Source organism: Astatotilapia calliptera, chromosome 15 (assembly GCF_900246225.1).
Source record: "Astatotilapia calliptera chromosome 15, fAstCal1.2, whole genome shotgun sequence".
NCBI classification, from domain to species: Eukaryota; Metazoa; Chordata; class Actinopteri; order Cichliformes; family Cichlidae; genus Astatotilapia; species Astatotilapia calliptera.
In genome coordinates this window covers 12,920,191-12,981,138 of record NC_039316.1, presented here as the reverse complement: position 1 = coordinate 12,981,138, position 60,948 = coordinate 12,920,191, and the positions used below count along the sequence as shown (strand labels likewise).

Here is a 60,948-nt window from a genome sequence, read left to right as displayed (position 1 = left end):
CTTGTGGAACTTGTGGAGAGAAAAAAGGCAAAAAAAAAAAAGATTCCCAAAATATCCTCCCTGTTCTGTCTGTGAAGTTGAAAGTGACAACTGCAATACCTTTGTTCTCTGAGTGCAGCTGCAAAAATAGCTTTCAATAATGTATTAGGAGAATAAAAACTGTGAGCTGATTTCTGGGGAGAAGGCGCTCAGCTCTGTGTATGTGCCAAGACCAAGAGCTTTCTCTGCTGTGCACAGACTGTGAGAAAAGATCAGGCTGGTGAACACAAACTGATCCTCTTGACTTCTAAGATTGCTCTACTTATCCAGCTGGGAATAAAATCTTGGCCTTGGAATAAACAGCTTATTCCTATACATATATTAATGTCTGATCTCAGCGAACAATTGCTCAAATGGGATAAATTGAGCTTATTTCTGAAATTTTGTGTGTGTATAGAGTTATGTGGACAACTGCTGTTTTCCCATCTGAGCAGAACAGCAATGTAATGACTCCAAAATGCAAAGTGCCTTGACCAGCAGAGCATTCACCTGAGGCTATGAAGGTTTAATTTCTTGTGTGCCTCAGTGTGATAAGTGGTAGTCCAAATGTTGTGACTTTCCTTCAAGCTCTGCAGAGGCTGGCCAACTGGAGCACAAACGGGTGGGGGAAAAAAACTCCTGAGTGATCAGAAATGTGAAAAAGAGAGCACAACTGAATTCCAGGCGGGCATCAATTATTAAGCCATGGAAGACAGCTGTGACAATATATCTTTATTGCATCTAGAAAGAAGGGAATATTTTAACAAACCACACACAACTATGAATCTACTATAAATCTAAACCAGTGTGTCAAACCTGTTTTAGTTTATGGGCCATATACAACTCAATTTGATCTCAAGTAGAATGAACTAAAAAACCTATTACACGATGACCTACAAAAAAAAAAACAACTCCCAATCATGCCCTTTCTTCTTAAGGAATAAAAATATAGTCTGAAAACCTTTGAATTTAATCCACCATCAATCGGCAAAGCTGATGAGAAACAGCTGAAGATGTCTTTAGAAAAAATTCACCAATTTCGCCTTCGTTTTTCCCAGTTCAAAGTCTACCATCATAACTTAAGGAAATGTGTCAGAGTGGGTCCTTGAATTAACCTTTCTTACTTTGCTTTGCTATGGCAGGCCATATCAAAAATGCTGATAATAATTGAGGCCCCTGGTTTAGATTAAATAATCAGTTTTTCTGGTTGATATACATTCCAACGGATGACATCAAGTGCCAGACTTAAATAACACCATACAGATTGTTCTACCTGTAGATTGTAGGTTTTCACATCATAACTAAATATGTTGCGTTCTACCTGATGGGTTTGTGATCAAACCCTATCGAGTGTTTGCTGTGAGTAAGTTAAGTTTCAGCCTACAGCAGGTCTGCTGGTGCTGTGCCTAAAAATGCAGTCCCACATATGCTGTAACAACCTATAAGGTCTTTCCAGAGCCACAGATTACTTCATGTAACTGTGTTTTCTCTGAATACTCCAAATAGTATTACTTATTATGAAGAGACAAAACCTTACCTTATAATACAGCATTCTGGCAGCAGCATATGAACCCATCACAGTAGGAGAAACACACATTAAAATGAATAATATTCATTTAGCAGCCACAGTTTTAAGATCCTGGTATTGTTCATGCGTTGACATTATAAAACCTGTGCCTATGTTTTTTTTTTGTTTCATGTTTTCCTTTCTTGATTTTTATGGTATTACTGTTATTGTAACCAAATGAATTTGTGACCCATTTAATTTTAGAAACGTCTAGTATACTCCAAATCATACTTTCTTGCTTGAGAGACATAAATTCAGTCCTGCATCAGGTCGCTCCATGTACTTGTAGCACACTGTTTGAACCTTTTAACTGCTGTTTCAAAGTTTAGCTTCAATTTTTTTTATTTGAGAGGTCTCAAATGGAAGAATCTGTGAGTAAAGCATCTGGAAGATCAAATAAGATCTTTTCCATATGTGGGCATCTTTTGTGAGTCTTTAAATGACAATCTTTTAATTTATGCCCCTTTCTTGTCCTTCTGATGAGTGTTGTGGCTAAACTGAAAAGGATAATGACTCTGGATTTCAGTAAACATGTAATCTTCGATTTTTACCACCCATTATGTTTCTTTTTTTCTCAAGTATAAGAAAACATAATGAATATTTATATTACTTCAGTGGTGATGTCATCAAGGTGATATCATCCACCAACACAGCCAAACACAAATTTATCAAGCCTGCAGCTTGCAGCTGAGGCACGCTTCCCACACAGTGCATTCCCCCGAAACTCTACAGGTGTAAACTCAAGGTAGGCTGAATAGTCCTTTGAAATAATTTTCCAGAAACTAACCTGTCAGCTGCGTATGCCACAATGACTCATGTAGGTGTATATGTGCCCACTGACTCACGTTGCCCCCACTCATCTATAATTCTGTGTAAGTACAATGAGCAATGAACAAACAACAAGCTCAACCTGACCCAAAGAAGCCTTGTTTGTTAGTGTACCCAGACTGCATAGATGGTCTTTGTGTGGTTGGAAATACAACAAAGCCTGCTGCGTTTCGAATGAATGTGGGAGACAGAGCGTGTGGCCTGTCTGTCTCTTTGCATTTCCTCCTTTACTCATCATTGTTTGAAACAACACTTCCGTTGCCCCCCACACACACATCTGGATGGTTGTTAATGGAGATAATGTGGTTGATTTTTTTCCAGATTATGCAACAGTGACATCAGTTAAAATTTGTCATTTAGATATTTATTGCGGTGACGAGTTATTAAATGCATTAGTAAGAAAAAAAAACAAAAAAACCCCCAACTATAAGCAAATATATGAAAACTGTGGAAATACATCCATTAAAGCTGTTCAGGGCTTTCTAATTTGAACCATAAATTACATAATTTGTGTGGACAACATGTCATCATATCCTGCTCTTGAACAGAAATAATACTAAAATGCTGGTGACGTTATTTTTAGTAAGTCAGTGGGGACAAAGTAGGAAAACTCCAGGTCTGAAAAATGGAGTTCAGTGCAGTTCCTCTAATGACCTATTGCGACTGTCTTCAAAACCAAGCTATAGACTCTGACACTGAAATTGTTTATAACATGTTTATAGATTTGGTCTGTAATGTTAACTTCCACCGTCATACGGACTGTACTGTGATTAACCTGTTTGGCTTTTGCAGTTTTGGAGCATGAAATTTTCCATAACAATTTTCCATGTGTATGGATGCAGCTTACTAATCAACCTCAATACAGTCTCTTCTAGCTCCAAATAAAAAAAAAGAAAGAAATGTAGATGAACCAAGTGTTGACAGTGAGGCTTGAAAAATCCAGAGTACAGATGGCTGCAACAAGTCAACTAAACTTTTAGCGTTGCTGCCTTTGCTAGTCCACCACCAGGAATACTAGTCCATACTAGTTTTTCAGCATTGTTCTGACACAGCATTTTTCTGATTTTAGAGTTTAAGAATGCGGTCTTACATATTTGTTTAAAAAGCACATTGAAGCACATGTCCCAGTCATAAATGACCATGAAAGATTTCTCACAGTGTTGAAGTTAGTGCTGGGCGATATGGCCTAAAATCCATATCGCGATATAACTTGAAGCACGTGCTGTAACGATATATATCGTGATATATTATTTTCTTCTGCATAACATACTTTCCACACTATAAGGCACACTTAACCCTTGTATGGTGTTCAGGTCTGTGAGACCCGTGTTCAGTTTTTTTCAAAAGAAAAATTAAACAATTAATTATTTTTTCACGTGTAAATGTGTTGTGTCTTTCCACTCACTCCACTTGATTATAACTGATTTATTTATAACATTTTATATAAAAGAAAAACGAGAAGCACATTAATTCATAAATGTGATCTAACAAAGGTAAAGGGAAAAAATTAACCATGTTTGCTGTTCATATGTCTTGTAATTGGGATGAAGTAAACATCTGTTGAGTAATTTAACATAAAATTGTTTGATAGTGTTAATTTGGAAAGCCAAAACTCTAGCGGGTCCACCAGACCCATGAACACTGGCTGAGTAACAAAAATACGAACACCACACAAGGGTTAAAATCCTTTAATTTTCTCAAAAATCAAGAGTGTGCCTTATGTATGAATTCTGGTTGTGCTTACTGACCTCGAACCGATTTGGGCGTGCAGAAATCTGTTAAAAAATGTTTTAGTACAACTTTGGTAAGCCGTACTGCTTGATGGATTGTCAGACCATTATGGCTGCCGTAATGAGGAGCTTCATGGAGTAATCTGGGTCCAAAACTCCGTTAACTTCAGGTCCCAAAGTCAAACAAACACTGAGAGTTAAAAACGGTCTAAATTCTTTCATCTTTAATAAAATGATCAACGTTGCTGCTTTACCAGGTGTAACAATTAAGTTTAACATCCAGGCGTCCATGAAAACAGAATTTATTCAATTTAACGGAGTTAGAAGTTAACAGGAAGTTAGCTCGCTAGTTTCCACCTAAACATGACATACCATGTTCTGAGTGAGAGATTTTTGAAACGAATTAAAACGTACAGCTCTGCTATCACTTCCAATATAAATGAAGACAGAAGACTAAACAGCAGTGGCGTTTGCAGGGTTACTGAAGTTGGACTACCTGGTATATAATGTTGTGCTACGTGATTGCTAGCGACACAGCTATGTTAGCATAACATTAGCACAGTGAAGCTGGAGGATGAACGCCAACTTTTTTCCACTCGATAAAAGTTAACGTGGGGGGTTCTGGTGGTCAGGGACAAATGCAGCCGCATAGCAGGATGCTATACACGGGCCAAACTTCAGTCAGGAGAACAACTAAGATTATTCATCCACAATACAAGGTTAGTTATTAATATACTGCAACAACATGGGAATAGAACAGCTGCGAGAGAACTCAACATTAATGAATCAATGTTACAGAAGTGGAGGAAGCGCAGTTTTTGGCTTTCCCCATATTTCAAAAGTGCTTTATCTCTTTGCTATGACTGTCGCCCTGCATAATTTGCAGATGATAACGGTTGTAACCGCTGCGATGCTTTCGACCAAAACAGGCGCAGCTTGATGACATCATCAACATGCGCTATCGCGGTAGAGCGATACTTGTTGGTCGTGTCCAAATTCATGGGCTGCATCCTCCTGAGGCCGCATTTGTAGACCAATTATGTCACAGCGACGCGCCGAAGGCTGTCCAAATTCGTAGACTCCTCCGAATGCAGCCGACAAATGCGTCCTCCTTTTCCCCGAATTTGAAGAATGGATCGGGTGTGTCCTTCGTGGCCCACCATATCCCAGAATTCATAGCGCGGCCCAGCCAAACTCCAGTTTCCAACAATGGCGGCCGCTACTAAGTTTTAAAATTACTCATACTAATCTTTCTGGGTCACAAAATAAACTTTTAACATATTTTAGGCGAGAAAGTAGCTATGTAAACATCAAATATCTGCTCGGTTTATCAAGATATCACATATTTGCAAACGTGCTTCGACGTTTTCGGAGACGTCTGCTACCCACCAGCTCGATAGCTAGCCGGGAGCTTGAGGGTCACTGAAGCCGCCGAGAACGGCACAACTCCCGGCACGTCATTTTCAGATCACCACGGACTTTCGCTACTCGGGTTAAACGTAATATATAAGTCACTTAGACAACCTAAAAATGTTATTGTTGGGCTTTTTTCAGTGTTTTGTTTGTTCGTGAGTAAATCGGTTTGGCTGAGATTAAAGTTATTAGATTAGATTAGATAAAATTAAACTTTATTAACCCTGGGTGGGTTCCTCCTTGGTTTTTACACAGCTGACTAAACGTCAAACAGAAAACTGAAACAGAAGTGTGAGACGGTCGACAATTTACGCCAGTGTCCTGTTATATTTTAGATAGCAAGGAGCAGACGGCAGAGTTTATTAAACTCCACCGAGACGGCGGTGACGCTAATCAGAAGGGAGGACCGTCCAATTTCCCCAGCCGTTTACTTTCCGGCCTACCCGACCTTCTGAGGACCCGGCCCACATAGACCGCAAAGGCCGGGTCCTCAGGAGGATGGAGTCCATGAATTTGGACATGGGCTGCAGTCAAAATCTTTATCGTTGGCCAAATTTATATAGTTTATATCGTATATCGTTTATATCGCCCACCCCTAGTTGAAGTGGTAATCCCATCCAGAGTAGATATCGGGTTAGACGCTATGTTTCTAATTGGCCAATTGGTGTGTGTCATCTGACTTTGTGGATATATAAAGCTGGGTGTCACCTGTATAGAAATGAAAATCTATGCTATGGTTTCTAATAATACTGCCTGAAGGAAACATGTAGAATGTAAACAGAAATGGTCCCAGGACAGAACCCTGTGGAACTCCACAAATAACCTTATTGTGTGAAAAAGACATATGTACATGAACAAACTGTAGTCTATGAAATAAATATGGCTGGTGTGCTTTAAATGGTGCAGTGGGAAGCTGTTATTGCGCGATGCAAGCTCTAGAACAAAATATATAAGGACCTTTTCTCTATTGCGATATTCTGCAGTACTTTGATGTCTCTCTCTCTCTTTAAAAAAAAAAAAAGTAAACAAAAGAACAGTTGTATGTCAGTTTTATCACAATAAACTGGAATATAACCAAGAAACCAAGGCAACTGTGACTCCCACTGCTAAGGTTACCCAAACTGATCTGGCACTGTGGGTGTTTGCAATTTCATGCATGGTGCAAACTGCTACGCATTTCAGCAACATCTAAAACATGGTTTGATTAACAATAAATGTGATATATGGTTTTATATTTGTCCTAAACTATGAACCAAATATATGTTTCGACAATTTTCTTCAGGTTTTCTCTCTTTTAGACAAGTCTAATTTTTCTCTCTCTGTTGTTTAAAAGACTAGCAAATTAGGAACATCCATAATCCTAAAATGGAACTCACCCACCACATTTTTGACTGTCTTTGGTGGGTGTTTGCTGTGTATGAGTCATTTTCTACATAAAAATGATTGCTGACTGGTTATCTGTCAATACCAATGAGCTACTTTCAATTTATAGATTATGTGCTCTTTTAGCTTACTTAACAAGGGACAGGAAGGAAGTGGTGTCTCAATAGCATGTCTCCACCCACGGTCATTGCTGTGCAGATTGTGGTTGCAGTGACATGATCAGCAGGACAAGACAGACGCCCATTTTCACAATATTTAACACGACTGCAGGGGTGAAAATGACCAGCTATTGGCTTTTTTTATTTATTTTACAACCCAGAGATAGAATTTGACTTGTACCATCATGATGTTTACGTTTGTTTCTTCCCAGCTTAATGACTTGCAAAGAGATTTTTTACACACACATTAATATTAATACTCTAATACCACTTCCAGTAGTATTTTTTTCCTCAAATATTACTAGAACAAACTCCTTTTCATCTTGTACGATCATGAGGTTTACATTTGTTTCTTGGTTTTATTTTTTGATGAACATCAAATGGTGGCCTACTGTGCACTGTACCTGTGATGGTCATGTTAAAGATAACTTCTCTTACTGAAGTGTAACAACCTTGTCTGAATCTGAGTGTTTACAGCAGTAAACTATAGCCAGAGCTTTCGTCTCACAGGGATTGCTTGTACACACACTGACCCAATTATTTAAAAACTATTCGGTTTGAGCATCCACTTTTATAAGAGTAGATGTTGGGCTGAAAATATTTAGCATAATATGATCCCTTTAAAAATATCATTACAACACAAAGCTGAAGTCTGAGTACAGAGTGAGGAAAGATATTTCTTATTTTGCATCTTCAATAAAACGTTTAGTATGTCAGATCGTTTTTTTTTTTTTTAATTCTTACCCATGTCCTTTTGTCTTAATGGAAATCTTGGTGCTGTTTTGTATATTTCTTGTCAGCAAATTCCAAGAATAGCAGAACAAGAGCAAAACAAACAACAGGTTTGTCCATCTGTTAACACATCAAGATTGTGGCGCACAGCCCCACAGTCCATTTGTTCCTCCTGAAAACTAATTTAAAAAGCTGTTCGCAGAACTCACAAGTTCTCCTCAAATGGGAGTAAATACTCTGTGTTCTAGTTAAACACATTCTCAGAACACAAAGAGAGTGTACCACATGTAGGCTGCAGATAAACTGCCTATGTCTGTGATAATGAAGGAACAACTAACCCAGTCTAATAGTGTTTCTGATTCATTTGGAGCTCTGTGACACAGAGATATAAATAAGACATGCTTTAAAATGGCCAGTTTAATGTTAGTTATGGTCTTTCACTGTGTTCAATAGTAAGAAAAAGTAAAAGTAAAATTCTGCCTTTATGTTTGTTCACGGTAAGGCAATCAATTCAAGCTTTGTAAACTCCACTGAATCTGTCTGCTAGTAAATTTTCATTGCCTGACCTCACTCAAAACTGTGTGCTCCTTCTTTTGTATTCAAAAAGCTCTGATGGTGTGTTATAGGCTGACATTTCACCACTAGCCTTTCTCTACGCTGGCCTTTAAATTTGCTGTTTGTGTGTCTTTGTCCTGTGTTTAAGTGTGTGTTAGGTCAGATTAACAAATGGTAAGGCCGGTGGCAGCCTGAATAAAAGCATTAACCAAGGGACAATGGGAGCGTGAGACTAAGCCCTTTCACAACCTGTCTGACAGCTTGTAGCGTTGATGTCATCCTCTGACTCAGGCTGTTACCACCGCCGCTGTCACCCTGGACGCTCGGATGCATGACATCACCAAATGACACATATCACTCTCCACTACTGCCTCTCTGCTTTCATTTCTCTCCCTTTGTCTCTCTGTCTCCAGTCATTTGCATACTCATCAGCTTTCCTGCATTGTAGGCTTCCACTTTGTCAGACTGTGAACAAAGGGAGAGCAAGAAAGGACATCATTAGTTTCCCAAGGAGACTCGGATAAAGGCAGAGAAAACACAAGAACAAAGATAGCAGTGGCTTCTGATGTGCTCCCAGGAGGATATTTTTTAAAAATCGAGTACATGATCTTTTAAAAGTGCTTACCGAAGGAGGCTGCAGGTTGCAGAATAAAGTCATTATTACAATTTGATATTTCACAAAAGGAACAGTAAATAAGTTACGGTAAATGTTTGAGTTCATTGCCTTAAATCCCACATGTGGTGGACTAGAAGGGTATTCATACCAAGACAAATACACCATTTCACAATATTCTCCTTTAACGATGTTCCTCTTTGCTACCAAGTTATATGAAGTTTGGCTTAGTTTTTGACTAATCCTACATGTGCTGATAGACAGAAAAATGTTAAAATCAAATCAGTAATCAGCCAATCACATGGCAGCAACTCAATTCATTGAAACATGTAAAAATTGTCAATATGACCAGTTGAAATTCAAACCGAGCATCAGAATTGGGAAGAAAGGTGGTTTAAGTGACTTTGACTGCGGCTGTTGGGGTTGTTGGTGTCGATATGGACCAAAATCTCTGAGAAATGTTTCCAGTACCATAATACCAAACTGTGCCTAAGAAAGCTCCTAGTATGTATATTTCACACAGACTACATAGCAACAGCTGAGCGCTAGCCTAACAATTTTCAACATTATTTAAACAGGAATTTAAATTCTTGGGATGAAGAATATCTTAAGTGTCAAGGACCAAGATAGGCAGGATAAACCAAGCTTGTTTTTTTATGATGGGAGTGCGACCATGGCAGAGAGCATTCTTGGGAAGAACATACAGAAATGGCCTTGTTAAAAAAAACACTTGAGTCACATATTATTGTAATGCTTAATTGGAAATGACGAGGAATGGTCATTTTAGACAACCAGCTCAGAGAGTGTATACCAAGAAGGCCAATGCTGTGTCTCATAATTCGAAAAATATTTATCTGCAACAAAATGTACAAGATTCATCCTTGGTTCAGTTTTTACCTCTCCACCAAGTTTCATGAAATTCTGTCACACAGGTTCTTTGTAATCTTATTGATAGTGACACAGGCAGACACATGTGTCACTGAAAGTACCTCCTCTGTGGTAAAGGAACTAAAACAAGAAAGAGTCACCAAAGCTCAAAGTCCAATAACCAGACACAGACAGCTTCTTTATCAGTGGACTGAGTTTACTCAGTAGCCATCACATGATGTAAGCATGGTCATGGGATCATGTGGGGAAACCCATCTTTAAAGATAGCTTTTAGTGGAGATATCATGCTCAAAGGTAAAAGTCATCCATTGATCAGATGTGGTCAGGAAACCCAGAATAACTTCTTTAAAAGGGTCTTTGGCTAACAAGGCTAACACAAAAACAAAGACAAATTAACAAATTACATGCATTATTTTCAGCAACTTAGCCAGTGCGTGAGTTTTTTCCCATCTTTCACTCTTTAAAAGTCAGTAACGCCCAGGTCACTGCATGTTTTCATAACAGAAGATACCTGACACCAGAATCTTTACTAGTGGAACTACTTGCTGTACTGGTTCAGTGTATGCAAAGCATTTGTGATGATGTCAGTGTCATGTATCGAGCTGACCTAATTTACACCGTGTTGATAAAAGAGGAAACTTCACCACATGCAAATAAATTTTCCTACCTGGCTGGAGGATAACGCATCCCAATTCTTTCCTACAGGAGCGCTTTGGGACACAGTGTATGTAACCTTTCTTATATTTACCAAGAGTCTGACGGTCACATTATGACTGAAAACGCAATAATCCTCTTTTATTTTTTTTTAAGTGTTAGTCTCACAAGAAAGTCATTTACCTGGTTAGAAGATCCCCCAAATTCATTGGAAATCCAGAATTCACGAGTACACGAGTATCTATTCTACGGGTTTGTACTTCACACTTGTGTAATTTTTCTGTGAACTAGGATTGTTTTGAATTTGCCCGTAGGTGTTTGCCTTAAACTCAAATTTTAGATAAGCTCTGAGAAGCTTTTTGCCTTCAAAATAGTTTTTCAGTGTCATACCTCTAACACATAAAGAACTGTGCTGTTTTTAAATTTTAGGCCTTTTAGATGATTTGATTCTTATCTTACCAAGAATACTAGAAGGCATCTGATTGATTTAAAATTCTCTCCTTAACCTGAAAACAACACATAGAGTCACACTCATAACGAAACGTCTTCAGACACAAGATGATGTGTCATGTCAAGTTTCATGCCATGATATATATTTCTCAGTAGATCCGATTTTTTGTTTGCTGTTGAAGTTCATGACTTTAAAAACCAATTGGGTGCAGAGGTCTGAATTTATTTTGGATTTCCTCTAATCCACACAAGGTCAGAAATAACCATACAAATAACAATACACCGCCACTAATGTGTACACTTGATTAAATTGATGATCCTGGAATCTGCAGTTCTTTAAAAATGGTAAGGGATTGGTTCTTATATAGCGCTTTACCACTCAAGCCAACATGTTTCATTTATCTACTCACACCAGCACTTTTTTCTATGCTTTTTCTAGCTAAGTGCTTTCTATCTGATAGTGATGCATCAGAGAGCAACTTGGGTTTGCCCAAGGATACACTGTCATGCAGACTGGAACAGCCAGGAATCAAATCACCAACCTTCCAATTAGTAGATGACTTTCTGAGCTACAGCCACCCCAAATGGGCCATTAAACTTCCAAAATGGTTGACCTCAACCCTACATGAAAATTTGTGGGCTAAGCTTAAAAGCCAGGTCTTTGGCAACAATTCAATTCAATTTAAATGCTTGTCGATAGCTACTAAAAGCATCTGGTTGAGGTGCAACTATCTAAGGGACATTTAACCAAATATCATATATTTGATCCTGTATGTATGTCTTTGACCCTGTGGGCATTAGAGAAAATCCAAAATAAATACACACTTGTGCACCCACTTCTCCTTTTTAAAGCGATTAGATATGCTGAACAACAAATCCACACTGCAAAAAGAACAGTTCAAAGAAATCATAAAAGCCCCAAATTACCATGACATGCCCACGATGAGTGGATCTAACTTCTGATCCCTACTGTACATATAACAGTTTTGATTTAAATCTAAAATCGAGTTAAAATGCAAACTTCCATTTGTTTTTGGCTAACTACCTTAAACAGCACAAAATCAGCGGTGACATCATTTCGCTGCGCTCTGTATGAACGTAATTGGTGAATAAAAAACGATCCGTGGCATGTTTATGAAAGCTTCCTCGCTTTAACTGTCAGTGCATCATTCTGCATAGTGAAGCTCAAACATCCAAGAGAATTAACAATGTCCTGAGGAAAATACAAAAACAAAGTTCAGCGCTTGTTTACTTCTCACTGAACATTTAATATTCATTAGCCTACTCAGGAAAGGTTTTGCATATGCTATTCTATACACCTGGTATCTGGCAAGTTTTCCCCAGCAAAATCACCCTCAGTCACACAGGAAGTGGAGCATTTTACATTTCTGACAGCTGCAACAGCTTGTGTAGAATAAAAGAGGCAAGATGGGCAGTTAACATGAGCTGTATGTATAAGTGAGCCTGGAGAGACAAAGAAATTAATACTAGAAACTCACAGAATATCACTTTCTGTTTGTTGCAGTAATCGTCTAGAGCTGGGGGGGCAGCTGCAAAGAGAGGCTAAAGCTCAACCTCCTCTTAAGAGCTAAAAGGGCCTGGCTCCCACAGAGCCATGCAGCAGGTGACCTCCCCTGTCCTGGAAACAGTTGCTATTTAGACACGATGAGCAGCGGGCGCAGAGAGTCATTGTTATTTATATTGTCTTATCCTTTTGGTCGAGGGCAGCGAGTGCATCCGATAAGTTTCTCCACTTGAAGGTCAAGACTGAGAAGTTTGGTTTATAACCTTTGAGAGGACACGGACGTTTATTAAACACACGCTCACTGAGGGTGATGGGTATAAATATCAGGGAACATTATGCAAAACCCCCAGCCGTGTAAATCCATCCATGTGTATGATACGCTTCCATCCTGGGTTAAGGTCACAATTAAATTGGGATCCCACTGCAGGCAGAATGACAGTATTTGCTATTATTGAGAAAGCATGACCAATACTTTATATTACACATAAAGAACTACAGTGTATCGGAGACAGTGAGGTTCCCTCCTTGAAAATACAGATTATAAGCATGAGTGTGTATGCGAGCAAGTGAGAGCAAATGTTTAAATTTTTCTGATTGTTAACTAAACAATATTTGGTAGTTGCTAAGTGACCATGAGGATGAGTCACCCTTCCTCAGGCGGAGGGACATGCCAGCTTGAATGAATAATACTGAGCAGACTAGCCCAACTCAGAGAAAATAGGGCTGTTATGAGTTTGGTGATGGAGCTGTTATTGTTCGGTGTAAACTATACCTCTTCTGGTAATCCGTCACAGTGACGGCCCTCCTCACTCAGGCAACACTTTCAGGAGAAATTTATTATTTTATTTTCACTGCATGCAGTCATCGGCTAATTCAGTACTTCTCAGCCTTCAGCTGGAACTCCCCTCAGAGGTGGGCATCACAAGATGACTTATGAAATGGGTTATAAATGTATTTCTAATTATAATTTAAACACGCTGACACAGTGAGCTTGGTTATTTTGGGGATTTAATGTGTTTAATTTCTGTCATTGTTAACTAAACCAACACATCACTCTGGGATAATATCTCATTTAAGTGTTTCTTTTTAATTAAAGTTGAATACATTTTAATAAAACAAAAAAAGTTGCTAATTCTGATGAAAATAGCACGCAGTGGATATATTTGAAATGGCACAAATGCTGAAAGAGGGTTTCAGAAGACAAAAACTTGTCTGCAAACACTCAAATGTGCGGAAGCTCGTTTCTGCCACCGACTAGGATTTTTTTCCCCTTGATTTGCAGAGGTAAATTGAAATTTAATGTAATCTTTCTGAATTTTTAGTCATTTCTTTTTTCAGAAGTTTGAGTTAGTAAGTCAAAATTTTATACAATAACCTGAAATTCTGACCTACCTTTATTTTGAAAGCAAATGTCCCCTGTTTCCAGTTTCTCAGTATTTATATTTAGTCTATCTGGTTGTTAAGTGATGACGTGACGAATCCTACTTCCGGGCCTAAAGTAGTCTGCGTTTAATATGGCTTTTGTGTTGTTAACATGTTTAATGTTATGTATTTTCTTCTATTTAATCTCAAAAAGCTCCTAAAACAGTCAGTGATCACTGTTGACCTCCCTCGGCTTTTATTATCGCTAATCATTTATTTAAGCTCAGTTTTTAAAACCTTAGGATGTAACTACAGCCCAGCCCATGCAGCAGTATATGAATGACTAACCTTGTATTGTGGATGGATTATCTCAGTTGTTCTCCTGGCTGAAGTTTGGTCCTTTTACAGCATCCTGCCATGCGATTACATTTGTTCCTGACCACCGAGAACACTCACGTTAACTTTTATCGAGTGGAAAAAAAAGTTAGCTTGTTTATATTATGCTAACATAGCTGTGTCGCTAGCGGTCGCGTAGCACATCATTATATACCAGCTAACCAAACTTCAGTAACCCTACAAACGTCACTGCTGTTTAGTTTTCTGTCTTCATTTATGTTGGAAGTGATAACAGAGCTGTACGTTTTAATTTGTTTCCAAAACTCCGCAGTCAGGACATGCTATATTGTATTTAGATAGAAGCTAGCGAGCTAACTTCTTGCTAACTTCTAACTCCGTTAAATGTCATAAATTCCGTTTTCATGGATGCCTGGATGTTAAACTCAATTGTTACACCTGGTAGAGCAGAACGCTGATCATTTTATTAAAGATGAAAGACTTTAGACAGTTTTTCAACTCTCAGTAATGCCATAGTGATCGTTTGATATATGGACCTGCAGCGGAGTTTAGGCCCAGACACGGCTAGTGACGTCAGACTTAATAACCAGATAGCTGCAAGTCTCCAGCACGTTAAGTGCAAACAACTACTTCAAGTTATTTTCTCAGTAATGTGAGTAAGTAGGATTAATTTTTCAGATAATTACCTCAGATCTTTACTTATGGGTGGAGAAAGCCCCAAAACGTTTTACAGTTTTGTCTGGCAAAACACAGTGTCTGGCAAAAAAGATTTGCCAGACATTTTGAGTTATTTTCTCAGATGTTTAAGTTCATGAGTGAAAATTTTGATTCATGAGTGCAAGTATAAGTATTTAAAAATGAGTGAGCTAAGCATCAATATCATGGTCCCTGTTTTCTGCTGGGTTTATTGCGCCCCTTTGTGTCTCTGCTTTTCTGCACCCACCGTCCTCTCTCTAGCTTCATGCACAGTGCTAGTGTTAATTACTTAGTTAGTTACAGTCATGTACTCCCTCTTTTTTTTGCGAGGATTCCTGTGTCCTGCATTTAGATTACCTCTCCAGACGAGCTTCTAACAATAAATTCAAAGAAGACATTAGTTAAACTGTTGGCACCGATTTGCAGTTGGAGCGAAACATCTTACAGAAGAGGCAAAGAAGCAGTAGTTGATGTGAAACAGTGAAAGAGCCTGTCAAAACTCAATTACAGTGGGAAATGAGAAAAACCCTGACATTTCAGTTTGACTGAATCAAGCCAAAGTGTCTGGTTTAAGTTTGACTTCTTAAAGCAGCTGGAGTCATTTAGGCTAGAAGATGTATTCTTTTAAAGTTCAAACATTAAACCCGAATGTATTTGTCGAGTTAAATAACAGGCACTCAAATTGTTTTAAATGTCACTCAGTTCATGTGTTAATTTCTGTCGTGTCATCATCGGACGTCCTATCAGCTTCAAACTGGTGGGTGAAATCTGATTTTATGCTGGCCAAGTGACGACTAACAGTTCACCTCAGCTCTAAAATGTGTTTACCAGTGTTGGCTACCCTGTTGTATCACTGATCTTATCACACACAAGTATTTTAGGATTTTCTCAGTGCGTGAGGTTGCTAAACTAAAATACACGCTGAATTGTGAAACTCCTGTTTGTCACATACTGTCAGTTTGTACAAAAGTTTAGACAGGAAACCGAATTTCCATCCAGCAAAATCCAAAAGTAAACAAAGGCAGTCACGGCGTGACAGTATTTCCGAGGGAGGCGCCATAATGCATCGACAGCCTGGGCTGACAGTTTTCTTTTTCTTTCTTTCTTTCTTTTTGTTTTTTGTTTTTGTTGGACCCTCGAAGCTCAGACAGTTCGTGCAATGATAGTCACACAGCCTTAACGATGAGCAGAGAGTGATTTTGGAAAGCCGGCGTCGGTGCTTGGTTAGCATCTTGCTCATTCAATTAAACTGTCTAATGAAGCTAATGAAAACGATTTCCAGTGACGGTGAGAGTCATAATTGGCCCATTAAGCTTAAAGAGGTAAGATATGTTTGAGGCTGCGTGTTGTTTGCGTTGCAGCCTAATGGAAGAGAAGCTGATAAATATGCACAAAGTGAAGAAGCATATAGGTTGACAGGCTGTTGAATCTTTGGCAGTGTCCCTGCTTGCCATTGCTGGACATGTTGCTTTTCAAGCTGTTGAGTCTGCAGTAAGCCCATCTGTGCCATTCCCTGTTAGAAACCATCAGTAGCAAAAATTTTCCATTTATTAAATGCTCAGCATTAAAAGAGGAATAAAGTTAATAGCCAGATGGGATGAAATACTAGAGGGAGAGGCCAGCGTTTTGCATGTTAAAGACTAAAAAACAGCAATTAGTAAATGGGCTAATTTGTAATTTAAACACTTCTCTCTCGTGTCTTTGCTAAATGAATGCATGTGTGAGAAGTGTCTTCCAAGGTTACATAAGGTTGAGATCTTCCTGTTTAGCGCTAAATGTGTCTCTGAGTCTGCACCTTGCTGAAGACAGGAAGTGGTTTGGGTCTTTCATCTGGGCCAGTGAATACCGCACCTCGATCAGTCACATTTTCCATGCTGAGTGTCAAAAAAAAGGCCTAACCACTTCACTGTGTTTGAGATCAAAGTTTGACATTATCTCACAACAGATACACGAAGCCACACACTGTCATGTTTTCCATGGTGTGACATTTATGAAAGGAAGGCAGTTTATTATAATCCAGTTCAAGATCTCACAAAAGAGAGAAAATGGTTGCCACATTAGCTTATCGTCCTGCTGAGCATTCAAAACGAAATAGAAAAAAACAAATCTCACCGCGTCATTGACATCATCAGAGGCAGCAGCAGCAGCAGCAGCATCCACCTGCTGCCAGTTTCCTATGACAACAGGTTTGAGAGATTAGAGATATTGATTTAACTGTGTAAATGTAAAAAGACGGATGCTGTAAGCAGCATAGAAAATGTCTATGAAATGATGAAAATGAATGACTTGGACAGATGTAAAAGCAAAAACCTGAAGGCTAAATGCTATCAGTGACTGTGGGAGGTTGTATTGAACTTTTCTATAAGTGGTTTTTGCAACAGAAAGATTTTTCGAGAGCGTAATTACATCACAACTATCAAAAATGCAGCTAAAGAGACATTTCTCAAAAACCGCTGGATGTGATGAACTGCAGTAGCTTTGGTGATCCTAAAGAGTTTCTGCCTGTCATCATGGAACCTGAATTTTAATTTAATGAAGCTATGACCCTATACCTATTAACTTTGAAGCAAAAGCTACACTGTCGTCAGATGATGTCTGATCATCTTCAGTCAAAACCTCAAGCATCCAGTTTTCCCACGACCCTGTACAAACCTGTGGTAAACTAAGTACACTCCCAATTCAGTGTCAGCTATAACATAAAGTAATTGTTTTTTATATGACTTATCAGTCACACCATTGTGAAGGAGTGTTAGTCCACTCCACTTTGGTGATGTTACTTGAGTTCATTGAGGTTTCCACAGCATTTTGATGTGGTTGAGTTTCAGACTTTGGCTGACCATTGGAACAGCTTGAGCCTTTCCTTTTTCAGTCATTCTGTTGTTGCTTAAGATCTTTGTCCTGCTGCATGACCCGATTTCAGCAAAACGTTAGCTGTTGGGCAGTTAGCCTCACATTTGACTTCAGCATACTTTGGCATACAGAGGAGTTTGTGGTTGACTTTGATTGCAAGGTGTCCAGGTCACGTGGAACTGAGTGTGACATTTGGTACGAGGTATTTGCCCTGATATGCTGTGTGTGGTTTCCTCCAAACATGGCGTTGAGAAAAGACATTGTTCCAGAAGTCTTGTGATTTGCTCATTTGCAACTTTGCAAACCTAAGCCATGCTGTCATCATCTTTTCAGCAACTCCCCCCAACAAGCCACACTTGTTAAAGAACATTTTAAATTTAACATGGTAACTGAGGCCTGAAGAGTCTAGGATATAGCTCTTGATTTTTGTTTTGCAGTTTTCTGAGCACTGCATAGTATGACCTTGAGAAATTGTGTCAACACACACTTGAGTTCTCCAGACCAACAAATTCCCAAAACTTCATCTAGAGGTGCTCACACTTACTCATGCCAATGCTCAATTAAACAAGTGCATTTGATTTTTTGTTACTAATGCTCTCAGTTCTCATTGAAGCAGTAAGGGTGTTTTTCACACGATTCTATGCAGAGCTGTGAAAAGCTAAGTACACCCTTACAAGGATCAAACAAAGACTATAATTGGTCAATATACAGGAAGTACAAACACAAACCAGAAAGCCCTTACCTACAGATTCTGTATTAATGTACATCAGCTCACACGCATCCATTTATCAGACTACGAAAAAGTATAATAAAAACAACACTTCCCTCGTGTCTGCAGCTGTCTGCACACACACACTCACAAATCAGTATAATAAAGTTAAAATCAGTGCAGTTTTTGATGTATTTTTTTCAGTTTGGTTTTTATTGTTTTAAAATAGTTTAATCTCAAGTCTATTTTTCATTAGTTTCAGTGGTAGTTTCATGCTTTACTACATATTGTATTGGTGGTATTTGCCAGAGGTAAGATTTAGAATATTTAGTACAGATATGAAAATATTGACAACTTGATTCACTGTGATTTACATACCTCAGTCCTAATAAACTGTGTTTCCTCAGATTTGTCCTTTCACTTAGTTTTCTAGTTTAGTTTTTTCACACTTTGTTTTAGCATTTAGTTTAGCTTAGTGAGGTGTTATATCTACAGAGCTGCTGATGTGAATTTTGACACATCTTTTGACACGTTTGTCATATTTAACATAAAGGGGAAATGTTTTTATACGAGCACTTATGCAGTGCCGTATCTGATCGTTGCAGTTTGAGCATGAGCAAACTTTTTCCTGGTTTGGTTAACTACTCAGAACACTCAAAAGAAAGGCAGATTATGGTCTTGGTGAAATTCACAGAAAGTCTAGAGGCGACTAAAACCACAGTCTACTGTATCTTTTAGATAAAATTTACCTATTGTGCTTACAGTGATTATTTGTACATACGATGACTTCAGGGTTTCAATTATCACATGAGCATCCACCATATTACTCTGCACACACAAACACATACACACACAACTTTATTGCATATGCATACCTTGCTTGTTCAGGGTTTGACCTCGTTTTGCCTTCAGAACTGGAAAAATTCGTCATGGTACAGTTTCAACAAAATACTGAAAACATTCTCAAGAATTAATTAATCAATTCTGATGCTCGGTTTGAACTTCAGCTGGTTGTCTTGACCATGTCTACATGCTTAAGTGTACTGAGCTGCTGACATGGGACTAGTTAATTAGATATTTGCATGAAAAGTTAAAAACTAAAGACTTAATAAAACATGGGCAATGAGAATACATATATATTCTCTGATATGTTCCACAAATACTTGCCACTCTTTCTAAAACAATATAAAAACAACTCTGGGACCAATTTTATCTACTTGAAAACATATTCAGAAAAATGCGTGTGTTAAAAAAAAAGGCAAAGGTAACATTAAGATGTTTAGCTTCAGAAATCTGTCATTTGAAATCTTTCATTCTTCAGCTGAATAAACTGGGTGTTTCTAGGAACCAACATTCTTTCCCCTTAGCCTGCCAGCATCTAAAATCTACTTCGCTACATGCCATTATCAGAAGCTTCTGATCATAAACACTTTTAGGAAATCGCTTTTGAACATTTGATGATATAGATTTGGTTCCTGGTAATTCGTTGCAGCTGCTTGATCATGTAAACAGTTAGTGTTGGTGTAGACCGAAAAACTCTGACAGAATCTTGGTGTCAGCTTGACATGATGTAGGTGACTTGACCAGTTATGTAAATTTAACCGGCAGAACTGGTTAAATTTACATAACTGATCAAGTCACGTACATCGTGTGTCTGACTTCCCACCAGAAGTTGTTCCTAAAATGTTGTTCCAAGCTCCTGTTTCTCATTTAACATCTTATTTTAATACCAGTAAAATGTGACTGGCCTTCATTAGCTCTTCTTGTTATACTTTCACCCAGTTTTTTAAAGATTTTTTAAGCCCCCTTTCTGTTTGTGGTTGTCGTTACAGTGAATAAATCATTAATGGATAAGAATCCAAGCACCCAAAGTGCCCACATATTTTGCACGGCTCTCTAAACTTTATGTAGCTCTTATTTTAGATACTACGACCATGTAAATGTCAGCATTACAAACTTACTTGCTGGCATTGCCTTGCTTATGAGCTTCATGAGAAAGCAAATTTCAGGCAGTCTAGTGGGTCTTTTAATGATTTCTTTTGCTTTTAAAGGAAAACTCCTTCAGTCCATTTCTTCAATTTACTTAGAAAAACTCGGTATTCCCAGAACCATCTCAATATCTTTCTAAACCACACATATATATATGTTGATGTAAAAAAAAAAAAAATTCAGGGATTCTTAATACTGTCTATTCTTGTTTTATTATTTCACTACCAGGGATCTGCTATTAATAAACATGGATGTTCTGCCAACCCGCCCTGTATAAATGAAGGGTAGATAAAATAGCAGATAGTTTTAATCTTACCAGGTGTTCATAAGCAGTCTGAGTGTACCGGCTTGTTCTGTGAGAAATACACAAATGATTCAGTAGTACATATCTGCTAAAAACAAGTTAGTGTGATAAACCATTTTATTTCATCTTCACACATTGCTTTGCTAAACAGAGTGCTTACATTACCATAATATTATAGTATGATACCAATAAAATGGTCTTCTGAGTTTGGCCTGGGGTGCTGGTTCACTTACACTTAAACACAGTGAAACAGGAGTCTGTCACAACGGGACTGAACGGACTCACGTGCAGGCTCTAGGTCTTGAAAGCACAAGAGTCTTTATTACAATACACCAGGTGATCTATTTACAAAGGTGAGGGGAAAGCCGGGCTCCGGGGGTCCACACACGAATGGGAAAGACGCCGAAAGTCACACACTCATTCCGTCCACCCCTCACGCGCCTCTTCATACTCCAATCACTCAGGTAACACAGGGGTTGGTCCAGGGAATCTGTACACAGAGACACGAAGGGATTATAAAGGCAAATCGCTGAAAAAACACAATAGAGGTAACTGAGCTGGGATTACACTGAGGGTCGGCAACGATCCAGCAACGAGAAACGCAGAGCTGCCATCTTATAAAGGAGCTGGAACACTCTCGTGATGAGCCACAGGTGCGTGATCGCGACCAGGTGCGTGGGCCAAGGGCAGGAGCCCACAGGTGAGCTCCGCCCAGGCAGAGGGAGGAGGAAAAGAGGGGAAGGGAGAGAGCAGGAACAAAAAAGAAAATAAAAACATATGTAGCCATACTGAGCCGACCGGGTAGGCACAGGGACCCTGACAGTGTCACTGGGAAGCCAATCAGCTTTGATCATCTGCATCCATTTATAAATAACTGTACAGACTGCTAATAATAGAAATGATAATACATGCTCTGCGTTGTTTCAGGTTGCCAGCGAGGATAAATAGAGTGCTCAGATTATATTTGGGGTTCGAAGCCAACGAGACCCTTCCACCACAACATAGGTCCCCGTCGTTCAGGGGCTGCGCAGCCAGCCAACTTGGCACTTGCTTAACAACACTCCTGCCAAAGACACCTACTTATTGCCACCAATAATACTGCCACCCCATTCTGCATACAGGTCACTTGTGTTGCGTTACACAAGAAGGTTAATCTCTTTTATTCTGCTGTGTTTTAGCACTGAAGTTCAGTCTATCTGTGGTCTGATCCAGGGAAAATTACATTTATAGGTGATCACATTGAAAGTATACTATTACATACTTAGTAGATCAATCTGGAGCCTTCATGTAGCATCACACAAAGGAGTGTTACTATTGCTAAATATTCGTTATATAATTTATGTCTACATATAGGTTTTCTAGGATCAAATTCAGGTACATACCAAGGAAACCAAGTTTAAAACTACATGTATTTTAAGACACTTATAATTTAAGGCACTTTAGACTTGGCCTGATTTTTTTAGACCCCTATTCCTTTTTTTATTTAGAGTCTATTAACCTACAAATGTTCTCATTCATTGCATTCATTGTAAAGAGTATGTTTCACCTGTGTCCCTTTTGGTAACCTTTACCCCTGAAAACATGTTCACCTAATTCATAAATGGCTTGAGATTCAGTTACAGTTCAAGCATTTCGTGTTTGAAAGGAGAGTTGCTCAACAATCTCAAGCTTTAATGTCAACTGCGTGAGTCCATGAGTGGGTGAGTGGAGATATTCACCTGTCAGAGCCCAAAGGAGGAGTTTGGAAAGGTTAGAAAAGGGTGAATGGAATAAGGACTGGGTCTGCTATCTTTAAACATCTGCCCACACTAGTAAGTTGGTTTAACTTGATTTTAGCGATATGTTGGATGGCTTTTTTTTTTTTTATATCCTTTGAGTTATGTTCAGATGTTGTACATCTGGATTTAAATTTCTGTATCAGACTCCCTGTTAGATCATGACTTATGGTTATAGGGCTGTTAAATATAGCTACCTCTGAGTAAGGGAGGGTTGTAAGGAAGATGATCATATGCTGTTGGAGAACACGGGAACTTGAAAGGCAGGGGTGTTCCAATCTGTAGAACAAGAATGAGCAATTAAGTGTAATTATTAGGGTGGGTGGGTATTAGTATTATAGTATTATATACTGGTATAAGACATGAGAATATCCTTTGAAGACATTTCTTTTAGAAAAACTGGTCCCCAGAGTTACAGAAAGATAAACAAAATATGTTAGATGAGTGTACATAACCCCTTAAGTATAGCACCAACAGTACTTAGGACACATAAACAGCTCTAGGATATTTGATTACAAAGGCAAGAAATAATTTTCTGACTGGTGGCATGAGTGACTTGCTGACTGATACAGAAAACTGCCGAAAAACTAGTCAAAGTGTGGACATTTAAGATGGTTTTTGAGTTATCCCCTAAGCTAAGTCGGCCATTTTGGAGCACTGTAGGGATGTAAAATTATTAAATGTAATGGCTGTTCTCAGAAGACTTGAGGTCAGACACTTTTTACACAGCAATCTGAATTTAAATGATGATTAGTTGAGTCAGAAAAACTGTGGACACGATTTAGTACTGTGGTTACTCACCACAGAATTGTGTGCCCTACCTCAGTGATGTAAAGCGAGCCTGAGTAAAGACCAAAGAGCAAATTAGAGGAGTCACTGGAGCTTCTTAACATTTCTTATGAGTCGGTTTTTATGCAAATTATTAAGCAGATGAGGTGACTACCCCGGAGAAGCTTCTGCTATCCAACAAGCCATCACCACATATTTGAGGCAATGAGCAAATCAACGAGCTTATAGCCATCACTGGTCTTCTTTTACAACACATGGATGGCCAGGTGCGTTACTTACCTGGGGAAAACCCGGTACCAGGGTCCACTATGGGAAGAAAGCAAGCTGGCAGAGGCAGTGTGATGTTTTGAGCAATGTTCTGCTGGGAAACCTTATTGATGTTACTCTGACATTTACCACTTACCTAAGCATTGTTGCAGACCATGTGCAATATTTCATGGAAATGGTATTCCCTGATGGCTGTGGTCTTTTTCAGCAGAATGATGCACCCTGCCACAAAGCAAAAGCGGTTCAGGAATGATTTGAGGAGTAAAGCAATGCGTTTGAGATGTTGATTTTTGGTTCCAAATTCCTCAGCTCTCAATCCACTTGAGCGTCTGTGGGATGTGCTGGACAAACAACCCACCTCGAAAGGATGTGTTGCTAACATCTTGCAGTTCAGGCCTCATAGGTCACGGCTGTTTTGCCAACAAAAAGTGGACTAACGAGGTATTAGGCAAGGTGGTCATAGTGTAGTGCCTGATCTAAGAGAAAACTTAAAAACACTTTTGGAGAGGCCCAGTGCTTAAACTTGATTGGGCTTGAGCCAATTATGACCAACATGCTGTGACTATGGCTACTCGGGAGCAGCTATGTAAAAAAGAAGGGCCTAAAATTACGCTGTTGTCTTTGTATGTGATTACTGGTGCTATAGGAGGCTCAAAAAGGCTGTTAAATCTAGGTTTTAGAGGCACTTATTTTATCCTGTGGCACTTTCAACAGTTCAGTGAGTACTTTCAATAAAGATGTGAAAGATACTGTGACTTGTATTAATGTTTGGTGGAAGACGATGGTGAACAATGTGTCAATCTAAAGAAAGAAACAATGTATCATTCTTTTTTACAATGAAGATCTAAACCAAGACGTGGACAAACTATCTTTTCATTCTCTGTTTCAGTAAACCAGTTCTGGCAGTTGTGTAGCATTCGCTTAAGCCTTTCTGGGTTGGCAATAGGCCTTTTTTTTTCAAAACAGACATCATGACTTGCAGTAGGAAACAGGTGTTGTTCTTGTTATTTAAATGTCTACTGCAGGGGCGGGGCTTCCTAGAAAACGAAACACTTCATATGAGAGGTTAACTGACCACAATGGAGATCAGTGAGAAGATGCAGTGTTATTTATATTTTGGTCTAACTGTGTACGTCTTCAGTCTGTCTCACCAGGAAGACATTTATATTTTTGCACTTTCATATGAAAACTAGCAGAAATACTTCTATGCAGAATGGAAAACAAAACTGGCTGCTTTATTACCACCACAGCCGGCTAATCACAACAGGAACTGTGTGGTACTGTCAAACTGTTGGTTTTGGAAAGTTATTCGTATAAACGTTAAGTTATACACACCCCTACTAAATCGACACAGGGAAGGTGGAGGATTGGGTGTATTTTTTAAATTAAATTATGTGATAAACAGCTGAACAGACAGCCATCACGGCAGGGACGTTATTGGGATTTTTAAAATGGGATGGCACAGGGGGCCCCACCAGAAATGAGAACATCTGATCTGAAATACATCACATGTGACACCCTGTGCCCTCATTATAGACAGTGTGTGTGAAACATGACAGGGGCACAAGATCCTAAAAACAGCTTCTCATTAACTTTAAAAATCAGTGAAAGAAATATTTAGATTCTTAACTTAAGTCAGTTATAATTCTACGTAAGTACAACATCAAAATATATTTAACACACCTAAAATAAAAGTGAAATTATTGACTCATTAATGTGTTAATCTAATTAGCCAATCCTGCCAAGACAACTAGCTGAAGTACAAAGTGAGCATCAGAATGGGGAAGAAATGTGATTTAACTGGTGTGGGATGGTAGCATTTCAGAAACTGACCAAAATCTTAGAGGAATGTTTCCAACATCATGTTGAGTCTGTGCCACAAAGATTTAAGACAGTTTTGAAGATAAAAAGAGGTTCCAACCTAACAAAGCGGTCGCTCAATGTAGATTTTAGACAAATGATGAGACACATAGGCTTTAAAATAAATTATATAAAGTAAAATACTTCTATCAAACACACAAAACAAGCATAAGTCAATTAAAAACTGAAGCAACACAGCAAACAAATTTTAAAAAGGAAAAAAAATGATGTTATGGCATAACCTAAACCTCTCTTTCAGTAGGCTCTTCACTATAAAACACTATAATCTGAGAAAAGAATCAGCTTTTCCTTTTCCTACGGTTTAAACACTCTATTAAACTCCAATAAAGCTCAATTAATGCTGTTTGCCTTCTTCCTCGAGCCTCCTGGAGAGACTTTTGATTGGCTGCCAGTGACATCATCTGTACGCGCGGACCGGAGGCCGTTGAAGCGACAACCGCTCCCCCTCCCCTCTCAGCCAGCCACAGAGAGAGGCAAGCAGCTCGTCCAAATCCCTCCCACCGCAGGGCCGGCCCTGGATGTACGAGGAGGATCAGATGTAATATTAATGAAGTCGCGCATTGGCTCGTACTCGCGTCATTCCCACTGCGCGACTTCTGTAGGCTGGCAGACTTCCTTCAATATTATTTCTGGACAGCAGGGTAAAAGTACTAAAAAATGTTGCCCAGCCACAACACTGGGACGGACTGAATGGAGGCCACGTTGTCGGGGAGCGGAGATAATAAATCCGTGTACGGTCAACCGCGACACTCACCGGTAAGCAGAAACGCAGAGCAAGTTTGGGAATCAGTGGCACAAGTTGTTCTTGAAATGCACGGTCATAGAGATTTCACGCGATTCCATAATTAATGAAGCAGAATATTCAATTGCTGGAACCATTTTGAGTATATATATCTATCTATATATCTATATATATATAGTGTATGTGTATGTGTGTGTGTGTGTGTGTGTGTATTATAAATTCTCTCTTATTTTATAAGCCCCGCAGGCTTAATGGGCTTCAGTCCTGACAAATGCGGCAAAGTTACAATCTGTACCTTATTTTTCTTTATTTTTATTTTTTATTTTTTTGTTTAAATCAGTCATCCCGTATTAATCTTTTTAGAAATTATTCACGGCGGTGGTGTGAAATTGGATTTCCTTCAGTCTGCAGCTCATCTGATCAGTTAGTCTCCTCCTGAAAGCCATATCACATTCTCGGCACGTTCTCATGCCGGTTTTTTCAATGAATTTGGCCATGAATGATTTCTGCTTTTGCTGAACCTGCACCGTGCATAAAGGATGGCAGCGGCCGGGACAGGCAAAGCTCGGCGGGTGTCTTTACATAATATGCCAAGATGACATGCTTTTAAAATGCTCAGGCTTCTGATCCAAAGGAAATGCCACCCTTCTTTTTTGGTACCCCGTCTTTCCATTTGGGTGAGACAAAACTGCAGCGTAGCATTGATGCAGTATTTTATCTTTTTTTCTTTCTTCTTCTTTCTCTCTTTACCTCTTCCTGTTTTTGAATCAGCCACACCAGAGTTGGGATGAAAAATTAAGCATCACTCACGTGTGTGCGGTATCTGGGGGATGATTCATATTAATTACACCCAACAGTGATTCAGTTACAGGAGAGTCTTGATGATTTAACTGTTTATTATTAGTGGCCGGTCTGTCACACCTAAATTTTCCCACCAACTTGGGTGTTGCCCTGCAGGTGTTGACATTACTAATATTTGGCTTCTGCAGCCGTTTCCTAGTTTGCATGGTGTTCAGACAGACGAGGGGACGTCTTCTCGCAGCCGGGATTAATTCAAAAACTTATCCTTTCCACAGAGCGACTTGTTGAGTTCTCCGTGAAAGTCCAGTCCTCGGTCTCCCCATGCCTCCATCTCCCCTCGACGACAGAATTGTGGTGGCGCTGCCAAGGCCAATCCGACCTCAGGAACTCCAACTACGCCTGGACACCAGCTACCTGGACTCCATCACCACCAGCAGCATCGACAAGACCGTAATCAGCACCACCGTGGTGAAGATCCGGGCGACGGCCAATCTTGTAACGTATATGCCCTCATCCAAGGGCTCCACGCGCTCATTGTCGTGTGGATGCAGCAGTGCCAGCTGCTGCTCTGTCACAACCTATGAGAAGGACAGCCAGAGCCTCAGCCACAGCCAGGTGAGCGCCAGTAGCCCCAATCTCAGCTACGCCGGGCCCCCTACCCCAATGGTCAGCAGCCATGAAGCATTAAGTGCCCCCAGTCTCGCCCCTGGCACACCGAAGGCCCTAGCCACCGTGAGGGTCATCCACCCCAATGAGCTGGCCAAGCGGATAACCTGCTGTCCCATGGGTCACCCTGTGGGGCCCGTGCCGGTCATCATTGACTGCCGGCCCTTCATGGAGTACAACAAGAGCCACATCCGGGGGGCCGTGCACATCAACTGCTCTGACAAGATCAGCCGGAGACGGCTGCAGCAGGGCAAGATCACTGTGCTGGACCTCATTTCCTGCCGTGAGGGCAAGGACTCTTTTAAGGGCATCTTCTCTAAAGAGATTGTGGTTTATGATGAGAGCACCACAGACCCGAACCGGCTGACATCCACTCAGCCTCTACATGTGGTCCTGGAATCACTGAGGAGGGAGGGCAAGGACCCAATCATCCTCAAAGGTAACACTTGAAGTAGAAGCATCAAAGTGGGAGATAAGTGAAAAACAAGCAACTAATGAGGGCTTTCATTTACAAAAAGGGGGTAGAAACCGCAATTTCATGGGGTTTATTCTGACTTTGGAGGGACTCTGTAGCAAGTGTCTGATTTAATCAGCGCTAGAAGCTTAGTCGCAATATAAACTAACATGAAACAAATGTGGTAGAATAATAGTGTGTTTAAAGCCTCCTAAACGTTTGTCTTTATTGTTCGGGCCAGCTGATTTTCTTTCTTTCTTTTTGCCTGTCACCACAGCGTTTTAGTTTTATCACCCAGTGAGCTGTGGACTTAAGCCTCACAGCAGTTATAACACCACAGATAACAGCTTCTGCATCCACTGCCTGCATCGCGCTCATGCATAAACATATGCACACGCTCTTTAAGAGCTTTCTATATGACTCGCTCTCACCTTTTTTTTCCCCTTTTATTTTATTTTTCTGTTTTTTGCAGAGAGCTAGAAGCAGCTGTTATTAAATAAGGCAGCCTGGTGAGATAGCAGTCCCTGGGTCATTGCCATGTTTTCTATCTTTGGTTGGTGTGTTTGAAGCTGGAGAAGTATGTCGTATTTGGTGGGTTTGGGGGTTGGGCTGCGAGTGTTCCTGTATGCCTCCCAGTCACAGCCTAGCCGTAAGATCACAGCACCTTGATCTCGTCTCTTCTCGTCTGTTGCTTTCACTTGTTCCTCTGGTCCTCCTGTGTACTTTGATAGACGAGGCTTCTCCTCAGTCTCTCATCCTGCACGGGTGTCTGTCTGAAGCTGCCTCAGTGGGAGGAACAGGCAGACTGTCTTGCTCTTTCTTCCTCTGGTTTAATTCTTGCAAAATGCGAGCATCCTCTCTGCTAAAGGGGATCAAATAGCACAGGCTCACTTTCCTCTACTTTTATCAGCATCGGCGATGGCTAGTTTCTGCCTTCTCGTCACATGTGCATTCTTGCCTGGAGCCTTTATTCCATTCTGCATACATGCATGTTTTATATTATGTAATATTTCACTAAAAACCGTTAACATTTTTTTTGTTGCTGTAAGGACTTTGCTGCTGTAATGTGCAGCCATCATTATTCTTTACTTCCTTAAATTATTTGTAGAAATGTGTTATTTCAGGCAGCAGTAAAAATAACACATCTGGAACATACTTGTGCAAATGCTGTTGAATAATTTAGCCAGAGTCTGTTATTTTAGAGCTACCAAACATGTCTCCATCATGATTTATTGTAAATATGGCCACGGTGTGTGTCTCTACTTCACTGGAAACACAAGATCTTCTGTCCCCTGCCCCGCTGCAGCTAAAAGCAGATATAGGTTACACCTAATCCGTCAGAATTGCCATAAACAGCATGTCAGTAGTGTTGGAGGGTTTAGGGTAAGGGCTGGAAAAAAGCAGGTCTGTGGTGCGAGAGGCCTTGCGAGGCAGAAGCGGTAGCTTCTGAACAGGAACTGAGCCAGTGGCTTATGAAAGTGATCGAGACACTTCTCGTGTTTTTCACTTTTGTCAGTTTTAGTCGCAGATAATGACAGACAGTCACACTTGGCAGACTTCATCTCACGGCACCGTGCTTCTTCTGGGGGTTCTGCTGTTCTCGGTTTACTATGAAAGCTGAATTTGAGAATAAAAATATGCTTATTCAGTTTGAGCCAGAACTAATTTGCATTGTTCACATTCTCATTTGCATTGTGCGGCTAGCTAAATTTGTTTTTCCCAAATATAGATTAAAATGGCAGATATTTGCTTGTTACTAATGTTTAATGGAGTAATAATAGAGTCACAACAAATTGCAATAGAGGCAGCTTTTATTTACAGCTAAATATTTTGCTTTTGTGTGCAAAGGAATGTGTATATCGCCCAATGTTTTAGAGCCTTTGTTGAATTTTTGCTCTAAAACTGGGAAAGCGACTCTGAAACGCTGTCATCTGCACATTAATACCCCTGTTTTAGTGTTAATTTTGGTCTATACCAACTCGTGATGGATAGCTTTCCCTTTAACCTTCCCTAATGCTTCCGTAATGTGGCTTTATTTTGACGTTTAACTGAAATCAGCTTCCCAATACGGTTACTCAAAAGAACGCTGTTATTATAATAATAATGAGTTACCTCTGCGCAGTAGAGGTAAAAGTAAATGGTCAGATTACATTTTGGAATTTTTCAAATTTAGGTAAAGCGCTTTACTAGTCCCTAAGGACCCCAAAGCGCTTTACACATCCAGTCATCCACCCATTCACACACACACTGGTGATGGTAAGCTACATGTAGCCACAGCCACCCTGGGGCGCACTGACAGAGGCAAGGCTGCCGAACACTGGCGCCACCGAGCCCTCTGACCACCACCAGTAGGCAACGGCTGAAGTGTCTTGCCCAAGGACACAACGACCGAGACTGTCCAAGCCGGGGCTCGAACCGGCAACCTTCCAATTGCAAGGCGAACTCCCAACTCTTGAGCCACGATCGCCCATTTATGATACACAGTCATTATATATATACACCCTGCTAGTACTGGGCTGGACCTCCTTTTTGCCTTCAGGACTGCCGTCATTCTTCATGGCATAGATTTGACAATGTGATGGAAATGCTCCTCAGAGATTTTGGTCCATATTGACATGACAGCATCACACAGTTGATGTAGATTTGTTGCACATCCATGGTGTGACTCTCATGTTCTAGTACCTCACAAATGTGCTCTACTGGCTTTAGATCCAATGACTGTGCAGGTCTTTTGAATACAGTGAACTCATTGTCATGTTTAAAAAAACAGTTTGACATGATTTTAGCTTTGTGACATGGCGCGTTATAATGCTGGAAGCAGCCATCAGAAGATGGTCCTTAAGGGACATGGTCAACAACTCACAGTAGTATTTTAGGATGTGGTATTTAAATGATGCTCACTTAGAGCTAAGGGGCCCAAAGTGTGTCAAGAACATATCCATCATGATATTACACAGCAATCGCCAGCCTGAACCATTGATACGAGGCAGGAAGGATCCATGCCATCATGTTGTTTATGCCAAACTCTCGGCATGCCATCTGAATGCCGCAGCAGAAATCAACACTCATCAGACCAGTCAGTGTTTTTTTCCAATCATCTGTTCGATTTTGGGAGCCCATGGAAATTGTACTCTCAGTTTCCTGTTTGTAGCTGGAAACAGGAGTGGCACCTGGTGTGGTCTTCTGCTGCTGTTTGCATACTTCAAGGTTTGACATGCTGTGCATTCGGAGAGGGTGTTCGTCATACCTCAGTTGTAACAAAGGGGTATTTCATTCATTTTTGCCTGTTGCAGTACGGTCTTTCTTCTTCTGGCATCAACAAGGCATTTTCAGTCAGAGAGATACCGCTCACTGGATATTGTCTGTTTTTCATACCATTCTCTGTAAACCAGAGAGATAGTTGTCGGAAAATCAAAGTAAATCAGCAGCTTGTGAAACACTCACTTCTGGCACCAATAACCATGCCTCGTGCAGAGTCACTTAAATCACCTTTCCTTTCCATTCTGATGCTCAGTCTTCATGCTTCAGTGCATTTAGCAGCTAAGGGATAACTCCTTCATGAGCTGGTGGAGACCAAAAGGAGAGCTAAAAGTAGAACAGGGCTTATATTCTTGAGAATGTTTAAATGATAAAGTTTGCTTGATATAAATATGTGTTTAGTCTTTCTGTTGAGAGATAATAATCAGTGAGAGGAAAAAATGTCCTAATAGTTTTATTTCTTTAGGCAAGGTTTTTCTAAATGGCTATAAAATACAGATACAATATAGCTTTAAAAAAATAATTGTAAAATATTGTGATTTCTCTAATCTATATAACAAGAGTTGTACACCCGATACAAGTGCTTTACCTGCACCGCCGAAAAAGCCCATAAAAACATTAACATCATGAATATTATTCATCTTATTATTAAAATTGGTCACTCTTTTGGGCATTTTCTAAAAAAAAATCTGGAAATGAACTCCATTTCAGTGGAAATTCCCCAAGGTGTTTGAGCGTTGAGCTTGTTGTTGCAGGTCCTGTGAACACTTCCCCTTCTTATATTTACCACAGTGTAATTACTACCATGATAATGAGGGCTTGGCGACTATCATACCACGTTTAGGGTGATGTCTTTGTTTAACAGTGGGGCTGCTTCACGATGGAAACCGACAGTTGACAGGAGTGTCACCTGCTCTCCACCACAGGGGAAGTTGTATGGTTGTGCGATGACCTCACATGGCATTATGTCAGCTCTTGCACTGTGAACAATACATGAACTGATACTTGGACCCCTCCCCAGAGCTCCAGTGCTGAAGGGAACCTTTGGCTGATGGTATCACTGGTGCAAACAGGTGCAAACCGGTTATTTGGAGAAGTGAAGTGAATAGTGTATTTAAAACTCAGTGCACCTATTTACCTTCACATTAACAGGTAAACAGATGCGCCTGTGTGTACATGAGCTAGTGGAAAATGTCCTGCAGGCAACTTTGGGTCTGGTTTTCAAAGCAAGTTCACTTGGCCAATGGCTTCATCCTATTATCTAAATGCAGCATTCAAATTAGAACCAAATATAACAGTGGCGTCTGGGGTTTGTAATGTTTTCAGGGCTTCAGAGCTTTTATCTGCTTTTATCAGATGTGTATGCAAAGCTTGGTTGTCCTGCTTAGCTGTTTCGTGTTTCATGTGGTGGTCAGACATATAAGCATGTTTATTTTTAGCAAAACTGCGCTCCTGTGGGAATTGAGCCTTTAACCCGTGCCATGTCATCTTCATGCTCTATCTGCTGACACCAAAAGGGTCCAGTCTGGATTTAGAAAAAACAAACTGAAGAAAAAAGTGTTGTTTGAGAGTTTAACTCATTTTTTTGAAGCATTAAACCCGCCCTACATCAGCCTTTCTCTCTCCATTCACAGGAGGCCTTAGCAGCTTCAGGCAGAGCCATGAAAACCTGTGTGAGCACTCGCTGCACCTTCACGAAGGCTTGGACACGGGCGCAGCTGCTGGCCTGACGGGGGCTCTACCTCACTCCCTGCCCTCCACCCCGGACATAGAGAACGCAGAGCTGACGCCAATCCTGCCCTTCCTCTACCTGGGGAACGAGCACGACGCTCAGGACATCAAACTGCTGCAGCGCTTGAACATCGGCTACATCCTAAATGTAACCACCCACCTGCCGCTCTACCACTATGACACGGGCCTCTTTGTCTACAAGCGCCTGCCTGCCACCGACAGCAACAAGCAGAACCTGCGGCAGTACTTTGAGGAGGCGTTTGAATTCATTGGTATGAAAATCACCTCTTAGCGTCACAGTACACATTTGGACTCAAGCTCGGCCATCTCACTGGGAAGCTGGCGTATTTAAAAAGTCACATGACATAAAACTTTCACTGCTGGTTGCACAGAGCTGTCAGCAGTTAAACAAACAAAAATGTTGGTTCATAAACTGTCTACATTACAAGAGCTCACATTGTGTCATGTGAGGTTATCGCGCATAGTATAAAAATAATCTGTATGTAATGAGTACTTCCTTTTGTGTGTTTTCTTGTAAATCTTCTCGTGACTCACACTTATTTCTTTAAATTCTAGTGCAGGAACCGCTTGGTTAAAAAAGGAAAGGTCATGAATCATCCCTCTGACACTGGAATAGTTGGTTTAGAGCAGCTCGCTCTCACGTCCTTTGAATGCATTCATTTTATTTTCTGAAGGTTATAGACAAAACCTCAGAAATTCGGCATTGTTAGACGGATTCAAAAGAGTTTTTGTTTAGTCTTGGGTTGAAGTATTTGTAAAAAGGATGAACTCATTCACCTTTTTTCTCTCCCTTATCTTATTATACATACTCCAGTCCCCTCCACGCAATTAAAAATGTTAATGTTAGGAACACAAAGGGATATTTTATGTAAGGAAACAATAGTGCTGTTTTTTTCTCATATGGATGACTAAAGTTTGTTTAAACTGGATGGCTCACATAGTCTGAGCTGATCTATTGAAATTTCTTTGCTGCCTGAAGGGAGGAAGGTCCTAGATCTAACTCACAATCAAAAACTCCACTTAGCTGAACTGAAGGTTTCAAAAGAGCTCCATGTCCTGGCATGTTGGATCCAGTGAATTCGATCTGTAGTTGATGTGCTGCTGTAATGCAGAATTAACTCTTTCCTCATAAAGACGACATTTGACGACCTGCCCCGTACCCCTAATGACGAGTTTTTAAACCTCTGTATATATCAATAAAGATGAGGTTTGATGACCATTAGAGTAGATTCAGGATCTTTCCAAGGGTAGCTGCATAGACAGAGGCCATCCTTCTTATGCAAATCTAGTCATTTTGTTCTCTAATAAGGCCTGAAACATGACAGAAACCCCTCAGTTCAGAAAAGAGCCTTAAAGGTAGCTCCTAGTAGCATTTCACGGTGTAAAGACTGAAGTAGATAAAAACAAAACCTTATAATCTAAAGTTCAGAAAGGTTTACTCTCTGAACACCTGAAGGCACAAAGGAAGGTTCATTATCCAATCATGTGTGATGACTGGACTTCCTCATGGGCTAACTGTTTCCATGTTCTTTCTGCAGAGGAAGCACACCAATCGGGTATGGGCCTCCTGATCCACTGCCAGGCAGGCGTGTCTCGTTCAGCCACCATTGTGATCGCCTACCTGATGAAGCACACCTGGATGACCATGACGGACGCCTACAAGTTTGTCAAAACCAGGAGGCCCATCATCTCCCCGAACCTTAACTTCATGGGCCAGCTGCTGGAGTTTGAGGACGACCTCAACAGTGGAATAACGCCACGAATCCTCACGCCAAAGTTGATTGGTGTGGAAACCGTCGTCTAGATTAACCTCTCGACCACTCCCCCTCCAATGCTCGCACTTGTACCAAGTCTCCATCTGCCAGCGGAGACTGGCTGATCTGAGCCAATTTGGAGTGTGAGAGTCGCCGAATTTTTCTTGACTCTTGAGAATGCCAAAGCTCTGGGTCAGTGGCGAAGAGAAATGCCAAAAATCCCCACTGTTTGGACCTGGCTGAAGTCCCAGAGGAGAGAGCTAGAAAGACAGGAAGCGGTCGGTGGCGAGCTTTCCACTTGTGACTGCAGAGGAGCTTAAATGACGGAGAAGGAAATCTGTTTGGAAAAGAGATTCTGTGCGCTTAGGGGTAGATATTGACAGAAGAAACTCTTAAAGCTCACACTGTGGCACACAGTTTATGTTTGCAGACTCAGGCGGGGTTGGCCACGGCAGTGCCTGTCCAAAAAAAACAAACAAAAAAAACAAATAAAGACTTGTTTGGTGTGTTAATGTTGTTTTATTTTTATACAGGGGTTTATGGGGGTGACCATGACAAGCCCACAGCGGCTTACTGTGCAATAATTTCAGAGTGGAATGCAACTGAGACCTTGATCTTATGTGTATATATCGGACTTGATAATACAAAAATATTTCCAGCTCTTTGCTGAACAACGGTTTTGATGTTAATGTAAATTACTGTTGTTCAGTTCAATGTGCATAAGTATGCTGTATTTTAGGCAGAGGTAGGAGATGGGGGGGGGGGGGGGGGGCTTATGGGGGTTTTCGTCCGCTGAAACAAAATTCATACTGAGTGCATTTTCTTCACTATCTTCATTTCCCATTCCTGCATCTACATATGCATATCTTTTAGCAATATACATAGTAATAGACAGCCATATGAGCTTTTCTTTTCTGTTTTTTTTTTTAATGCATGGCTGCTGGCAGTTGAAGGAACACTTTGAAATTACAGTGAATATTGTCAAACAGGGCTACTGGAGTTGTTTAATGTAACACAATGGAGGAATATCACTGCCTGCTTCTGTCTCCTAGTCGTTTTTTTCGCTCCAGTTCATCCGTGAGCCTGCTCTGTTGTACTGTTAAGTCCCCGTTGTGGCCTCATCTTATGTTCTTGTCAGTGCCCTATATTTTGAGCTATGGTTCAGCCGATTCTAAGGTAGCAAAGTTAAGTTGAGGTACAAAAAAAAACCATGCACTCGTGGGTTACAGTTTAATGTGACAGTGAGGGTGGTGGTGTGGTAGCAGCGTGACCATCGTCTAATCTCGTGCAACTCCCTGTCACGAAGCTACAGTTAAGTGAGCTCTTCTTCCTTGCATAGGCAAGCGCTGCTGTCACGTGCTGCTCTAGTGCCTCTATCAATGCCTTAATTCATGCGTCACCAGTGGGCCTGCGCATGGCACTCTTAACATGTACGCACGAATGCAGAACACGCAGAGGTCAAATGTTAGCTCCCAGGCAAAACTGCCCCGCTTCTTTGTCTCAGCTCTTTTCAGACACGAGAGACTTCACGTTGCCTCGCTAACCTGTATAAATGATGGCATTCTGTCATTCGGATAACATCTTTAAATTAATGCTTCTCACCGCTTCATGCAGACATGGCCAAAGAGAGTGAAGAAGATCACACTGATCACGTCTTTCATGTGTGGCGGGTATGGTTCTCATTGAGTTATTAATCGAGAGATGGCACACTTTTGAACGTCTCGTCGCCATTGCCACCAAGAGCAGGGTCTCTATCACTCTGCGCGTCTGTGTGTGTGCTGCAGGGTGCTGCTGAGAGTGCTGCGCCCCGTCCCTGCCACAGGCTCAGAGAAGGAGATCTCTCTCTCTGTCTTTCATTGAGAAGAGCAAATGCATCATAGAGGAATGTTTTAATTACATCCGTTAATTAGATGCTGAGTTGGTGAGATAAAATGTTATTTCCATTTTTCTGACATTCGGGGCATTCTCTGGTGAGCTGAGGCAGCTCGCAAAGTTGCACGAGAAACACGCCTGTCTGTTAGGACGCATGCAAGACTGTTGCAAAGCGGTCAGATTAATAGAAACGTGAGTGTCTGAAAGGAGCTACGTAGACATCACTCTTCTAAGATTGTTTCTGCCATTCTTAATCAACGTGCGGACGTTTAGGAAGAAACCCCTGGAGGTTAAAATGCTCTTTGTGCGAGTCCAACCAAGTGGTGGCATTTGAAAGGAAATCTAATTGTAAATGAGCTCGGCACGATTATATGCACTTCCTGCTTCACTAATATACTCACCCCTGACCCATAAAACAAATATATTAAGACTCTACTTGGTAGACTTCGCTCTCATCCATGTTGTAGATTGCTGCGTTGCCGCTGCACGTGCTGAATTTTGCATTCATCCTAATTTGTCTTGGCGCATTCGATTGTCTCACCTGTTGAGTGCTCATAGTAAAAAAGGAAGCATTTACCTACCCAGGTGGGATGAGCTGCGGTTTAAGCCTTTCCACTCATAGAACCGATCAGTCACTAAAGACCTCGTCTAGAGCTAAATGTGTGCACAGCCATAAAATATTCAGCAGATCAACACTGTTGGAAAATTTAAAATTTCCTTTTCAAACAAAGAAAAATTGCCTTGTTATCGCGTGGAAACCATGCGTCTTTGACCTAATTGGTTTAGATTTGATAAACCCAAGGGCTTTCAAAGTTTTCCCAGTACATAAAAGAGCATGTAATCTTTCAACTGAAGTTAAAACAAACAGCCAGTGATTTATGCCTTCTTCCCGAGCTGATTTGAAGCAGCTTCCTTACAAATTACGGTCCCAGTTCTCTTTATAGTCATAATGTTCTTCTGGTTTCTGTTCAGCTCTCCACTGTCTGCATGAAATAAAAGGCATGCAAAGAAGCACAGGGCTAAGTATCAGTGTCGAAAAAACATCTGCTTCGCAGTCCACTGTAAGCAAATTATATCTTAAAACCAAACCCGAAAGGTTTTTTTTCATTGTTGTTTATTCAGTTTTGAAGAAAAAGTTCAGTCGGTAAGATTGAGACGTTTTCATAGCAAAGTGAATACGCATACAGTGTACTCAGTAAGGCTTTACAAACCAACATTCACGACAATAAGCTTGAAAAAAAAATCCCTCATGTGAAACTTCATGCTATGCAAAACGAACGAATATATAACGGGCTGTTTTCAGCTATTGTTTGATAGTTTCGAGGTCTCTGTGAACATTTCGAGCATGAATAACAAGTTTGCAGCCTCAAAAAGTGAGATTTGTGTGATTCACCGACAAAGAAGTTTAAAAAAAAATGTCTGTCCTATGTATTTTTTTGTTGTTGTTGCTGTTGTCACTGGTGTCTACTGGTGCTTTACAATATCTGATTATGATGAAAAGGTATAATAATAATAACCATTTACCACACGTTTGTAGATGTGCATTTATATTTGGTGACTACCATTTGCCAATAAAAAGAGAAAAGAAATAAAAAGAAAAAAGAGAGAGCTTATTATCTGAGCCATTGTTGTAAAGGAAAAGTATACCTTTTCATCCCATTTGCTGATTCTTACAATCGCAGAGGCACATGGCTTTTTTTTTTTGTTTAAATGTAACGATCTATTTGACTGAATAATGTAACCGTCATACTGTACATTGCTCTCCGATCGGAAACGAAGCATGCTGTGTGCTCCTGGTCTGTGAGGGACACTCGCAGTCATTATGGTGCTGTCTGTTTTTTCTCACATTGCTCTTTCTGTAGAGGTCATCGCCAGACTGACAGCTCCGAAAAGGCATTTGGGTCTGTTCCCTTTTATTCGGAAATATGGTTCTGTATTAGAACAATATCAAGCTGTCACGTTTGATGTGCACTCTTTACGACTAGACTTGTTTAAGAGTCTCTGCTTTGGGCTCAGGCTCCGGTGACAATGGGCTTCACTCTACAAGTCTCTATATCTTTCTTTGTGTCTATAGTAAACACTCAAATATATACAGTATATAAATATATATCTATTTTCTTTGTATGCATATATTCATTACTATTTTTGCACTGACCTATGGACAGATGGATTTATTTTTTCCACAAAGGGTGCTATTATAACGGAGGCCTTCTCCCACACCTTTTTGCATGACTTGCTCAAAATTCCTCGACTGGTCTGTCATCTCTCCTACTCTCCTCCTACTACTCCTTGAACTGTTGCAATTGAAGCACTGTAATTTTGTAATCCCTACTCGTGAGCTTTGAAATAAACAGGGAGGCTTGAAATTTTGTTTGGTGTACTGGATGTTTTTCTCCTTACCGTCTCAACAGTTCTTCAGCCACTTAAGATGAAAGACAGCCAGTTTCTAATATATTTTACTGGCATTTAAATTAATTTGTTATTAAATCTGTGACAGATGTTTCATGTTGCATTTAAAGCTATTTATATGAAAAAATGGTCACATTTCTGTGTAATATTTGACTTGCCTGACACTCCCCTCAGCTAGATGAGGACTTTTAGCATTTTGCAGCTGACTGTTTTGGTTTTATGGCCCACAGCTTTGCTGTTTTTGATGCAGTTTTCTCATTTACGACCGCAGCAGGCAGATATTTTGATGCCAAGTTTCAGACTGAGAGACCAGTTGAATTGGCTAATGTTCATAACTATCTGCGAGTTGTATAGACATCCAGCTGCTTGCTCTATTGATTACTTACACTCACAGGCCACTTTGTGAACAAAACATTTAACTGGTCATTAACACAAATATCGAATGAGCCAATTACATCGCTGCAACCCAATACTCTGAGGCAAATGGACATGGTCAGGATGACCTGCTGAAGTTCAAACTGAGCATCAGAATGAGGAAGAAAGGTGATTTAAATGACTGTGAATGTGGCATGGTTGTCGGTGCCAGATGGGCTGGTCCAACTCTAATTGGTTCAAAAAAACTGAACAACAGAAGAAAAAATAGTGCCTTATCCTGGTCTTAGTCTTTATTTTTGCTCCCAGCTTCACGTAACAATACGAAGGCATCGATCCATCCTGGCTCGTCTCAACTGTTCAGGCTGGTAGTGGAGGTGTAACAGTGTGGGAGATCTTTTCCGCGCACATTTTTACTTAGTGCTACAACCTACCTGAGTATTGTTGCTGACCATGTCCATCCCTTTATGACCACAGTGTATCCATTTTCTGATGGCTGCTTCATGCAAGATATCACGCCATGGCACAAAGCTGAAATCACCTCAAACTGTTTTTTTGACCATGAATGATGAAGTTAATGAGTTCACTTCACTGAAATGGCCTCAAAAGTCACCAGATCTCACTTCAATAGAGAACCTGTAGGATGTGGTGGAATGGGAAATTCACATCATTGATGTGTAGCCAGCAAATCTGCAGCAACTGTGCGATGTTATTGTGTCAGTATTGACCTCCAGCACCTGTGCCCCCAAGGCAAAAAGAGTCCCACCTGATACTAGCAAAGTGTACCTAATAAAGTGTCCAGAAAGTGTATTTAAATGTAAATGTTGTGTCTACAACTCCAAAGCGACCACAAAAAAAAAAATGCAGGTTTAATAATTATTGAGAACTAAAAAGCACAAAAGAAATAAATCATAATTTTTGGACAAGAGAAAAGAGAAAAAGAAGTCTTGACGGGAGACGCTGTCTTGACATCTGAGCACCCAGAGGAATACACAGCAAGAGTTGTGAATTATCTGCGCTCCCTTCCATTGAACCATGTGTCACATAGCTACAGGAGTTATGAGCCTAAATTTACTCCAACTTTACAGGCGGCTGCTGCCTCATGGCTAGTGGGGAATGGGGGTCAAGATCTCTCCATAGGAACAAGAACAAAAATAGTTTTTAGTGTTGTTTCTAATTACGAACGATGAGTGCCACGACTCATTAATCCTTTCCTATCAGCACTGGGCCGGCTGGCAGCACCAGAATAGCCCTGATCTTTGTGCTGCTGCACGCCGCTCTCCAGTGAGCCCTGCATGGACGTATTAGGCAAAGGGGGCCTGAGAGGAGGACCTACCTTTCCTGTACACACACACATACACAGGTGCACACACACATACATTCATACACGCACAGTCAAGTGTGTGCATACTTCCCAGTCAGAGGAGAAGGTGACATAATCCAGAGAGGAACTCCAACCCTGAGGACGGCTGCGCTGGTTACAATCAAAACTGTTTCCTTTGTTGTACTTGGGTGACGTCTCACCTAAATGACACTGCAGCAGCACTCTGCTGAGACCTTGTGAATAAAATGCTGCCGGTCAGCAAACTTTATTATAAACTACACTAAATGTACAATATGGATTTGAGCTAATGGGCAGGCAAAAGGATTGCATAAAGTATGAAAGAATGGTGAACAGCTTGATTCTCCTAAAAATAACTGTACTTAAGGATTTATTTGGTGTATTAATTTGATACTGTGACCAGGTTTTCTCCTTTCAGTGACTCTAAAGTCTGCAAAAACAGTCATGAAATATGATAGAATTCTTGGCTGAACTTCCCACTGCTAACGTCCACTAGAACCGCTGTGTCTTCCTCCCCTCACCCGCAACTGTCACTGCAGATAGCCCCCCTGCTTAAGCCTGGTTGTGCAGGAGGTTTCTTCCTGTTAAAAGGGCGTTTTCCCTTCCCACTGTCGTCAAAGTGCCTGCTCAAAGGGGGTCATCTGATTGATGAGGTTTTCTCTGTTTTCTCTTTACCTTACAATATAAAGCATCTTGAGGCAACTGCTGTTGTGATTTGGCGCTATGTGAATACAATTGATTTGAATTGAAATGAATTGAAAATGAGTGATCTTGTTGCCTTTGAAATTGGTGCTTTGAAGACAGGGACCAGATCGAGACCGCTCGCAGTCGGCTCCTGTCTTTAAAGCAACTTTGGTGATAAAACAGCAGTAATATGGAATCAGTATGCTGTCAGTTTGTGGTCAAGTTGGGAAGCGTGATGAAACAAACTCGAGAGAATCATATATTCCTCCACAAATGAGGCAGGTTTGCTTTAATACAGAATATAACCAGAATGCAACCAGTTGAACGAAAAGCTTTCTGGAAATGAATGTGTCGCAGACGAGTTGCTCTCTGATTCCAGTGTGTAGGCTGCTGCAACTACTGCAAATGCAATCACCAGGAAACCAGAGAGGTTTAGGAGGTTGCCCCCCCCCTTAGAATGACTTTGCCATTAGAATGCAAATTTACTTCTTCATTTCAATCCCTCAAACCTTACTTGCACAAACACTTGATGAGGAAATCTTCTGCAGCTGTGTCCTGAAGGGCATTAGCCACCGTTTAAAGAAACAAAGCCTCACAATGTGAACAGTGTACACCATTCTGAGGTATCAACACCAGAGCCACAATAGCAGAAGGAACAATTCCTCAGCTGCACACACAGCAAAGCAGTCTTACCTTTTCTGCCATCTATACAGGCAAACATTTGTTGACTCACTGTTTTCGCTGACTCACTCAGGCCAAAAAACCAAAATGCTTTTTTTTAGTAGAATAGGCATGGATTTTATCCCTGTCTGCACAGAATACCTTATTAAGACTGATTTATTTGGTTCCTGATTAGTGGTTTTGTGCAGGATAATTATTGAGTTTTGTAGCTTGATTATCTTTTAACAGATTCACATTAATGTTTTCTACTGTTCAGTCTTTATGCTGAACCAAGCTAGACAGCAGTTAAAATTTACAGTGCAGACATGAGAGTGGTATCAAGCTTTTCAGATATCTCCATAAACAAGTAAATGAGCAGATTTTTTGAACATGTGAATTATTCATTTACAGCCTTTAATATGCATTTCTCCCCCTCAGGCTCTGCTCATGAGTGCTTTAAGGATGTTTTTTTTAGAGTTGCCATGTCTATGTCCACATAGATTTGTACACCGGTGCACATTTGTAATAGTTTGGGTTACAATATTTCGTGAAAATGAAATGAAATCCTCTTTTAGAAAACAGTGGGCTTTCATAATGTTCATAAAGAAGTGTGCAAAACATCAAAAACCATCTCCTGTATCTAAATCTGAGCAGTTGGCAGGTCATTGTTTTGGAATTAGATGTTCAACGATCACTTATGGATGTAAAGTTTTGGTGTCTGCAAACTTTTGGCAGCACAGCGTATATATATTTATACCTGTGATGTAGATTAGTCTGGACGAGCTGTCCCACTCACTGTGATGTACTTCTGCTGTAAATGAGTTCTGGCCTCCGATTCTCTGCAGTCAGCTCTTAGTTGGTGAGTATGAATTATCCTCCTGCATCACAAACAGAGACACAAACAGGAGTGTGAGACGGGGAGACAAACGGGGTCGGCGAGGGCCAGAGAGAGATAAAATGCGAGAGAAGGGGTCATGGCTCATTTCCACCCCTGTGCACCAGGGAGCTTACAGAGAGGGTCTCCAGGTATGACACAAGTGCCATATTGATGTCTCTGCAAATAAGCAAATGCAAATATGCCACCTGGAGTGGAGCCAAAGACGGGAAAGGACAAGGAGCTCGGAGAGTGAACATAAACAAAGAAAAATGTTATTCTGCAAAGATCAAATTGATATCAAACAACACTGCCTGCTCTGCAGTGGGAAGAGATAAATACGCTGTCATCTGGAGCTGCTGAGTCCACAGCTTTGCAGAGCGAAGAGCGGCGGAGGTTCATTATCGCTTGTGGCACGTGTCGGACATTTGAAGTGTCATGTGTTGCTACACAGCCACAAACTGACCACTACACAAGAAACAGGCTCAGTGTGGTGACACCATATGTCACGCTGTCTCTGCGTGAAGCTGCTGTGGCCATGTTTGGAGTGTATCTGGTGGCTTGAGGCTCCTCCCCCAGCAGAGTGACACTTTATCGGAAAATAACACATTGTATTCATGCATGTATTGATTCACAGCACTGTATTTGGTCTAGTTTGCCTCATGATTCATGTACACACACACTGTCATGCAATAATCGTCAATAGACACGCAATAGCTGTCAGTTTTGAACCATTCCTATCTTACTTTTAGTGCTTTTAATACATTTTATATAGAAAACCCAGCCATGGGGGCATGAGCCAGTGTACCTCTGCTGCTGTTGCCATGCCAAAAAGTGATGATCTGTCAAAAATGTGTTTTTTTTATGCCCAATTTTCTTTTCTTATATTGGTAAATAGCCTGTAGTAAACAGGCTATGAAAGGATTATATATAAAATTATATGTAAAATAAAGAAATGACCTAACTATCGTTATGACTCTTCATTATTCCACTCAATCCAGTCCTTTTTGGCCAGTTAAAATAACGTTATAGAATTGTTACGTTATAATTTCTTCCTCCTTTTGGTCAGTGACCTTTGGGAGTGACCAGAATGGACAAGATTAGAAATGAGTACATCAGAAGGAGAACTCAGGCTGAGCAGTGTGAAGACAAAGTTAGAGAGGCAAAGCTGAGATGGCTTGAACATGTGTAGAAGAGGGATCGTGGATATATTGGGCACAGGATGTTGAATATGGAGCTGCCAGGCAGGAGGAAAAGAAGAAGACCTCAGAGAAGATTCATGCTGTAGTGAAGGAGGATGATGGGGATAAGGGGAGGTAGAGGCAGATGATCTGCTGTGGTGATCCCATAAGTGAGCAGCCAAGAGCAGAAGAAACAGGAGAATACATTTTATGGAAATGATTTATCATTTTAAAATATAATAAGGTTAAGACAGAAATTACAATAGAGACACAGCATGACTGAGGTGGCTGACTCACAGTCATGTAGACTTATCAGTTTCAGTAAACATATACATCAAAGCCTCCCCTGACTTGTTGAGTTGGAAAATCTGACCAATGACAGTCGGTAACTTGTCATTTAGATAAAAACAACTGAGATTAACTTGTCACACATGGCCATGAGGTAAAGTGCATTTAATTAACACCATTACATAATCTTGTTATCTTTAATTGATGCACATTTTGCATTGTTTCAGTGCTTGCATGCGTTATTCCCCATAGTATATCGCACAAAATCATGGCTCTGGTAATCATTCTTGTCATGAGTCCACCACACTGTGCACGTTACACTTCATTGGTTTAGAGCTGGTTTTAAAACAGCAGCCATTCTGTTCTGAATCTGTTTTTCTAAATTGTTTTGTTGTTATTTTTTTATTTTTTGCAGGATATTTCTCAACTTGAGATAAGTAGAAATTATTCTTTTATCATCATAATTTTATCAACTGCAGCTCAACCACTTCCTAGGAGTGAGTAAGAGTCCACACACCATCATTTCCTGATGATGCTGGTGCATGCAGTATGTTGTAGTTGGCTATTTTAATGGCAGTATCAACAACTATACGAATTTTAATCTAGGCATGCGTGGTGACAGGTGCTCAGATTCCCACTAATTATCATGATGTCCCTTCCTTAGATTGACATTTTTGAGTGATATCAGTGCTTTTTGACTTTTCCCTTAAAAATGAAGCTATTACAACTCACTGTTGTGTTCAAGAAACCGGTTTGAGATGAACATGCTTTCATGTCGTTTACGCCAAATTCTGAGCCTACTGAAAGCGGCAGCAGAAATGAAAAGTCATCAGATGAGGAAATGTTTGTCCACTGTTGGTGAAACCAACACTGTTCTTATCGGACAGAAATAGCAACTGCTGTAGCCCATCCCCTTTAAGATTCAACATGTTGGAACTTCACACCTTGGTTGCAAGAAGCTGTTATCAGTTTAAAGCAGTCTGGCCGTTCTCCTCTGACCATTATATTCAGCCAGAGAACTGTTGCTTACTGGCCATTTTCTCTTTTCTTCTGATAATTATCTGTAAACCCTAGAGAGAGAGTGGCTGAGTGGGAAAATCCCAGCAGATCCGCAGTTTTTATATACTTAGACCACCCTGTCTGATACCAACCACCTTTAAATCACTTTTCTTCTTCATTCTGATGCTCCGTTTGAACTTCAGCAGGTCGTCTCGATGATGGCTACATGCCTAAATGCTTTGTGTCGCTACGGTATGTGACTGGGTGATTAGACATTTGTAACAAGGAGCTGAACAGATGTACCTAACAAAGTGGCCAATGAGCGTAGATATGTTTATTTAGATGATCAATTCAATTCAATTTTATTTATACAGCACCAAATCACAACAACAGTCATCTCAAGGTGCTTTATATTGTAAGGTAAGACCCTACAATAATATATACAGAGTAAAACCCAACAATCATATGTCCCCCTATGAGCAAGCACTTTGGTGACAGAGATATTAACAAAAATAATAAATTAATGGTTTAAAATTGCAGCTTTTAGTTATTTCAAATACTTCAGGTAATGCAATAAAGAGGTCTGTAGCTGGTGGGCAACCCCCTGCTTATTTACTTATTTCCAAAGTAAAGCTCAGCATGAACATTCTGCGTTAAACTGTTATGTGAGTGATGTCATCTAAGACAAAGTGACAGGGCTGAAAAAAAAAGCAGAAGAAAAAAAAGGGAACATTGTGTCATCATTTATTTAATTTTAAGAATGATACTGCAGATGAGAGGAGGAAAACCGTGACCTCACATCGGGATTTGGAATTGTTGAACTGCGGTTGTAAACAATGTGGAATTCGACTGAAACCAAACAATAGCGGTGTGTGGGATGGCTGTTGCCTCACAACGTAATGAGTTCACAAACACATGCTTTTCTTGCTGGTGTGCTTCATAATGAGTCCTCATTTTCTCCGGATTACAACAGAAGGCCGCAAAAGTGGTTTTCTGGAGAGTACAACTCCTGTAAATCCTGTCAAATCTTTTCTTTTTTATTATTTGTATTGTGTTGTAACAATTTACTCATCCAGTTTTTGTAACTGTTCAAATATAAGGCTGGTAAAACAGCAGCGAGAGAAGCTTTATCCTGAATTAAAGCAGTGTGGGGAAATTCATTCAATCGCTCACTTCCTTTTTGAGTACAGTCAATTTTAAATAATGTAAATGAAATTTGGATTGCAAAAATAGCCTCTCAGAAGCACTATTGGACTATTTTGTTGCACTGATAATACCAGGATGACTGTAACATAAAGCAGAGCGAGCCCCAAAATCTAAAGCAGGAAATGTGCGTGGCGTTTGCAGCTGTGTTATCACTTCTTTCTACATGGCCACTCTTCTCTTGTGCCCGCTTTAGATGCGATATGTCAGCGGGCACACACATGAAGAGCAGCGGCTCGAGGGGGAATGACCAAAAGTGCAATTTCACCACATTATTAATAGAGCATGAGCTTTACACATGAAAAACCAGGCAACCGCTGACACCCTGATCTATTTTCATTGACCAAAATGAAGCAACTTCCTAAATTACAGATGAGATACGTTTTTTTTAATAGTTAAGTATGTTTTATTAAAACAAGCCCTCAGGATTAAGTGATTTTTTATTATGTAAAATAGAAACTTAAACCCAAACCTATATATTCAATGTAATTTCTGCTCCAACTAAACCCAGTGCAAGTCTGAACCTTCCCTATCTCTGCTGTAAGCATCTTGAAAGCTGTCTGGTCCTGCTCCGTGGCCCTCCTCTCCCCTTACCACCATAGAGAGAAAGCATCCCCCTCTCCTACCTCCCTCCTTCCTCCTCCTCATCTTTCCTTCTACTTTTTACCCTGGGAAACCCCCCGCCACAGTCTTCATGACACATTCAACCCACCTATTATGTTGCAATGTGGGGGGCCCAGGAAGCCAAAACAGTAATTTAGACCCCTATTTTACTGGAGCACTTATCTTCTAAGTGCTCAGAGACGCATTGTTGTGATGTTGACGACTTTTGACTCATGTTCGAGGCTCACATTTGAGCTTGTGCTACCGCTGAAAGTGATTTTATTGCACAGTTGTCTAGAGAATGAATATCTGGAGAGCTTAAGATTTGAACTATACTTTACAGGTGTTACTTAAACGCAACCTTTTGGTTTTTAAGACACACAAATGTACGTTGGAATTTTTTCCAGAAAGTTTCCTTTGTCTTGTTTCTTCCTGTATGGAGGCTTTTGCTCCATAATTACACTCATGACGATGATATCAGTCGAATTACCAACTTTCCATTTGGTGGTCTGGGCTCCAAAATTACTAATTAAATATGCCTTTGGTGTAAAAATGGGACCAAAATTCCAACACAGGAGGTCTGTATTTCTCCATTTTCATGACCTTTGAGTGCTTTTTTATTCCCACGAGGTGTTATTTTTAACTTAACCTTTAAAAACATACATAATTTCCCCAAGCATGTGGAAGTCAAATCTTTCGCGCACTGACAAAATTCAGCCCATTGTTCGCAGAGCAACCAGAGGCAGCAAGCTCAAGAATCTGAGTATTAATAGAGTGTGACCTTTCGGTACTCACGCACGGGCAAATACACACACCGAATATCTCATAACAACTCGTAGTAACTCAGCAGGTTCTGTTTGCAGACAGTGAGCTAAGGTGCAAAGTTGAGCTTGTTTTAGTATCCTTGACTTTCTCAGCCATGCAGGTTTCATATGCGGCGAGTGTAACTCAATAGGTCCATCAATTACCTCTGTTTCCTAGGTGCCTTCACAAACAACAGCTGCAGAGTTTAATAAACTAGCCATGCAATTCAATCACATGGGATAAAATATCACGAAGCCTGAAAAGCAGCAGGATGATGAAAGTAGGGCCGTCTTGTTGTCGTCGCTCCTGTCTATCTGTCTGGCTATCTGCGATCCAGATTTGTGCCCTTTCAGAAGTGCCGTACTTACAGGAAATTCATCATTCATTGGCTCTTTCGATCGAGGCCACTTCTGATTTTGAAGTTACACGGTATGTTGCTTGGCATCGAGGCACGCTGTCACTGGATTAAGTTGCATCAGGCTTCATTTTTGGTTATGGGACAGAGGTACATTTTTTCCATGGTAACTGGAAACTCATTCATAGCCCCGTCCTTGAATAGAGCTCCTCTCTTCTTTTAGATCGAAGTAACTGGTTCAGACACGTGCGCCCGCTCAGCTCTCTATTTACTTTATTTGCGCAGCTAAAAAGAATATAAATACAAGATTAAAAAAGACAAAGCAAAACCGAGGTGAAAAGGAGGAGAGGAGGGCTTGGTGGGGGCAAAGAAATAGGAAAACATGAATGCAAAAAGAAACCATAAAGAGCAATAATAATAACTGTATATGTGCCAGTGTGCAGGGGCCGCAGTCAAACGAGGTCACAGCGATTTCCTTATATAATGAAGGGGACAGGAAGCAGAGGGTGTTTCCAAAACACTTCCAGACATGGTGCAGACGATCACACTGTATATCTACAGCTAAACTTAGGCAGTGATGTAGCAGATTAGATTCCTATTTTACACCATGACTGAAACCAGACTAAACTTGTACTTGAAACGTCATTTTTACACGTTGTTTTTTTTTGTCAGATTTAGTGATGAACTATAAAAGTGCTTCAGCATGAAAAGACCCCACCAAAACATGTTTGTTTAGCGCAGCTGAAAGTGCTTCACACATGACTGACAAGCTGATAATGGGAAAATTAAAAGCAGATGAAGGTCACCTTAAAGGGAGAGGAGATAAAACAGCGTGATTTAGACAGATGATCTGATTGGCTACATCAAGTCCCAGCATAGGCCAGTAATAATAATAATAATGTCAATAATAATAATAATAACAAGAGAAGGATAATAATGATTATTTTGAAAACTGCTCCACTACAGTCCAAGAATAAAGAGACAAAGCTGGAAAAAGGCCCACCTTAGAGCTTGACAACATCAAATATTATTCTGGTCCATCTGCGGGGCTTCGGCTGTAACGTGTAATTAGCAATGATATTTACACTGAATGCATCATGGAGCATATTTTCACCTCCTAATTTTTGCTGTTGACCCACAAACAGCTGGATGAGCTCTAACTACTGCTTCAAGTGTGCACTGAGAAAAGTAAAGAGTGCATCTAGGTTACTGTGTGTGGCTGTTTTACAGAGGACATACTCGGCTGCAACTTGGGAGGTACGTGAAAGTGAATGTTAGTCCAACTCTAAGCTCTTCCCAACTTTCCCAACCTGCCTGTGGCTCCCTGCTCCAAGCCCAGTCATCCCCTCAGAGGACTGAAGTCATCAAAGGCACAAATCTTTGTTTAGTTTTTATGAAATTACATTTGTTAAGCGTTATTTTAGGCTACAAATATGGTGTGCCAGCTATGATTTAGCAGCGGGCTGGTGTATGCAGTGTGTATGTTCTCTGTAATTAAGGAGCATTTAACTCGGAGCAATGTTTTTTTCCAAGACATTGAAGCTCTGTGGCTCCAGAAGCTTTATCAGACTTGTAACTTGACTTGTAGGTAAGATGAGCACGTTGGCGTTCGGTGTTTTCACTGGACTTGTTGGTAATAGGGAAAATATAGATTATATTACCGCATTAATCAAACTTGTGACTCAGCGGGGAGAACATATATGATCATTAGACTGAGTCACATGGGAGGAAATAAGAAGAGCGCTGATTCTAACAGCTGCACTGGTTTATAGTGAAAGATGGACAGGCTTGACACAGATGAGAAGACAAAGTGGAGGGGGCAGGAGACAGCAGCACTGAGCAACGTCAGACTATCTCGATCCTGTGTCTCACACGCCTTCTAAGCGGAACTCTTTTACATCAGCAACACGAGAGAAACACAATGACAACATAAATACACATGAGCCATATGCTGTTTATGGAGACATCATACAGTGCTCCATGATGTCTCCATGAACATCCATTCAAAAAAGTCTGCAGGAACTAGTCTTTAAGGGATGCTTACACTGAGTAACTTTGAGCAGTCTTTTATTCCTTTAGGTTCTCTTTTTTGTTCTGATGGAAACATCAGTGGAGCTGAATCAGGACTTTTATAAATAGCCCAAACTGTGATAACATAACAGAGCTCCTCAGTGGGGCTGCTGAAGCTCCCTGCAGCCAAACTCTGTGCTGTACAGACATGAGAGAGGAGACTGCTGCACTCTGGTGGACAGAAAGGGGAAATATTCCAGCGGTATGTCTTTGCACAAAATATGCTGGTAAAGAAATCTCTGAATCTCCTGTTTTCACTCTAAGCTGTACCACTTTAATCTGACCTGCCACTAACTGCAAACAGCATCTCAGCTCGGGTAGTGCAAATTTAATACCACGAATACACCCGTAGAGGATTTCCTGACAGGTTTTTTAGATGATTTTGAACTTCGATAGTCTGATATTTGCAATTTGAATCATCCTAACAGATGTGGTTGAATAACAGCTGCTGCATGTGCCGCTCTGAAGCTGACTGAGTGATTGAGTTCACATTAAGACAAACGTATTTTTAAGATTAGCAAAAAGCGCACACAATAATGTGAATTTAACTAAGTGTACCCTTTTCTTAGTGCTATACAGTCTTGGATCAACAATACTACTGCATCCAGTGCTTCAGTTGATAAAATTGCACCTGACATTATTGACACAACTCTGACAACTCCTAACAGTTTGCGCTGCAGGAGTGAAATTGAAATATGGTTCATTGGTTAGAAGTGGCCTAAAGTACAGCGTTTTCCAGGGGTCCACATTTGAAAAAAACAAAACAAAAAAAACACTTATCCAATGCAGTGTGTGTGTATTTGTGTGTGAAATTTGCACTAGCAAAGAAAGTGCAAATCTGTATGTGCAGTAATTTAATTATGATTGTGCTCTTATATAATATTGTGTAACACCATATGTTTAAAATATGTGATTTTAAGCATTCGTCTTCTCATGAGGTGGTTTACATTTGTTGTATATTTATGAAAGCTGGTGTTTGTTTCAGGAAATAAAGTCTGGAATTCTGCTGCCTTTCTGGTTTAGGACACAAAAGAGTCAAAGAATTTAGAGAACTTCCGATATAAAATACAGATCTCTGAGCAAAGGTCAAGGTGGTGTATAGATGCTCTCTACTGAGGTTTTCCACACACCTGATCGCTAACTTGTCTGCCATTTTGGATCATGGGTCAAGTGAATAAGGCCTACAGACCAGTACTAGTCACTGCTTCCTCACAAGTTGGCATCAACCTCCTTGCAATTGCTTTGATTGAGAACATTTTGCTGCCTTCACCTTCCATCTTTTTCCACTTATTGAATTCAGGGTCACGGGGGCGAGGCTTGGTGGGTTGAGCCTATCCCAGCTCTCATAGGGTGAGAAGCCGCTAATCTACTGCAGGGCTAACACAAACCGCGATTCATATTCAGGTTTAGAACCACCAGTTAGCCTAACCTCAGGTCTGTGGGCAGAATCCAGATTACCTAGAGAGAGCTCGCCGATACAGCGTGCACAAGCTTCGTGCAGAAAGCCCCAGACTGGATTTGAACCAGGACCTTCTTCTGCACATCACCAATGCTAACCATTGAACCACCGCACTGCTTGAAAGGGACATGCTTTTATAATATTGCTATCACTGTATTTACCTGCTGTCTCTGCAGAGCTTCTTTGCCCCACCTCTTTACCTTTACTCAGTATTTAATCTTTCTGGGTCTATCATAAACTGTGATTATATTGTAAATATATATATATATATATATATATATTACAAATTATTATTGTAATTTTTCAAAGTCACAGAGTCCTGTTTGATGTCCATACATTATATAAACTCTCATTCATCTCTGAGTCTGTTTGATTGATGGTGAGGATGACGCCTGTCGTTGCTGCCGCTGCGCGCATCCTCGTCGTGGCTGTCAAAACCCCGCTGGCTTTTTTTGGAGAGGACGCGAGATGACCACGGCACAAAGCGTGAATCACCGGTGGACCCGTCTCTTCTTCTCTTTGTCTTGCTTCTTTGTATGCCACAGCGGTTATACCAGCCCCCTGCTCTGATTAATGCATGTTTATGAGATACTGCATTAAAGCTGTCACTGTCCAGATCCCCTCCCTCCGTTCTCTTCACTGTGTGTGTGTGTGTGTGTGTGTGTGTGTGTGTGTGTGTGTGTGTGTATATAGGCTCCTCTCTCCGTCTCCTCGTTGACTTATCCTTATTTTAAGAAGTGCTCCACTGATATGACAGGACAAGGTAGAACAGGCCGGGGCACGGCAGGACAGAGGGATGCTGCATGGGGCAATAAAAGTGTCATTTTTCACCTCGTTTATAAACAGGTCGTAATGTTGAGATGAGCCATTGCCTATTATGGGCTCCGTCCAGCCTGTGACATCAGTAAACAGACAAGACAGCTCTCGCTGAGTGCCTGGGATGAACCAATGAGGAGTGTGTTTTAACAAACTGCCGTGCGTTGTTGGGTGTCTGGACTAGCTCGGCCCGTGGTAACCCAGGTAGACGATGTACTTGTTATGGCTGAGCATGGGAACACACTCAGGTCTAACACTTATCAAGCTGTCCTGCGAGGCACAAACTTTGGATCATGAATATTACAGAGGTTATGGGGTTATGGGACAGCTTTATTACTCTGACAAACACCATTTCTCAGGGGGGCTGAGCTGAAAAGACAAGACATCCATATGGCTGCCTATTTTGCTCTGTAAAACAGGCAGCTGAACTTTTTAACTCCACTGCGTGACTCTTTGTTCACCTTTCGCCTGCACTGCCTGACCCATGCTGTTGCGACAAATGAGCATCTATGTTTAGACGCAGTGATTCAGCATGAAGTCTCAGATCGCGACAGGACGGAGGCAGAATGTCTGCAGGAATTGGGGGAAATGTGTCTGATGTGACTCAGATGATAGTGCGGGCTTTGTAAAGCCAGTTTCCCATGCTGTTCCTACACAACCTGCCTGCTTTTCATTTGACTTGAAGTCCATCTTCTCTTAAGCTGCAACCTTTGCAGGAGCTCGCCTGCCCTTCGGATGGAGATGCAGATTTTTGTCATAATGCAGGTGGCTCGCTTCAAGAGAAAGAAAGGACAGAGGGAACAAGTGAGCAGAAAGAGTGGAGGAGGAAGAGCTGGGAAGACACCTCCCCTCCATATGCTCAGTACGCCATATGCATATGCAGCTTGTGTCCACTTTTTCTTTCCCCCCCTCTTCACATAAGCAGCAGGGATGCATTGTGAATGTATACACCTTTCATTAATCTCCTGCATGGAGAAGAGGCAGTAACAGGCCAATGATTAGTTCACAAAGGGAGACAACGCCCTCTTGTGTAACAAAGAATCATTGCACACACACGCTTCAGTATATTGTGTTTGCAGACTGAAATATTACTAAAAGTTATACTGTACATTGATAAACTTTTACAATACACCTATAGCTGCTTATAATTAGCTTATGCTTATAAAAGCTTATAATTACAACACAGCGTTAACATTAAAAAAAAGTCAGTGTTGATGAATGCTACATAGCTTCTTTTTTTTAGGTTTTATTTTCATTAGTCTTTGGTGGCTTTTTAAAAAAGAAATGCTACTTACAGTGTACTAGGATAAAAAGCTGTAATAACTTGAAGCTTCACTTGACTCCTCTTCAGTAAAATCTAGAGCTGCCTTCATTCTTCATGGCACAGATTCAACAAGGTGCTGGAAACAGTCTTCAGAGACTTTGGTTCATATTGACATGATAGCATCAAACAGTTGCTACAGATTTGTCAGCTGTCTTCTCTTATTCAGTCACATCGCAAAGGTGCTCTATTTGATGGAGACCTGGTCACTGTTGAAGCCATTTGAGTGTAGTGAACTCAACGTCACGTTCAAGAAAACAGTCTGAGATGATTTTAGTTTTGTGACATGGTACGTTGTCGAGGTTGAAGCAGCCATCAGAAGGTGGGTACAGGTGGTCATAAAGGGGTGGACATGGGTAGCAACAATACTCAGGCAGACTGTGGTGTTTAAATGGTGCCAAGGAAATATTCCCCATAGTCTTACACCATCAGCAGCCTGAAGCACTGATACATGGCAGCATGGATAGATGGATGTGCTTTCATGTAAAATACTGACCCTACAATCTGAACGTCATGGTAGAAATCGAGATACTTCAGACCACACAACATTTGTCCGATCTTCTGTTGTCCACTGTTGGGCAGCTCATTTGTATCCTCAGTTTCAGTTAACTTATGGCAGCCGGTGTGGGCTTCTGTTGTTGTAGCCCATCTGCTTCAAGGTTTTCTGTGCTGTGCATTCAGAGATGCTCTTCTGCATAATTTGGTCATGGCAAGTTGTTATTTGAGTCACTGCAGCCTTTATATCAGCTCGAGGCAGTCTGACCATTCACCTCTAACTTTTGGTATGATTAAAAGCATTTTCACTCAGAGAACTGCTGCTCATTAGATATTATCAAATTTTCAGACCAATCTCTGTAAACCCTAGAGATGATTGTGTGGGAAAATCCCAGCAGATCAGCAGTTTCTGAAATACTCAGACAAGCCTGTCTGACACCAGCAACAATGCCACAGTCAAAGTCACTTAAATCACCTTTCTTCCCTGTTCTGATGCTCCACTTGAACACCAGAAGGTTGTCTCGACCATGTCTACATACATTACATTTTCCTGTCTCATATACAAAAAAGGGGGTCCAGTATCTAGTACATAGCGGCTAAGATGAACAGTCACATGGATCAGCACATGGGCGGGGCACAGAAAGAGATTGGCAAGAATACCAGAGGCGCAAAACACCAGCTACTGGTGGACTGAGCAGTCAGCCAAGCCTGCAAGACTAGGCTGACCAACCTGTGCACTGCCTGGATTGATTACAAGAAGGCCTGTGACTCAATGCCCCACACATGGATCATGAAATGCCTAGAACTATACAAGATCAACAGGACTCTAAGAGCCTTCATCAGGAATTCAATGGGGATGTGGCAGACAACACTAGAGGCCAACTTCAAGCCCATTACCCAAGTCAGCATCAAGTGCGGGATCTGCCAAGGACATGCTCTGTCCACACTGCTGTTCTGCATAGGCCTGAACCCCCTCAGTGAGACCATTTACAAGACTGGCTACAGATGCCGACTATGGAATGGAGCAGTTGTCAGCCACCTCCTGTACATGGATGACATCAAGCTGTATGCCAAGAGTGAACGAGACATCGATTCACTGATCCACACTACCAGGCTATACAGCAATGACATTGGAATGTCGTTTGGACTGGAGAAGTGTAGCCGGATGGTAACAAAGAGAGGGAGGGTAGTCAGAACTGAGGGGATTGAACTACCAGAAGGCAACATTGCAGACATAGAGGACAGTACCTGGGGATCCCACAGGCAAATGGGAACCATGAAGAGGCCACTAAAAAGACTGCATCCACCAAGTATGGCAGAGGGTCATGCAAGTACTGAGGAGTCAGCTTGAACGGTAAGGACAAGATCTGGGCTATCAACACCCACGCCTTGCCTGTGATCAGGTACCTTGCTGAGATAATAAGTTGGCCAAAGGAGGAGATAGAAGCAACTGACATGAAGACCTGGAAGCTCCTGACCATGCAAGTCCATCACCCTGAGGCTGTACGCTAAGCGTAAGGAAGGAGGCAGGGGACTAGTGAGTGTCAGCACCACAGTCCAGGATGAGGCAGCAAACAGCCATGAATACATCAGGCAAGTGGCTCCAGCTGATCCCAGGAACAACATCGAAGATCTCTGTCCAGAATAGCGCAGTCCTAGGAACAGCTAAGATACTGTGCAGAAACCTCAAGCTCTCAAGCCTCTGGTAGAGGACCCCACACACACATAGATTTCTGAGTCTTTAATTGATATATTTATACAGTAGGAAAATCATGCATCATATACTTATTGTAGACCAAGACTTTACTACAAATCCATAAAAAGAAAAATATTAAATGTAATTATACTGAAAAAAGCTGTCTTTTTACCCTGTCTTGATAAAAAGCTCATTCCTCTTCTGTCCCGGTCATTTTAAGTTAGAACTTCAGCACAAATTTAGGATCAGTGTTTGTGATCAAGGTATAATTACCTTTATTAAACATTTGAAAGGAACAAATCTGTAATTTTAAAAGAGTAAATGTGAGCTTTCACTTGTGTTCTGTTCTGTAAGAAAGAAGCTTTTTCCCCTCTTTGGTCTGTAATGACAGAGACATATAGGGCTACTGAGAAATAACTGGACAGGATGGAAAACAGGATTGTGAAAGCTCCCAGGGTAATTTTATGAGGATGTGGATACTTATGGCTTTTAGCTACCACAGAAGACAACATAAATTAAACTTCATTTGTGCATCAGGAGCCTAACATTCAGCAAACCCAGAAAGTCAGCCTTGAGGAGGGCCTACTGGCAAAAAACCCTTCTCATTGCACACAAGTATTGGGCATCCATAAGTACTGGCAAAACATGGAACTCCTACAGATGTTTAATGTGAAAATTATATACTTTTATTATGTTACCAATAACTACTGAAAAAATGCAAGGCAATAAACTACAGTTCAATATTTTGTATAGTATTTGTACAAAGCATTGAACATTGTTTGTAGAATATATTGCTTTGTAAAGACAGCCTTCTTGAAAGGCTTTCTTTGGACGTTGGCTGCTTTTTCTCTAATGTTCAGTCCAGTCTTTGCACCCGACCATTTCAGACTAATGTTTATCTGTTTGCTAAGCCCCTTAACACAGATATATGAATTATACAAACATAAACTCAAGGGATAAACCAGAGTTGTGTCTACACATAACAGATAACTTTGCAAAGAACCAATTTTAAATGGTTTCTGTTGGCACATTGTTACTGGCGGACTGTAACAAAAACATATTTCCCCCCCTTTTTGTTGTTGAATCTATGTAAAATGCTTAAGTTAACACAGTTTAACAGGAATAAAGTACTATGTTTGCACCAACAGGGTGATTCCTCAAAAACCTTTAGCTAAAAATTTTTTTTTATAACATGGCATGGTGTGCAGTGTGTCCCTAAAAAATCTGAGGAAACAGACAAGTGGAGAACAAAAGAAGAAAGCCTAAAACACATGACTGCAGATGAAGTTTCTGAAAGTCATGTCCTTAATTATAAATAGAAAAAGAAATCCAGCAAAGACCCGACACAGCTTTGAATGTCCTTAAAGAAACCTGGACAACTATTCCTGAAGACTTCTTAAAGAAATGACAAGAAAACTTTTCTTGGGCTCAGACTGTGCCGAAGAACAAAGGTGGTGATGCCATATGCTGAATTTCAACTTTGTTAGAATCGTACAAACTTGGTTTTAGGCCTCATTTACTATTTGCCTTGTTTACCTCTATGTTTGTTTGCACGTTTCAATAAATTGCTGCAAAAGCTCAATGCAGTAAAAAGACAACTGATGAAATATTGTAGTTTGCAAAATATAAAGAGTTAACTAAGGCAGTAGACTAAAAATCAATCCCACTAAATAGATAAAATATAAAAGGTGCTATAAGAAAAAAAGTGGGTTTTTTTTTTATGTGTGTATGTGTCTACTTTGCTCTTTTCCATCTCCATAGATTCGATTTTGGACTCTACCCCTATCCTTTAAGCGAACCCTCTTCTAATTGGATGCACATCACAAACAGAAGGATTAAACAGCAGATGGGTGGGGCTTCTGTGTTCAGAGCAGTGTGCCTCAGTTGACCATATTAGGGATGTCCACTTGCTATGATATCCCACATAGAGCAGTCTGAGGCCTGAACCTCTGACTAACAGAAAGTTTCCTCTTTGATAATGTAGTTTAGTGTATTTTTGTTATAAATACATGAATATTTGCATGAAAATTCCTGTAATGACAAATAACAGTCAGTGGCTGGAGTATAAAAAGAAAAGAAAGCTGTGCACAGTTTCTTTGTCTGGTTTTGTATTAAATTGTAAAAGTGGTAACAATCAGACATCTTTCTCTTGCTGTCAGATTTATAGTCACTTTTATTACTTTTATGCCTCCCTAAAATCACAGATTTGGTTGGTACGGTGTTCTTCACTTTTACAGGAGAACGTGAAATGATTTGGTTCCACAGTAACAGGGCTGCCACTAAATCGATCTATAAGGATCATGTTAAACAGACACATTCTCCAGCTCGCACAGTCATTAAACTATCGGTTCTTGGTGCCTTTGTTCCTGATGTCTCCCTCGTTTTACTCTTACATTTCATGCCTCTCCTTATGTTCTTCCCGCTCTCTCTCACTCTCTGCCTCTCTGGGATTCTCGGTGGGCCTGTAAAAGAGCTTTAATGGAGACGAATATAAATCTGCAAGTGACAAACTCCAGTTGCACCACAGTGGGGGCTGGTGTATACATTGTGAACTGCTGCATTGTAAAACCAGGACCTCCAAGACTTCTGTGCCTCCTGCGATTCACGCTGGCACTGCCGCGAGACCCCACCACTTTACAGTTTGAACCACAATACACAAAGCAAGGAGCTTTATTAAAGCCTAGATTGAAGGGGGACACCAGCAGGCCAACGCTCCCTGGAAGACTTTCCTTTAGAGTGGCCACCAGAGCTTAGGCTGGCAGAGGCTGCGCTGTCCTCCACATCAGCTTTTAAAGAGTTTCACAGACAAACGTTTATGGAGATTTATTGATGCTTTTATCTGCACGGAATCAAACTTTCTGTTCATTTTTCATATTTTATTAATTGTTTTTGACAAATGGGCAGCATGCAGGCCTGGTGGTTGAGACATGTAATGTAAAACTTCCAGGGATGTCATAAGCTGTTTTCATATTCAACAAAATTCTCCAACGAAACAACACGAACTAAATCCCAGCAAGATATTAAAAAAGGCTTAAAATACTTTTTTTAAAAGATAGTTCCAGTTTTTAAATTTAATGAAATGAAGTTGTTAATGTATCTATCAAGGTGAAAAACATGGCAATGACTGAATTAGCTTTCATAATGATTTTTATTAGCAACAAATGTGTGAATAAACCTTGTTATGGTTATATTAAGCACTCAAAGCACTTGATAGTGGTTTGGTTATGTGTAGATTTACAGGTAAATCTCAGACTGTCGTGTGGTGGGTGTATCTGATATCCCTGTGTTGTTGTTGCTCCTGCATTATCATAATGTTGGTCCAGGATCAACACTCCAGCTGATGTCTTTGTAATGTCATAGCTTTGCAATGTGGGGTTAAAAAGAAAAAGAAAATACAGTTATTGATGTCAAAAGCTCTTCTAGGGCAAGTGAACAAAAGTATTTTCTTTATTAATATTTACAATATAATAAATACATTATCAAATTAAGTTTGCTGTTAGCAAGATTTAGGCTCCTTGTGTCGGTTTGCTAGTGATAGTTTTTAATAGCAACTACTTTATTTGCTAGTTTCTAGGCTAATGCTAACTGAGTGCTCAGACAACATCACTGGTCCTTTGCAATGTTGATATTATGACAACACTTTTTAAACACTGCACTTTAAAAAAAAATCACATAAATAGACTAAATAGATAAATATATAATAATAAATAAATACACTTCACACTGACATACACTGCAGAGATACAGCAATATAATGGTTAGTTAATTCAGGATATTAGTCAGGCTGCATCCGAACCAAAAAGGGTTTGGCTACACAAATCACGCATGATATCTTGACAAGCAACAGGTTTAATCCTAAGACTATTTGAGGTGTACAACTACTTTAAATTAAATCCTTTAATAACCATCTCTTTCCAGTATGAAGTGCCCTAAAGTCATTTTTATGCTTCATGGATGAAATAACAAAGTCTCCATAATCCTCTGGGTCCAGTATTCATTCTTTCAAGAGTTATATTTAGAGGAAAGAAAAAAAAAGTAAGGGAACTTGGCTGTTCCTGAAGAAAATTAGATAAAAGAGAGCAAAATCCTTGTCAAAGACTGAGGTGTAAAAAGGATATATCAAACTGACAGGAAGGTACTGCAACGATGATGACGATGTGGCTTTTAAAAGCCCGTGATTGTTAATTCCAGTCCTGAAAATGTACCAAATGTCCATTGGGTGGCACTGCAAACACTTCCTCACCTTAAAATGGAAGATAAACTCACTTTTAACTGTTAAAACAACAGATAGGGCTCGCTGGCTGCTGCACTGGAGGCTGCAAATGTCCTTTGGATTCCTCTTAGAATAATGGAATGATAGATTTAACAGGCCCAGTTCCCAAATTAATAATACTGTTCCACATTGCAGAGCGTATCGAATCTGTCAGATAGTTTTAACAGCTTTTCGGCTCCACCTTTTTCCATTTTGCTCGAGTTGAGTTTGGCCCCCAGTTTTCCATTCCCCAGCAGCTGTGTTTTGAGTCATTTA

At 40.6% G+C, this 60,948-nt stretch overlaps 1 protein-coding gene and 1 long non-coding RNA gene across 3 annotated transcripts; one reads left to right on the top strand and one right to left on the bottom strand.

Annotated features, from left to right (window-relative positions):
- The first annotated feature begins 10,543 nt into the window (after positions 1–10,543).
- dusp10 (dual specificity phosphatase 10) lies at positions 10,544–39,159 on the top strand. 2 transcript variants are annotated; one of them, XM_026142825.1, is made up of 4 exons: positions 10,544–10,609; positions 27,309–28,138; positions 33,046–33,414; positions 34,702–39,159. In XM_026142825.1, exons 2-4 carry the CDS (start codon positions 27,355–27,357, stop codon positions 34,965–34,967), a joined length of 1,419 nt encoding a protein of 472 aa, XP_025998610.1. In that variant the 5' UTR covers positions 10,544–10,609; positions 27,309–27,354; the 3' UTR covers positions 34,968–39,159. The 2 variants fall into 2 exon arrangements, with proteins under 2 accessions (XP_025998610.1, XP_025998609.1); XM_026142824.1 differs by lacking the exon at positions 10,544–10,609 and adding an exon at positions 25,935–26,246.
- On the bottom strand, positions 21,080–21,498 carry LOC113006707 (uncharacterized). The gene is made up of 2 exons (XR_003269794.1): positions 21,346–21,498; positions 21,080–21,268 (listed from the first exon to the last, which is right to left on the bottom strand). It is a non-coding gene; the product is annotated as an uncharacterized LOC113006707 (long non-coding RNA).
- Positions 39,160–60,948: the final 21,789 nt, after the last annotated feature.

What these genes read in the sequence shown, in the direction of transcription:
- dusp10 (XM_026142825.1), top strand. Translation starts at nt 27,355, where the DNA reads ATGCCTCCATCTCCCCTCGACGACAGAATTGTGGTGGCGCTGCCAAGG. An exon ending in GGACCCAATCATCCTCAAAG is followed by an intron (nt 28,139 to 33,045) that starts GTAACACTTGAA and finishes CTCCATTCACAG; the next exon opens with GAGGCCTTAGCAGCTTCAGG. An exon ending in GGAGGCGTTTGAATTCATTG is followed by an intron (nt 33,415 to 34,701) that starts GTATGAAAATCA and finishes TTCTTTCTGCAG; the next exon opens with AGGAAGCACACCAATCGGGT.